This window comes from Amblyraja radiata, chromosome 5 (genome assembly GCF_010909765.2).
Source record: "Amblyraja radiata isolate CabotCenter1 chromosome 5, sAmbRad1.1.pri, whole genome shotgun sequence".
NCBI classification, from domain to species: domain Eukaryota; kingdom Metazoa; phylum Chordata; class Chondrichthyes; order Rajiformes; family Rajidae; genus Amblyraja; species Amblyraja radiata.
This window is the reverse complement of record NC_045960.1, coordinates 13,600,482-13,672,570: the sequence shown is the minus strand read 5'-3', so window position 1 is coordinate 13,672,570 and position 72,089 is coordinate 13,600,482.

The window sequence follows — 72,089 nt, the reverse complement described above, 5'->3', positions numbered from 1 at the left end:
GGGTCGTGTTTCCACGTCGTACTTCCAAGGTTACGGTGCTCCCAATCTCCCATATCCCAACTTACCCCATGCTGCTTCATGGCTGTGGTTCTTTAGTGGTCTTGTGCACATTGTTGGTGAGGCTGCACTTGGAGTATGGCGTTCGGTTATGGTCGACCTGCTAAAACTGGAAAGTGGGCCGAGACGATTCACGAAGATGTTGCTGCTACTCGAAGTCCTGAGCTATTGGGAGAAGTTGGGCAGGCTCGGAATTGATTCCTTGGAGCGCAGGATGACGAGGGGTGATCTTATAGTGTATAAGAATGGATGGGGACTTGACTTTGTGCCTTCCCCCACAGTGTGGGGGGATGTTTTTATGTTTTAATGTTAAACTTCTTCTTTAATGCTATGTTGTATTTTTATTAGTGTGCTGCAAGGACATAGAAATATAGAAACATAGACAATAGGTGCAGGAGTAGGCCATTCGGCCCTTCGAGTGGCAGAGAATTCCAGAGATTCACCACTCTATGTGTGAAAAATGTTTTTCTCATCTCGGACCTAAAAGATTCCCCCCTTATCCTTAAACTGTGACCCCTTGTTCTGGACTTCCCCAACATCGGGAACAATCTTCCTGCATCTAGCCTGTCCAACCCCTTAAGAATTTTGTACGTTTCTATAAGATCCCCCCTCAATCTTCTAAATTCTAGCAAGTACAAGCCGAGTCTATCCAGTCTTTCTTCATATGAAAGTCCTGACATCCCAGGAATCAGTCTGGTGAACCTTCTCTGTACTCCGTAGAAGGAGTGGATGACGTCAGACTGAAGAATGGATCCGTCCCAGAATGAAGAAGGGTCCCGACCCGAAACGTCACCCATTCCTTCTCGCCAGAGATGCCGCCTGTCCCGCTGAGTTACTCCAGCTTTTTTGTGTCTAGTTTTGGGTTACAGTTGCATTTAGATGCCAGACACAATGACGTGGAGTATGGCTGGGGGTTGGATGTTGTACATGCTTCCTGCCTCCGTTGTGTTAATGATGAACACAGGGGCAACACGTTTGACGGCGTATGTTATCACTCTTTCCCTTACACATGCCCCAGGTTGGTGACCTCGCTTCAGCCGAAGCTGAGCCAACGAATGCAATTTGTGAATGAGAAGGAGAGAGGAGCCAAACCATGACTCAAGTGTTCTCGGCTCATGGAAGGAAGCCATTTTGCCTGACAAGTGGTCATGGAATCATAGAGTCAAACAGCACAGAAACAGACCTATCGGCCCTAGTCCCCCGTGCAGGCCAAGATGCCCCTTCCAAACGAGAGCCATTCGCCTGCATTTGCCCCATGTCCCTCCAAAACTCAGTGGGTCAAATTGTAGAAACAAAGAACTGCAGATGCTGGTTCATACCAAAGGCAGACACAAAGTGCCGGAGTAACACAGTGGGTCAGGCAGCATCGCTGGAGAAACCATGGAGAAAGCATCTCTATGGAAAAAAATGAAGAAATCATGAGAGGAATAGATCGGGTTGGTGCTCAGGGACTAGTGCCCAGAGCAGGGGAAGTGAGGACATACGTTTAAGGTGAAGGGGAAAATATATATATATATTTATTTTAATTTTAATTTTGTTAGAAGCAATTGTACAAAAAGAAAATGATCGACATAACAATTATACAATTTTCGTACTGCTTCAGTCTTAACATTTTATGAACTAATAACTAGATCGGAAAAAAAGAAAAAGGAAAAAAGGGAAAGAAAGAAGAAATGAAAAAGAAAAGAAAAAATTACAAGAAAAACAAACGAAAAACCCCAGAACTAACGAAGGTGTGAAAGAAGCGGAGATATATCCCACTACCCTTCCATACGACCATAGCATCGGTTTGAGTTTGTGTTCAACCATTATGTTGTTGAAGAAATTCAATAAAAGGAGACCATATTTTTGAAAATTGGTCTGGTTTGTCAGTCAAGACAAGCCATATTTTTTTCTAGATGTAGTTTCTCGGTCATTTCTTTGATCCACATCTTCACTGTGGGGACTGTTGTCTTTTTCCAGAATTTAAGTGTAAGTTTTTTCACAGTTATTAAACCATAGTCAAGGAAGCGTCTTTGAAATATCGTTAGATTAGGGCAGCCCTCTGATATTCCTAATATTATTAATTTTGGATCTGGCTCCAATTGAATTTTAAGTGTTTTAGAAATAATATTGAATAATCCCGTCCAGAAGGTTTGTATTTTTATACAGGATACAAAAGTATGAGTTAGGGTAGCTTCTTGAAAGTGACATTTATCACAAAGAGGAGAGACAGTTGGGAAGATCTTGTTCAATTTGGTCTTTGAATAGTATAGCCTATGCAATACTTCAAATTGTATCAGACAATGCCTGGCATTTAAAGAACAGTAGTGTATGTATTGTAGGCTTTCATCCCAGATATCTTTCGAAATGGGTAAACCCAACTCATCCTCCCATGCTCCCTATAAATCTCAGAAGGTGGAGTGTCAATATTTAGAAGAGTGTTATTAATGTAAGATATGTGGTCATGGAATCATAGTTATTCATCATAGTTATTAATCATAAGATAAGATATGTGGTCATAAGATATAGTTATTAATCATAAGATTAATATTAGACCACATAGTTATTAATCATAAGATATGTGGTCATAACACCACATAGTTATTAATCATAAGATATGTGGTCATGGAATCATGGCAGCGTCTCAGCCCCGGTGCGGGGCTGAGACGCTGCCGTGTGGGCGGACCGGCTCCCGGCTGGAAGGTGCTCTCGTGGGGGCAGCCCGGTGCGGGGCTGAGACGCTGCCTTGTGGGCGGCCCGGTGCGGGGCGGAGACGGTGCTACGGCGGCTGAGGCGGCGTTCTGGCGGCGGCGACCTGGATCCGGGGCTCGGCCGCGGGCCAGTGGAGGACAATGTCAGGAGCTCGCAGGTCACAGGCTGGTGCCTGTTTTCCGGAGCACCCGTTGCAACAGCTGCGGGCAGCTTCGACCACCCCCGGGCCGCGGAGCTTGAACCGCGGGACTGATGCCATCGCCCGGTGGGGTATCGCCTCGGCGCAGAGGGAGAAGAGGAGGGAAGAGACAGTAACTCTAAGACTTTTGCCTCCATCACAGTGAGGAGGTGTTTGGTGAACTCACTGTGGTGGATGTTAATTTGTGTTTATTGTGTTTTGTTATTATTACATGTATGGCTGCAGGCAACAGCATTTCGTTCAGACCGAAAGGTCTGAATGACAAATAAAGGATTCAATTCAATTCATATCAACTTACTTACATCGGGATGTCTATTCAAAAAATCGTCTAATGCATCAAATATATGGAGGGAAAAAATGGAGAAATCATGAGGGGAATAGATCGGATAAATGCACACAGTCTCTTGCCCAGAGTAGGGGAATCGAGGACCAGAGGACATAGGTTTAAGTTGAAGAGGAAAAGATTTAATAGGAATTTAAGGGATAACATTTTCACACAAAGGGTGGTGGGTGTATGGAACAAGCTGCCAGAGGAGGTAGTTGAGGCTGGGACTATCGTAACGTTTAAGAAACAGTTAGACAGATACATGGATAGGACAAGTTTAGAGGGATAGGGGGCAAACATAGGAATGTGGGACTAGTGTAGCTGGGCAAGTATGTCGGTGTGGGCAAGTTGGTTCCAAAGGGCTTGTTTCCACGTTGCATCACTCTATGACTATGACAGGGAGAAAAATTGGAGAAAACTGAGAAGAATTGAGAAATCTCTGGATGTTGCCTGACCCGCCGTGTTACTCCGGCACTTTGTGTCTGCCTTTGACCCGCTGTGTTACTCCAGTGTCTGCCTACCTCGTTGTGTTAGGCAGCATCACAAAAAAAAGACCCAGAGTGCTGGATTAACTCAGCGTACAAACAAAAAGACACAAAATGCTGGAGTAACCATGACCTTGAATCTTTTTTTTCATAAACCTGCATCTGCAGTTCCATGTACCTCCAACCTAGTGCTGCCTGAATATCCTTCACCATTCAGGGTACACTCTGACAAAGGACAAATAGGTTAGTATTTCCAGCTGGAGTTGGAAAAGTCACTTCCAAGTAAATGCAATCCCAGATTGCTCATTAATTCATGGAAGTAAGCAATTGATGCAGATCTATGCCCAGGCTTGTTGCTTCTGATAGGGAAGGTTTTAGCCTGTTTTTACCTTCTCCCCAAAATCCACAAACACAACTGCCCCGGCAGACCCATTGTTTCTGCCCGCTCCTTTTCCACAGAAATGATTTCCACCTACCTCGACTCCATCCCATCCCCCTTGGTCCAATCTCTCCTGGCCTATGTCCAAACTACCTCACATGCCCTCCATCTCTTTAATGACTTCCGCTTTCCGAGCCCCCACTCCCCTCATCTTTACTATTGATGTTCAGTCACTCTACACCTCCATCCCCCACCAGGAAGGCCTTAAAGCCCTCCGTTTCTTCCTCGACCGCCGACCCATCCAATATCTGTCTACTAACGTTACTCTGCCTAGCGGAGCTGTTCCTCACCCTCAACAACTTCTCCTTTGAGTCCTCCCACTTCCTCCAAGGTGTAGCTATGGGCACCCGCATGGGCCCCAGCTATGCCTGCCTCTTTGTAGGGTATGTTGAACACTCCATGTTCAAGGAGAACACTGGCCCTATCCCCGAACTCTACCTCCGCTACATTGATGACTGCATTGGTGCTACCTCCTGCACCCATGCAGAACCCATCAACTTCACCACCAATTTTCATCCTGCAGTCAAATTTACTTGGACCATCTCCAACACCTCCTTCCCCTTTCTTGATCTCACAGTCTCCATCACAAGAAACAAACTCTTGACTGATGTCTGTTACAAACCCACTGACTCCCACAACTATCGCGACTACCCTTCTTCCCACCCTGCTTCCTGCAAAGACTCTATCCCCTACTGTATGCCGCATCTGAGCTCAAGATGAGATGTTCCATACTAGAACATCCGAGATGTCCTCATTCTTTAGGGAACGGGGGTTCCCCTCTCCCATCATAGATGAGGCCCTCACTCGTGTCTCCTTGGTTCCCCGCAACTCCGCCCTTGCTCCCCCTCCCCCTAGTCGCAACAGAGACAGAGTCCCCCTAGTCCTTACCTTCCACCCCATCAGCCTTCGCATACAACACATAATCCTCCAAAATGTCCGCCACCTCCAACGGGATCCCACCACTAGCCACATTTTCCCATCTCCACCCCTTTCGACCTTCCACAGAGACCGTTCCCTCCGCAACTCCCTGGTTAACTCATCCCTTCCCACCTAAACCACCCCCTCCCCAGGTACCTTCCCATCCAACTGCAGGAGGCTCACCACCTGTCGCTATACCTCCTCCCTCGACTCTGTCCAGGGACCCCGAAAGTCCTTTCCGTTTAGGCACAGGTTCACTTGCACCTCCTCCAACCTCATCTACCTTCATAGCAAAAGTATTTGAGTATAGGAGCAGGGAGGTTCTACTGCAGTTGTACAGGGTCTTGGTGAGACCACACCTGGAGTATTGCGTACAGTTTTGGTCTCCTAATCTGAGGAAAGACATTCTTGCCATAGAGGGAGTACAGAGAAGGTTCACCAGACTGATTCCTGGGATGTCAGGACTTTCATATGAAGAAAGACTGGATAGACTCGGCTTGTACTCGCTAGAATTTAGAAGATTGAGGGGGGATCTTATAGAAACTTACAAAATTCTTAAGGGGTTGGACAGGCTAGATGCAGGAAGATTGTTCCCGATGTTGGGGAAGTCCAGAACAAGGGGTCACAGTTTAAGGATAAGGGGGAAATCTTTTAGGACCAAGATGAGAAAAACATTTTTCACACAGAGAGTGGTGAATCTGTGGAATTCTCTGCCACAGAAGGTAGTTGAGGCCAGTTCATTGGCTATATTTAAGAGGGAGTTAGATGTGGCCCTTGTGGCTAAAGGGATCAGGGGGTATGGAGAGAAGGCAGGTACAGGATACTGAGTTGGATGATCAGCCATGATCATATTGAATGGCGGTGCAGGCTTGAAGGGCCGAATGGCCTACTCCTGCACCTATTTTCTATGTTTCTATGTTTCTATGTTTTACTGTATCCGTTGTTCAAGATGTGGATTCTTACACATCGGCGAGACCAAACGCAGACTGGGCGATCGTTTCGGGGAACATCTTCGCTCAGCCCGCGTGGACCAACCTGATCTCCCGGTTTTTCATATCTTTCATTCATTTATTCTTTATCTCTCCGCATCACCGTCTATATCTCTCGTTTCCCTTATCCCTAACCAGTCTGAAGAAGGGTCTTGGCCCGAAACGTCACCCATTCCTTCTCTCCAGTGATGCTGCCTGTCCCGCTGAGTTACTCCAGCTTTTTTGTGTCTAGTTTTGGGTTACAGTTGCATTTAGATGCCAGACACAATGACGTGGAGTATGGCTGGGGGTTGGATGTTGTACATGCTTCCTGCCTCCGTTGTGTTAATGATGAACACAGGGGCAACACGTTTGACGGCGTATGTTATCACTCTTTCCCTTACACATGCCCCAGGTTGGTGACCTCGCTTCAGCCGAAGCTGAGCCAACGAATGCAATTTGTGAATGAGAAGGAGAGAGGAGCCAAACCATGACTCAAGTGTTCTCGGCTCATGGAAGGAAGCCATTTTGCCTGACAAGTGGTCATGGAATCATAGAGTCAAACAGCACAGAAACAGACCTATCGGCCCTAGTCCCCCGTGCAGGCCAAGATGCCCCTTCCAATCGAGAGCCATTCGCCTGCATTTGCCCCATGTCCCTCCAAAACTCAGTGGGTCAAATTGTAGAAACAAAGAACTGCAGATGCTGGTTCATACCAAAGGCAGACACAAAGTGCCGGAGTAACACAGTGGGTCAGGCAGCATCGCTGGAGAAACCATGGAGAAAGCATGGAGGAAAAAAATGGAGACATCATGAGGGGAATAGATCGGGTCGGTGCTCAGAGTATCGTGCCCAGAGTAGGGGAATCGAGGAGCAGAGAGGACATAGGTTTAAGGTGAAGGGGAAAAGATTTAATAGGAATCTGAGGGCTAACCTTTCCACACAAAGGGTGGTGGGTGTATGGAACAAGCTGCCAGATGAGGTAGTTGAGGCTGGGACTATCCCAACGTTTAAGAAACAGTTAGACAGATACACGGATAGGACAAGTTTAGAGGGATAGGGGGCAAACATTGGCAGGTGGGAGTAGTGTAGCTGGGCATGTTGGCCGGCATGGGCAAGTTGGGCCGAAGGGGTTGTTTCCACACTATATCACTCTATCACTATGATAGGGAGAAAAATTGGAGAAAACTGAGAAGAATTGAGAAATCTCTGGTTTCTCTGAGATGCTGCCTGACCCGTTGTGTTACTCCAGTATCTGTCTACCTCGTTGTGTTAGGCAGGATCACAAAAAAAAGACCCAGACTGCTGGATTAACTCAGCGTGCAAACAAAAAGACTGGAGTAACTCTGACTTTGAATCTTTTTTTTCATAAACCGGCATCTGCAGTTCCATGTATCTGCAGCCTAGTGCAGCCTGAATATCCTTCGCCATTCAGGGTGCACCCCGACAAAGTATAAATAGGTTCGTCGTTCCAGCTGGAGATGGAAAAGTCACTTCCAAGTAAATGCAATCCCAGATTGCTCATCAATTCATGGAAGTAAGCAATTGATGCAGATCCATGCCCAGGCTTGTTGCCTCAACAGGCACCGAAATCGCTGTCCGAACTCCAGCAACAGCAGCTTCATCTGCCTCGAATCGTGGGGCTTGAATCGGCCCGTTCGCGGGGCCTTTCATCGCCCGCTGGCGGCTTCAACATCGGGAGCCTCAATCGCCTCGATGCAGCAGTTTGATTTTATGCCGCGCCGGGCGCTGAAAGGCCCCACGAACGGGCCGATTCAGCCCTTAGAAAGCGGCTGGTATAGGTCAGATTACAAAACATGGGGGGGGGGGGGGGTTCCCCACCTCTCAAAGCCCCCTGTCCCCCCCCCCCCCCCAGGATTTCCGCCCCTGTGCCTCTGATAGGGAAGGTTTTAGCCTGTTTTAACTTCTCCCCAAAATCCACAAACACAACTGCCCTGGCAGACCCATTGTTTCTGCCTGCTCCTGTCCCACGGAAATGATTTCCACCTACCTCGACTCCATCCCATCTCCCTTGATCCAATCTCTCCCGACCTATGTCGAAGATACCTCACGTGCCCTTCGTCTCTTTAATGACTTCCGATTTCTGAGCCCCCTCTCCCTCATCTTTACTATGGACCTTCAGTCATTCTACACCTCCATCCCCCACCAGGAAGGCCTTAAAGCCCGCCGTTTCTTCCTCGACCGCAGAACCATCCAATATCCCTCTATTAATGTTACGGGCATACCCTGAACTCTTGCCAGGACACTTTTAAAAACATCCCACTTTCCTGGCGTTCCATTTCCTTCAAACAAACTGCTCCAATCAACTTGAGCCATTCTAATACCTTCAAAGTTGGCCTTGCCCCAATATAGTATTTTAACTCCTGGGCCTAACCTGTCTTTGTCCATATCTATCTTAAACATAATTGAATAGTGGTCGCTGGTTCCAAAAGACTCCTCCATGAACATTTCATTCACTTGCCCTTCCCAAATTCCCAAGACTAGATCAAGTGTTGCCCACTTACGTGAAGGGCCCTCTGCATCTAGCCTTTGACACCCTTACTAATGAAGACTCCACTTTACGATTCAGTTTATTTTTAGTTTAGTTTAGTTTAATTTAGTTTAGTTTAGTTTGGTTTGGTTTAGTTTAGAGATACAGTGTGGTAACAGGCCCTTCGGCCCACCGAGGCTGCACCAACCAGCGATCCCCGCACATTAACACTATCCCACACACACTAGGGACAATTTACACTTACACCAAGCCAATTAACCTGCAAACCTGTACGTTTTTGGACTGTGGAAGGTAACCGAAGCTCCCAGGAAACCCCAAGCAGGTCACGGGGAGAACGTGCAAACTCCGTACAGACAGCACCCGTGGTCAGGATGGTACCTGGAGCCTGTAAGGGAGCAACTCTACCCGCTGCGCCACCGTGCCACCTCTGAGACATTTGGACATCAGCCAGGCCTCTAGATGGCAGTCAAGTTCACCTCTCTTTAGGCCCAAGACGGATGGAGACAACCTTGAGATAGTCAGAAGGACTGGGCCAAATCACACAGGGGTCACTGTTAAACAACGACCATGAAATATATGTTCCAGCTGTTAGCTGGTGAGAAGCAATATTCAATCTGGAACATTCTGCACATCCCTGACACTTTCAGCGTTTAACTTATTTTTCTTGAATCTTAGCCAAGTTCCAGATGACAGGAGCAATCACTGTGACCTGCTGAGTTTAGTGTTAACTCCTTACAGGGCAACATGGTGGCACAGCGGTAGAGTTGCTGCCTCACAGCTCCAGAGACCCGGGGTCCATCACATCCACGGGTGCTGTCTGTACAGAGTTTGCACGTTCTCCCTGTCACCGCGCTCTCCCGGGTGCTCCAGTTTCCTCCCACACTCCAAAGACGTGCAGGTTTGTAGGTTAGTTGGCCTTCCGCAAATTGTCCCCAGTGTGTAGGATAGAGCTAGTGTGCGGGGATCGCTGACCGGCTAGAAGGATCTGTTTCCACGCTGTATCTCTAAACTAAACTAAGTTCGCAATAACCAACCTGATCTCTCGGTGGCTCAGCACTTCTACTCCCCCTCCCATTCCCAATCCGACCTTTCTGTCCTGGGCCTCCTCCATGGCCAGAGTGAGTCCCACCGTAAATTGGAGGAGCAGCACCTCATATTTCACTTGGGTAGTTGACACTCTAGCGGTATAAACATTGACTTCTCCAATTTCAGGTAGTCCTTGCTTTCTCCCTCCTTCCCTTCCCCTCCCCTCCCCAGCTCTCCCACAGCCCACTGTCTCCGCCTCTTCCTTTCTACTTCCCATCCCCACCACCCCCACATCGGTCTTAAGAAGCGTCTCGACCCGAAACGTCACCTATTCCTTCGCTCCATAGATGCTGCCTCACCCGCTGAGTTACTCCAGCATTTGTATCATTACATTAATAGCTCATTATCTGTTTATTTGCACTTTATCTGTTTTATTTATTAATGTGTGTATATATTTATATAATGGTATATGGACACACTGATCTATTCTGTATTCATGCCTTCTATATTCTGTTGTGCTGAAGCAAAGCAAGAATTTCATTGTCCTATCTGGGACATATGACAATAAACTCACTTGAATCTTGAATCTTGAATCTACCTTTAAACTAAAAACAACTATTTCATGTATCCTCTCCATTTACTGCTTGGTATACAACTTCTTTATTCGTTTATTAATTTATTGGGAACGTTCAAACATGAAGTGTCCCGACCCAAACGTCACCTGCCCATGTTCTCCAGGGATTCTGCATGACCTGTAGTGCGTGTGTGTGTATATGTGTGAGTGTATGTGTGTGTTTGTGAGTGTGTGTGTGTGTATATGTGTGTGTGTGTGTGTGTGTCTTTGTGAGTGTGTGTGTGTGTATATGTGTGAGTGTATATGTGTGTTTGTGAGTGTGTGTGTGTGTATATGTGTGAGTGTATGTGTGTGTTTGTGAGTGTGTGTGTGTATATGTGTGAGTGTATGTGTGTGTTTGTGAGTGTGTGTGTGTGTATATGTGTGAGTGTATGTGTGTGTAAATATGTTGTGTGTGTGTGTGTATGTGTGAGTGCATGTGTGTGTGTGTGAGTGTATATGTGTGTGTGTGAGTGTGTGTATGTGTGTGTGTGTGTGAGTGTGTGTGTATGCATGTGTGTGTGTGTGTGTATGTGTGTGTGTGTATGTGTGTGTATGCGTGTGTGTGTGTGTGTGAGTGTATATGTGTGTGTGTGTGTGTGTGTATGTGTGTGTGTGTGTGTGTGTATGTGTGTGTGTGTGTGTGTGTGTGTGTATGTGTGTGTGTGTGTGTGTATGCGTGTGTGTGTGAGTGTATATATGTGTGTGTGTGTGTGTGTGTGTGTGTGTGTATGCGTGTGTGTGTGAGTGTATATGTGTGTGTGTGTGAGTGTGTGTATGTGTTGTCCAGGTGGGAGGGTTCCCCTACATCAGTCAGCTGGTGCTGGCAGAGTGAGTGAGTGAGTGTGTGCGTGCGTTGATGGGTGCGCGTGGGTGGGTGTGGCGTGAGAAAGTGTCTGTTGGAGGAGAGGAGCTTGCACAGAGTTTCATCAGCAAGTTGGTGATTGCATCAGGCAATCTGGACCAGCAGGTAGGGCCAGTTCCCAGGCATCGTGACCTTCAGGACTCATTCCAAGTCAGCAGAGCAGCAGAGACAGGAGATCCAAGTCTGTCCTTCACCACCCACCTGTCCCCAGTAAGCAACCTCTCTGGACCCTCCGCCCTTAAAGAAGAGGTAGAGTCGCTGCCTCACCGCGCCAGAGACCCGGGTTTGCCACGGTCTGTGTGGAGTTTGCACGTTCTCCCTGTGGGTTCTCCGGTTACCTCCGACGTCCCAAAGTCGTGCGGGTTTGTAGGATAATTGGACCTCCATTTATCACCCCTAGTGCAGGATCGAGAGTGGATGAGAAAATGGGATAACTTAGAACTTCCAATCGATGGTCAGAGCGGACTCGATGGGCTGAAGGGCCTGTGTCCATGCTGTATCTCCAAAACTAAATGTATAAGAGTTGATACAAGGAACTGCAGATGGTGATTTACAAACAAAAAAGTGACAAAATGCTGGAGGAACTCAATGGGTCAGGCAGCATCTCTGGAGGTGGCATTTTGGGTCAGGACCCTTCTTCATAAGACTTTGACTGGGGAGCATTTGGACTATTGCGTGCAGTTCTGGTCATCCCCATTACAGGATGGATGTGGGGGCTTCGGAGACGGTGCAGAGGAGGTACACCCGGACGCTGCCTGGATTAGAGGGGATGAGCTACAGGGAGAGATTGGACAGACTTGGATCGTTTTCTCTGGAACGCCGGAGTCTAAGGGAAGTAAGTAAGTAAGTAAGTAAACTTTATTTATATAGCACATTTTTAGTCAACTTGCATTGACCCCAAAGTGCTTCACATAATTTAAATAATAAGTTCCATTGCAAACCATAGAAAAAGGTTTAAAAAAAAGAGAATAAAAATGGACACAACATATTATAGAGTTCAACACAAACGTCCCCCCACAGCAGAATCAAAACATTTCCACTGTGGGGAAAGGCACCAGAAAGTTAAGTCCTCTTCCTCTGTGAAACACCCGAGGTCAGGGCCCATCTGTGGCCGTGCAGCCAGTCCGATGATTTTCAGGGCCCTCTTGCCGTGAAGATGGAACATCAGCGTCGGGTGGAACATTCCTCAGCGGCTTGGAAAAGTCTGGAGCGGTTGCCTCCTCCCCGGAGACCGGAGACCGCGGCACTCGTAGCCCTCAGGCCGCGCCGGCTGGAGCTCTGACCCCGGCGAACTCGATCCCTGGCTCTGCGGCGCTCCAAATCCAGCGCTGCCCGCGGCCGGACGCCCGCAGCCCCAGCTCCGCGATGTTGGAAGTCGGCGGCCAAAGCGCTCCGGAGCTTACCGCACGGCGACCCGGTAGGCATCGCCCGCTCTGTGTTGGTATCCCAGCGCTGCGCCACCGCCGCCGAAGCTGTAGTCCCAGCCGGTCCCGACAGGAAACGCCGCTCCATTTTCGATGGTAGGCCGCGAGGACGGGGCGAAGAAACAGCACGGAGGGATGCTGCCTCTCCGACCAGGTAGGGGACTAAGAATAAAGTTTCCCCCTTCCCCACCCCCACCCCCCACATAGAAGACCTCCACTAACATTTTTTAACATGACTTAAAATAAAATAAAATAAAGAAAGGTGTAGAGACGGACTGCGGGCAGGCTGCCATACACAGACGGCGCCCACTCCCGCACATCCGCCATCTTAGATGACCTGATAGAAGTGTATAAAATTCTGAGAGGCAAAGATATGGTGCGGACAGGCAGAACCTAACTCCCACTGTGGCAATGTCAAAGATTAGTGGGCATAGCTGTGATGTGAGAGGAGATGTGTGGGGCAAGCTTTTTTCTGCACAGAGAGTGGTGGGTGCCTGGAACGCGCTGCCAGGGGTGGTGGTGGAGGCAGATGCAATAGCGGTGTTTAAGAGGCTTTTGGATAGGACGTGGATATGCAGGATGGAGGGATATGACAATAGACAATAGACAATAGACAATAGACAATAGGTGCAGGAGTAGGCCATTCGGCCTTTCGAGCCACCTGTGGTCGTGGCATTCACTGTGATCATGGCTGATCATCCACAATCAGTACCCCATTCCTGCCTTCTCCCCCTATCCCTTGATCCACTATCTTTAAGAGCCCTATCTAACTCTCTCTTGACAGCATCCAGAGAATTGGCATCCACTGCCTTCTGAGGCAGAGAATTCCACAGATTCACAACTCTCTGGGTGAAGGTTTTTCCTCATCTCCAAATCACGTGCAGGCTTTAACTTGGCATCATGTTCAACACAGACATAGTGGGTGGGCCGAGGGGCTCGTTCTACGTTCTATATTGTCCCTGGTGGGAGAGGCAGAACCAGGGGGAGATTTGACCTGGAATGTGGGGAGAATTAAGTGGGTGTTAAGAGGGTGCCGTTGGGGTAACAATAAAGGGTTGCTGTTCATCGCAGTGCCTGAAGAGCGTCTCGCCATGCTGTATCTCCGCAACGGACAAACGGTCTCATGTTACAAGCATCAGCCACAGGAACCAGAGTCACAAGAGAGAACAGATGCTCGAGTCTGGAGCTAGAGGAGAAGCACGGAGGAACTCACTGGGTGGGGCCACATCTGGGAAGCCCGAGGGAAGGTCAACATTGTGGAGACCGTGTCAGGATTGAAGAAATATAGCTTAGAAAGAGGCCATTTGGCTCATGGGGGTCCACGCCGACCATTGATCACCCCGCTCGCACCGGTTCTAGATCAGCCCACTTGTCCATCCACTCCTGACACACTAGGGGGGCAATTTTTAGATGGCCAATTAACCTCACATGGGGCAGAGGGGTAGGGTCGCCAACATTCTCGCTCCCAAATAGGGGGCAGAAGGTCAAAATACGAGACAAATTCCCGACGGCAATTCGTTGACCGACTCGGCCGTGTCTGGGTGAATGATGAGTTGTCCTGGGTGCTGGACTGCACACAAAGCCCAGCCGGCGGGCCAGCTGAGGAGTTTTGGCCCGGGCCGCGCGACGTCCCGCGCAAAGTCCAGGCACCCCATCCAACTCATGAACCGATGATCGGCCCATGAGAAGGAGGGGTGGTGGTGGTGTTGGCGGTAAGCGAAGGTCCGGTCGGACAGTTGGTCGGGCTGCCGACCGACGGGACCACGGGCGAGGTGCTGCTGCTGCACTCCATGGGCTGCACTACGTCGGGACGGGTGAGGCGGGGCCGGACGCGGTGCTCTGACCCGACAGTCCCCTCGACCCGAGTAGTAGCAGTCAAATACGGGACAAGGGCAGTCCTGTACGGGACAAACCTATTTAGCCCAATATACGGGATGTCCCGGCCAATACGGGACAGTTGGCGACCCTACTGAGGGGCGATCTTATCGAGGTGTTTAAAACCATGAGGGGGAAAAAATAAGGCAGGGTTGGGCCGGGGATGCCACATCTACTCTTGTCCCACCTGCCCGAGTTTGGCCCATGGCCCTCTAAACCTTTCCTATCCATGTACCTTTTAAACCTTTTATTGTACCTGCCTCAACTACCTCCTCTGGCAGCTCATTCCATATACCCCCCTCAGGCTCCTATTCCTATTTGGCCCATCCCCCGCTTACATTAAACCTATAGTTCTTGTTCTCCCACCCTGTCTATTCCCCTCATGATTTTATACACCTCTATAAGATAACCCCTCATCCTCCTGCGCTCCATGGAATAAAGCCCTCGCCTGCCCAACCTCTCCCTGTAGCTCAAGCCCTCAAGCCTATGGAGGGGAGTGGACAATCGAAGTTCCGTATCGGGACCCTTCATCCAACCAGTTCATCATACACCCATTTAGTGACTGTGACCTTGTTCTGTCTGTTTGGCCTCTCCCCCCCTCTATCTCTCTCTCTCTGTCCCTCTCACTCTCTTCCCCTCTCAGTCTGAAATGAGTTGAAGGTAGACAAAAATGCTGGAGAAACTCAGCGGGTGCAGCAGCATCTATGGCAAAGCCTATTTCCTTCGCTCCATAGATGCTGCTGCACCCGCTGAGTTTCTCCAGCAATTTTGTCTACCTTCGATTTTCCAGCATCTGCAGTTCCTTCTTGAACATCATTCACCCACCATTCTGGTGAGTGGATAAGTTGCCCCTCAGGTTTCTATTAAGCCTTTCCCCTCTCACCTTCAACCCATGTCCTCTGCTTCTAGATTACCCCCACCCTGGGTAAAAGACTGTGTGCGTTCACCCTGCCTGCTCCCCGCCATGGTTTTGCCCAGCTCTTTGTAGGGTTGGAGGAGGGATGGGACTGAGACACAGCCGCAGTATTAGAGGGCTGGTGCTTGCTGTACTCACTGGGGCCACAAGCCAAGCTCCACTTTCCCACTGACATCCAGCCTGACAAGATGGAAGACAGCACACGTGGGTTCGATCCACTCGCAGCCGAGCAGGGTGGTGCAGCGGTAGAGTTCCTGCCCTACCACGCCGGAGACCCGGGTTCGATCCTGACCACGTGTGCCGTCTGTACGGGGTTTATACCTTCTCCCCGTGACCTGGTGGGATTTCCCTGGGAGCTCTGGTTTCCTCCCATATTCCAAAGGCGTACAGTTTTGTAAGTTCGTTAGCTTCTGTAAATTGTCCCCAATGTGTGTAGGATAGTGTGTGCGGGGATCGCTGGTCGGAGCGGACTCGGTGGGCCGAAGGACACGTTTCCACGCTGTATCTCCTGATGCTCCGGTTTCCTCCCACATCCCAAAGAGGTGCGGGTTTGCAGGTTAACTGGCCCTAGTGTGTAAACTGCCCCCAGTGTGTAGGGAGTGGATGAGAAAGTGGGATAGCATAGAACCAGTGCGAACGGGTGATCGACGGTCGGCGCGGAATCAATGGGCCGAACGGCCTGTTTCTATGCTGTATCTCGAAAGCAAACTGTGTCATCCCATTTTCAGATCCACTCCCTACACTCCAGGCCCAGTTTTACTTAGGTCTATTAAACCTACAGACCCGCGTGGCTTTGGATTGTGGGAGGAAACCGGAGCACCCGGAGAAAACCCACGTGGGTCACGGGGGAGAACGTGCAAAAACTCCGTACAAACAAACACCCGTGGTCGGTATCGAACCCAGTCCAGTCCCGACGTCGGAGTTCCAGCATCCAGGCGAGCGGGCCTGAGCGGCGGGCTGCCCGTAGCGGTGACTGCGGAGGGCCCCGGAGGCCCCAACCACGGGTGAACATCGAGGAAGAGACTGACTTTGGTGCCTTCCCTCACAGTGGGAAACTTGATTCTGCTGTGTGGGGATGTTTTATGTTGAACTCTATCGTGTGTTGTGTTCTTTATTTTATAGTATGTCTGTACGGTGATCACATTTCACTGTGCCAACTGGCACATGTGACAAATAAATATACCTTGAATCTTGTCTTGTGCTCTCTAACCTGCATATCATCAGCCTCGCAGTCTTCCAGCCTGGAGCTTTCTGAGGTCGTGGAGGAAGGGCGGGGTTGGGAGGGTGTGTTGGGAACATCCTCCACTCTGGGTGCTGCTGTTAGAAGACTGGTTAAGAGCCGCTGGTTTATAAACATACCGTAGGCCTTTAGAAACAAGTTGGGCGAATCCGGTGAAACCAGATCTCGCTCCGAGCCAGTGTCAAGCCCCAGGCAACTGGCATATTGTTCTCTGGATAGTTAATATAAAGGCCGTACTTGAGCTTTTCGAAAGCTTCCGATTTGAGGTGACTGTGACACAGAGATTAGCATTTTCCTCAATGCATTGCGTCCATTCAGAAACCTGCTTCTCACAACTGCAGGAGCTGCCAATTTCACACGATTCATTAACTGCCTGAGCCGGTCACATGCAACTCAGATCCAGCTCCAGGATGCCCGTAAAATTGTTACCTTACTTCGAAGATTGACACAAAGATTCAGGAGTAACTCAGCGGGGTCAGCCAGCATCTTGCGGAGAAAAAAAGAAATAGGCTTTCGGGTCGAGACCCTTCTCCAGAGTGAAATGAGAGGCACAGGAGGCACATAAGACAAATGAATGAAAGCCATGCCAAACGCAAGGATGATCGTGGAAAGGTGGAGCCCACAATGGTCCATTGTTGGCTGTGGAGCAGGTGATCACAAGTTGAGTTTAGTTTTGAGATACGGCAGAGAAACAGGCCCTTCGGCTCACCGAGTCAGAGCCGACCGGCGATCCCCGCACTGTAACACTACCTACACGCAACTAGGGACAATTTACAATTGTATCAAAATCAGAATTAACCGAGAAATCTGCACGTCTTTGGAGTGTGTGATGAAACCGGAGCTCCCGGAGAAAGCCCGCGCGGTCACGGGGAGAACATACAAACTCCGTTCAGACTGCACCTGTAGTCGGGATCGAACCTGGGTCTCTGGCGCTGTGAGGCAGCAACTCTACTGCTGGGTTCAGCAGGGGCAACAATGAAACTAACATGACATAGAAACATAGAAAATAGGTGCAGGAGTAGGCTATTCGGCCCTTCGAGCCAGCACCGTCATTCAATATGATCATGGCTGATCATCTAAAATCAGTACCCCGTTCCTGCTTTTTCCCATATCCCTTGATTCCCTTAAACCCCTGTCCCACGGTACGAGTTCTTTCCAAGAGCTCTCCCCCCGAGTTTGCCCTGATTCGAACTCGGAGATTTACGGTAATGGCCACTCGTCGGTACTCGGGGCTCTCGTGGACATTTTTCAACATGTTGAAAAATCTTCACGAGTCTTCCCGTGCTTACCTGCCGTTAGCGAGTCTTCCCGAGTACCTGCCGTTAGCGTTACGAGCCGCTAAGAGACGTCCCCGAGCTCCGACGTACCCGCTACGTTCATTCTCCGTGCTTACCACGAGTTTGATTTTTTTTAAACTCGGGAGAGCACTTGGAATGAACTCGCACCGTGGGACAGGGCTATTAGCCCTAAGAGCTAAATCTAACTCCCTCTTGAAAACATCCAGTGAATTGGCCTCCACTGCCTTCTGTGGCAGAGAATTCCACAGATTCACAACTCTCTCTCCATCCCTCTCCTCTCCTTCCCCTCTCTCTCTCTCTCTCTCTCTCTCCTTCCCTCTCCTCTCCTTCCCCTCTCTTTCTCTCCCTATTCCCCCTTCTCTCTCTCTCTCTCTCTCTCTCTCTCTATCCCCCTCTCCCCACCCTCTCTCTCCCCGTTCTCCCTTCCCCCCTCTTTCTCCATTTCCCTCTATTTTTCCCTCTCCCTATCTCTCTCCCTTCCCCCCCCCCATCTCTCTCCCTCTCCTCTCTCCCTCCCCCTCTCTCCCTCTCTCTCTCTCTTCTCTCTTCCCTCTCCCCTCTCCCACCCTCTCCCACTCTCTCTCTCTCTCTCCCACTCTCTCCCTCTCCCCTCTCCCACCTTCTCCCACCCCCTCTCTACTTTCCCTTCCCCTCCCTGCATTCCCATCCACAGTAAGCTAGATTGTGTGGAAAAGGCCAGGGTATGGGAGTGACAAGCAGAGTGAAGAGAGGGAAACAGGAAAGGTCCAAGAGTCTGCTGAAATTGATTTTCCCTTCACGTCCCTTGCAGCTGTCTGAGGCAGCAGTTTGACAGGGACGATGAACACGACTTGATTTACAACCCATTATCATCCAGCAGCCTGAAGCCTTCAACGTCGCAGTGTGGGTCTCCTACTCCTCAGAGAGAGAGGGAGAGGGAGAGAGAGAGGGAAACGCAAGCATCCCCTCTGCCCTTTCACCGGGTCTTGGCTTTGACATTACCATTCCAGTAGCACGTATCCACTTTAACCCTTCCCTGCCCAATGCAGTCCCCAGTGTTGCAAACCCCACACATGTGGAATCTCAACACAATCCTAGAGTCATAGAACCATAGACAATAGATGCAGGAGTAGGCCATTTGGCCCATCGAGCCAGCACCGCCATTCAATATGATCATGGCTGATCATCCAGAATCAGTACCCCGTTCCTGCCTTCTCTCCCATATCCCTTGATTCTGTTAGCCCTAAGAAACATAACATAAAAAATAGGTGCAGGAGTAGGCCATTCGGCCCTTCGAGCCTGCACCGCCATTCAATATGATCATGGCTGATCATCCAACTCAGTATCCTGTACCTGCCTTCTCTCCATACCCCCTGATCCCTTTAGCCACATGGACCACATCTAACTCCCTCTTAAATATAGCCAATGAACTGGCCTCAACTACCTTCTGTGGCAGAGAATTCCACAGATTCACCACTCTCTGTGTAAAAAATGATTTCCTCATCTCGGTCCTAAAAGACCTCCCTCTTATCCTTAAACTGTGACCCCTTGTTCTGGACTTCCCCAACATCGGGAGCAATCTTCCTGCATCTAGCCTGTCCAACCCCTTAAGAATTTTGTAAGCTTCTATAAGATCCCCCCTCAATCTTCTAAATTCTAGCGAGTACAAGCCGAGTCTATCCAGTCTTTCTTCATATGAAAGTCCTGCCATCCCAGGAATCAGTCTGGCGAACCTTCTCTGTACTCCCTCTATGGCAAGAATGTCTTTCCTCAGATTTGGAGACCAAAACTGTAGGCAATACTCCAGGTGTGGTCTCACCAAGACCCTGTACAACTGCAGTAGAACCTCCCTGCTCTTATACTCAAATCCTTTTGCTATGAATGCTAACATACCATTCGCTTTCTTCACTGCCTGCTGCACCTGCATGCCTACTTTCAATGACAGGTGTACCATGACACCCAGATCTCGTTGCATCTCCCCTTTTCCTAATCGGCCACCAGATATATAAGAGCTATATTTAACTCTCTCTTGAATACATCGAGTCAGTGTGGAAACAGGCCCATCGGCCCAACTTGCCCACATAGGCCAACGATATGCTATACCAGTCCCACCCGCCCGCCCGCGTTTGGCCCATATCCCTCCAAACCTGTCCTCTCCATGTAAATCCTCTTCTGCAGTCAGAGCCGTGAAGTGGGATTACATGGAAGCAGCTAGTTCGTTCCATCTCGCCCATGCCTACCTGAGCTGGTCTCATCTGCCCATGTCCCTCCACCGTTTCCTCTCTCTCTCTCTCTCTCTGTCTCCTCACATCGCAAGCCCCCCAGTCCCTGTGACATCCTTGTCAATCTCTTCCGCACCCTTTCCAGTTGAGTGACGTCCTTCCGATAGCAGCTCCCTTCAGTTGCAGGTAGATGGGGGTGGTCATAAAGGCTTATGTTGGCTCTCGTCAGCCTTGAGTATTGAGCACAGAGGTTGGGAGGTCTATGATGTTGCAGGTGTATACTGTAAGACGTTGGTGAGGCTGCATTTAAAGTATTGTGTTCAGTTCTGGCCGCCATGTTATGGGAAAGATATTGTCAAGCTGGATTTACAAGGATGTTGCCAAGACTCAAGGGCCTGAGCTCAGGGAGAGGCTTTGAGCCGGCTGAGACTTTATTCCTTAGAGCGCTGGAGGATGAGTGATCTTATAGAGATGTATAAAATCAAGATAGGAATAGATCGGATAGATGCATAGTCTTTTACCCAGAGTAGGGGAATCGAAAACCAGAGGAGATAGGATTAGGGAGAGGGGGGACAAGATTTAATAGGATAACCTTTTTACGCAAAGGGTGGTGGGTGTATGGAACATGGTGCCGGAGGAGGTAGTTGAGGCAGCTTAAGAAGCATTTAGACAGGTACATGGATAGGATAGGTGTGGAGGAATAAGGGATGAACACTGGCAGGTGGGACTAGTGCAGTGGGCGGCATGGGCAAGATGGGCAGAAGGGCCTGTTTCCAAGCTGTATGACTCCATGACTCAAGCAGAGCAACCTAAACTACACACAATACGCCAAGTGTGGTCTCACCCAGGTCTTGTACAGTTACATAGAAACATAGAAACATAGACAATAGGTGCAGGAGGAGGCCATTCGGCCCTTCGAGCCAGCACCGCCATTCATTGTGATCATGGCTGATCGTCCCCAATCAATAACCCGTGCCTGCCTTCTCCCCATACCCCTTGACTCCACTAGCCCCTGGAGCTCTATCAAACTCTCTCTTAAATCCATCCAGTGACTTGGCCTCCACTGCCCTCTGTGGCAGGGAATTCCACAAATTCACAACTCTCTGGGTGAAAAAGTTTTTTCTCACCTCAGTCTTAAATGACCTCCCCTTTATTCTAAGACTGTGGCCCCTGGTTCTGGACTCGCCCAACAGCAGTTGCCACCGATCCCAACTCCTGTACTCAATGTCCTCACTGATGAAGGCGAGCGTGACAAACGCTTTCTTCATTGCGCAGTCTACCCGTGTTGCCGAGAACTAAGTCCTTGTTCCTCCAGATCTCTATGTTCGACAACGCTGACCTCGAACTTGCCGTTTACTCTGTGTCCACCACCCAGTTCCCCAAAAATGCAACATGTTGCACTTGTCCCAATTCAATTCCATTTCCCCAAAGATCTAGATCGTGTGGTGGAATCTCGCCACCGCCCACTGCGCCGCGGATTTTGATGCCATTCGCAACCTCACCAAGTACATTCTCGTCGTGTCCGAAGAAGGGTCTCGACCCAAAATGTCACCCATTTCTTCTCTCCAGAGATGTTGCCCGTCCTGCTGAATTACTCCAGCATTTTGTGTCTATCTTCATCCCACCTTTGCTCTTGACTTATGCCCCTGTCCCACTTAGGAAACCTGAATGGAAATCTCTGGAGACTTTTCGCCCCACCCAAGGTTTCCGTGCAGCTCCCGGAGGTTGCAGGTGGTTGTAGGGAGACTGACAAAAACCTCCGGGAACCTCCGGGAACCGCACGGAAACCTTGGGTTGGCCACAAAGTCTCCAGAGGTTTCCGTTCAGGTTTCCTAAGTGGGACAGGGGCATTACTGTGTGAAAGAAAGTGAACCTGGGTGGCACGGTGGCGCAGCGGTACAGTTGCTGCCTCACAGCACCAGAGACCCAGGTTCCATCCTGAAAACGGGTGCGGTCTGTGTGGAGTTTGCACGTTCACCCTGTGACCTGCGTGGGTTTTCTCCGGGTGCTCCAGTTTCCTCCCACACTCCAAAGACGTGCATGTTTGTAGGTTCATTAGCATTAGCTTGGAATAAATGTAAATTGTCCCGAGGACTGCGTAAGTGTGCGGGGATCGCTAGTCGGCGTGGACTCGGTGGGCCAAAGGACCCGTATCTCTAAAGTCTGAAGTCGAAAGTCGAAAGTACCCTAGCATATGGAATGTTTACACTGATGATAGATGCAAAATGCCGGAGTAACTCAGCGGGACAGGCGGCATCTTTGGAGAGAAGGAATGGGTGATGTTTCGGGTCAAGACCTGGTCGGGTAAATTGTATCCAAAAGAGGATCTTGACCCGAAAACGTCACCGATCACTTCTCCCCAGGGATGCTGCCTGTCCCGCTGAGTTACTCCAGCATCTGCAGTTACTGCATCTGCAGTTCCTTCCAACAACAAGTACATTCTCATCCGTATTGTCTGCATTTGTTAAATTTTGAAAGTTTCTATAAGATCCCCCCTCAATCTTCTAACCAGATAGAAGTGTATCAAGTTACTGAGAGGCATCGATGGGGTGGACAGTTTTCCAAAAAACGCAACAATTCCAAATGCAGCCCTGACCAAAGTCCAAATAACTCCCTAACTAAAAGTGAATGCTCGAATATTTTTGAGTTGTACATTGAGGGATGCTCTAATTCTTGACAGTATCTTGGCAAGGGAGATGGCGAGAGGTGACTTCCTCAGGCAGGAGCCTTCAGTACAAATGGTAGACTTCTGAGGTTAAGGGGATGGATTTAGGATCTTCCCAGTGGATTGTTGACATGGAACGAGCTGCCGGAGGAGGTAAGAAGAGTCAGGAAGTCATAGAGTCATACATAGTTCAGTTAAGTTTCGTTTAGTTTAGGGATAGAGCGCGGAAACAGGCCCTTCGGCCCACCGAGTCCGCACCAAAAATCAATAACCCCATGGATTAACACTATCCTATACTCACTTGGGACAATTTACATTTATACTAAGCCAATTAACCTACAAACCTGTACATTCTTGGACCGACACCAATGCCTCCCCCAAACCATCTCCAGCATTGAAGTGGGGGAATGATGGAGTCAGATTCATACGGCACAGAAACAGGCCCTTCGGCCCAACTTGCCCATGCTGTCCATGATCCAGGAGTCAAGTCAATAGTATTTTATTGTTATATGTATCAAAATCGAGCAATGAAATTCACTCCGACCAGCAGTCACAGGACACTGGCACTATCCCGCACACTAGGAACAATTTACAATTTTAACTGAAGCCAATTAACCTACAAACCTGCACGTCTTTGGAGTGTGGGAGGAAACCGGAGCACCCGGAGAAAACCCACGCGGTCACGGGGAGATCAAGCAAACACTGTACAGACAACACCCGTAGTCAGGATCGAACCCGGGTCCCTGTCGATGTCAGGCAGCAACTCTACCGCTGCGCCACTGCGCCCGTGTACGGTCGATAACCCTCTAAATCTTTCCTATCCCTGTACTTGTCCACATATCTTTTAAATATCTTGTTCAAGAAGGAACTGCAGATGCTGGAAAATTGAAGGTAGACAAAAATGCTGGAGAAACTCAGCGGGTGCGACAGCATCTATGGAGCGATGGAAATAGGCAACGTTTCGGGCCGAAAACCCACGCAGGTCACGGGGAGAACGTGCAAACTCTGTACAGACAGCACCCGTAGTCAGGATCGAACCATGGTCTCCGGCGCTGCATTCGCTGTAAGGCAGCAACTCTATCGCTGTGCCACCGTGGTGGTGGCGGCAGATACAAGTGACATTTAAGAGGCTTGTAGATTGGATATGCAGGGAATGGAGGGATGTGATCATGTGCAGTTTGGTAGGAATTGGTCTTGGCACGGTTGGGCACAGGCATTGTGGGCCGAAGGGCCTGTTGCTGTGCTGTTCTGTGTTCTGTGTTCTGTGTTCGATGTCGGATGGCTCTCTCTGGCCCCTCTTCCCATGGGCCTGCAGTTCCCCGCCACCAAATGAAATCCCGACATCCTTCGCCACCCCTTTCTCACGCATCGTGAGGACGGGTTCCTTCGTTCCCTGAAAGGAGCTCTGTGTGTCCCAGGCTGCCCCGTCCCATGTCATTGAGCGCTCGGCCAACTTTAGTCATTCAGGAACTGTTTGGGGCCACCGTGAAATTGGAAGCAAAGCTGTGCGGAGAGATTGACGGTGCCTGCTGCGTGCGGTCGGTGTGGATTAACTACTCAGTGCCGACAAGAGTTAAACACCATCAAAGATCTGTTGGCCACCATTCTCCACATTAGCCCAACCCCCACTCCCCTCTCAAGTCGAGTTTAGCGTTACATGCCAAACTATTACACATCTGTTCAACTCACTTTGAGCCAGGTCAAACGTTTCTCTTTCCAATCCCTCCAAGAACATAGAAGATAGAACAGCACAGCACAGCACAGGAACAGGCCCTTCGGCCCGCAATATCTGTGCCGACCATCTCTTATCTGCCCACACGTGATCCATATCCCCCCCGTTCCCTGCTTTTCTTTAAATTGCTGGGGTTTTTTCCCTTTTTCCGTCCGCCCACAATATTTAATATGTAAAAGAATATGTGATTCTGTTCCATTCTGTTTGTAGTTTGTCTGGTTCTTTGTTTGTTTGTCTTTTTGCACAAAGTCCGCGAGCATTGCCACTTTTCATTTCACTGCACATCTCGTATGTGTATGTGACGAATAAACTTGACTTGACTTTGATGTCCACGTGGCTATCCCGAAAGCCTCTTAAACACCACTATCGTATCAGTCTCCACCGCCAACCCTGGCAGCGCGTTCCAGACCCTCTGTGTAAAAAACACCCGGAGGAAACCCACGCGGTCACAAGCTACCTAAGATAAAATGGTGACTAAAACTGGATTTCGGGCGGCACGGTGGCGCAGCGGTAGAGTTGCTTCCTCACGGCGCCGGAGACCCAGGTTCGATCCTAACTACGGGTGCTGTCCGGTACAAAGTTTGTACATTCTCCCCGTGACCGCGCGGGTTTTCTTCGGATGCTCCAAGTTGCCCGCAACGTCCCAGAGACGTGCAGGTTTGTAGGTTGATTGGCTTGGATAAAAAAATTATAAAATTGTCCCCCTGGTGTGCCGGATAGTGCTAGCGTACGGCGTGATCACAGGACGGCGCGGACCCGGTGGGCCGAAGGGCCTGATTCCACGCTGCATCTCTAAAATATATAGTCTATTCCAGGTGTGGTCTCACCAACATCGTGGACATCTGGAACAAAACTTCATAATTCTTAACCTCCAAACCCTTCGTAGTAAAGTCCAGCATGAATGTCATCTTCTGTCTGCTAACCAGTGCTGTTTCATAAAATACAACGCCTTGATTTCTCAAAACGGCATTAATTTCCAAACCTGGCATATCACCTGAAGTTTCCTGGACCAACTTGTATGCGGGGAACATTATTTGCATGTCAAGGTTCAGGGTTAAATCTAGGTTCATATATCTCTCGTATACTGAGGTACAGATCATTCAGATTAGTTAATACCATACATTAATGGTACATGGATTGGACAGGTTTGGAGGGATATGGACCAAGCGCAGGCAGGTGGGACTAGTGTAGCTGGAACATGTTGGCCGGTGTGGGAAAGTTGGGCCGAAGGGCCTGTTTCCACACTGTATTACTCTGCAAACAGCAGTCAAGTCAAACTCAAGTACAATAAGCAGAGCAAAGGGGAAGATGTGGCGGCGCGGCTCTGGCTGCAGCGGCTCTCCGGCAGTCCTGTTTGTTTTGTGTTTTTTGTGTTGTTTATTTTCGTTTTGGTTAGTCTAGTTTTGGTTTTTAGTTTCTGTTTTTTGGTGGGGGGGGGGTTGAAACGGGGCTTGCTGTCTCTCCCTGCGGGGGAATGCGACTTTTTGTCGTATTCCCCTTCTCTGCCTCCGTCTGCGCTGAGGCCTAATGGCGGAGCTGGCGACCTCGAGGCTCAGGAGGCAGAGCCCGCCAGGACTCGCACTGGGATCGCTCCCGTGAGGACGGCCCGGCTCGGGGCTGGAACAGTGCTTTCGTGAGGGACTGTGACGCTCCCGTGAGGACGGCCGGCCCGAGGAAGGAACGGTGCTCCCGTCGGAGTGGCCGAGCTCGGGGAGGTACGGCGTTCCCAGCCCGAGGGAGAAGCGGTGCCCAGTCGGGGCGGCCCAGCCCGAGGGAGGAGCGGTGCCCAGTCGGGGCGGCCCAGCCCGAGGGAGGAGCGGCGCCCGGTCGGGGCGGCCCAGCGCGAGGGAGGAGCGGCGCCCAGTCGGGGCGGCCCAGCCCGAGGGAGGAGCGGCGCCCGGTCGGGGCGGCCCAGCCCGAGGGAGGAGCGGCGCCCAGTCGGGGTGGCCTGGCGCGAGGCTGAGACGGTGGCAGTACTCACGTGAGGGCGATCCGGCTCGGGGCTGGAACGGTGCTCCGGTGGCTTGGACGGTGTTCTGGCGGTGGTGGCCTGAGTCCGGGGTTCGGCCGCGGGCCAGCGGCTGCGTCAGCAGGACTGGTGGGCGGCAGCTTCGACCACCCCGGGCCGCGGTGTTTGAGCCGCGGGACAGTTTTTAACATCGCCCGGGGGGTATCGCCTCAGCGCAGAGGGAGAAGAGGAGGGAAGAGACTGGAGACCTAAGACTTTTGCCTCCATCACAGTGAGGAGATGTTGGGTGGACTCACTGTGGTGGATGTTAATATCTGTTTATTGTTGTTTTTTATTGTATTGTATTGTATGTATGACTGCTTCAATTTCGTTCAGACTTCGGTCTGAATGACATTAAAGGTTATCTTATCTTATCTTATCTTAAGATACAGAGTGTAGACTATAGTTCTCAGCATTGTAGCGCACCAGTTCCAGAGACCAGGGTTGATCAACATGAGTAAGTTGGGCCGAAGGGTCTGTCCCAACCAGTGGGTATGACTCTATGACTCTTCGACGCCACTATCGTATCTGCCTCCACCACCACCCCCGGCAGCGCACTCCAGGCACCCACCACCCTCTGTGGAAAGAACTTGCCCCGCTCATCTCCTTTAAACTTTGCTCCTCTCATCTTAAAACCATGCCTTCTAATTCTTAACATTTCCACCTTGGGAAAAAGGTTCCCATTGTCTACCCTATGGAAGCCTCCCATAATTTTATATGCTTCTATCAGGTCTCCTGCGTTCCAGGGAAACAATCCAAGTATGAATTATTAAAGCTAAGCCCAATCACCACCATGTCTGAAGAAGGGGTTATGCCCGAAACGTTGCCTATTGGTGGTGGTCGGAGGGGCCGTAGGCGCAGATTGGCAGCCATGCTTCCGTCAGTCTGCCCCAGGGCAGCTGTGGCTACAGAAGTAGCTTACCACCACCGAGTGTGACTGAGGAGTGAATGAATAATGCGATGTAAAGCGCCTTGAGTATTAGAAAGGCGCTATATAAATCCCATCCATTATTATTATTATTATTTCCTTCGCTCCTTAGATGCTGCTGCACCCACTGAGTTTCTCCAGCACTTTTGTCTACCACCATAACTATGCCTTCTGGTTAAGTTTAGTTAAGTTTAGTTTAGTTTAGTTTGGCGATACATTGCGGAAACAGGCCCTTCGGCCCACTGGGATCGCACCAACCAGCGATCCCTGTACATTAGCAATATCTTACATGCTAGGGACAATTTACAATTATTTGCCGACGCCAACTAACCTTCAAACTTGTACGTCGTTGAGACACGCGGTTACAGGGAGAACATGGAAACTGTGTACAGAAGGCACCTGTAATCACCGTGCCAACCTAGACAATAGACAATAGACAATAGCAGGAGTAGGCCATTCGGCCCTTCGAGCCAGCACCGCCATTCAATGTGATCATGGCTGATCATCCCCAATCCGTACCCCGTTCCTGCCTTCTCCCCATATCCCCTGACTCCGCTATTTTTAAGAGCCCTATCTAGCTCTCTCTTAAAAGCATCCAGAGAACCTGCCTCCACTGTCCTCTGGGGCAGAGAATTCCACAGACTCACAACTCTCTGTGAGAAAAAGTGTTTCCTCGTCTCCGTTCTAAATGGCTTACCCCTTATTCTTAAACTGAGGCCCCTGGTTCTGGACTCCCCCAACATCGGGAACATGTTTCCTGCCTCCAGCGTGTCCAAGCCCTTAACAATCTTATATGTTTAATAAGATGCCCTCTCATCCTTCTAAACTCCAGAGTGTACAAGCCCATTCTCTCAGCATATGACAGTCCCGCCATCCCGGGAATAACCTTGTTAATAAACCCACGCTGCACTCCCTCAATAGCAAGAATGTCCTTCCTCAAATTAGGGGACCAAAACTGCACACAATACTCCAGGTGTGGTCTCACTAGGGCTCTGTACAGCTGCAGAAGGACCTCTTTGCTCCTATACTCAACTCCTCTTTGTTATAAAGGCCAACATGCCATTAGCTTTCACTGCCTGCTGTACCTGCATGCTTACTTTCATAAACCGATGAACAAGGCCCCCTAGATCCCGCTGTACTTCCCCTTTTCCCAACTTGACGCCATTTAGATAGTAATCTGCTTTCCTGTTTTTGCTACCAAAGTGGATAACCTCACATTTATCCGCATTAAACTGCATCTGCCATGCATCCGCCCACTCCCCCAACCTGTCCAAGTCACCCTGCATTCTCACAGTTCACACTGCCACCCAGCTTTGTGTCATCTGCAAATTTGCTGATGTTACTTTGGATCCCGTCACCCAAATCATTGACGCATATTGTAAATAGCTGCGGTCCCAGCACCGAGCCTTGCGGTACCCCACTAGTCACTGCCTGCCATTCTGAAAGGGACCCGTTAATCCCCACTGTCTGTTTCCTGTCTGCCAATCAACCAGTCTACTGCATTCCCACCCCAGGGAAAGGGATTCAGACTGTCTGCTGGGCTGCGGTTCCTACCGCCACCATAACACAGAGGGAAGCACTGCAGTTAAAAACAAAGGCACTAATTGACAGTGTGGCCTGCAGGAGCAGTGAGAACCATAAACCTTGGGAATTGGATTAGAGGTTGTGCACAGGGCTTGTTTGCCCTGTGGCTGTGATCGGCTTCAGAAGATAATCAACAGGCCAGCGGTATAATGGGAGGCTGGTTGGTTAGCGGCCTGCAGACCTCATTTATCATAGACCCATTAAGGAGCGTTTGGAGGCCATTTGGCCCATTGAGCTCAGTGCTAGCCCTTCAAAGGCCACTCCCACCAATATATACGGCACTTACTCTTTAGACTTACTCTTTAGACAGGCCCTTCGCCCCACCAACTCCGCACCAACCGGCGATCTGTCCGTACACTATCCTACACACACCAGGGATAGTTTACAATTCGACCAAAGCCAATTAGCCAACAAACCTGTACGTCTTTGGAGTGTGGGAGAAAACCGGAGATCCCGGAGGAAACCCACGCGGTCATTGGGAGAATGTACAAACTGCGTACAGACAGCAGCCGTAGTCAGGATCGAACCCGGGTCTCTGGTGCTGTGAGGCAGCAACTTCACCACCGTGCCATATACTCACAGAGTCACAGTCAGTCAGCACAGTTACAGGCCAAAGAAAGGTCACTAGTGCTGGAGTAACTCAGCGGGTCAGGCAGCATCTCTGGAGAACATGAATAGGTGACCTTTCGGGTCGGGATCCTTCTTGAGTCACAGAAGCCACTCGGCCCATCTTGTCCATTAGGCACCCATTTAAACTACCAAAGTGCCTGTCTAATTATAAACATAGGAGATAGTTTCATTAAGCACGGAAACAGGCCCTTCGGCCCAACTCGTTCCATGCTGACCAAGATGCCCCATCTAAGCTAGTCCCATTTACCCATGTTTGGCCCATATCCCTCTAAACTTTTCCTATCCATGTAATCCATGTCCAAATGTCTTTTGGGGCGGCATAGTGGCGCAGCGGTAGAATTGCTGCCTTACAACGCTTTCAGTGCCGGAGACCCGGGTTCGATCCCGACTACAGGTGCTGTCTGTACGGAATTTGTACGTTCTCCCCGTGACCGCGTGGGTTTTCTCCGAGATCTTCGGTTTCTTCCCACACTCCAAAGACGTACAGGTTTTGAAGGTCATTAGGCTGGGTATAAATGTAAAGTGTCCCTAGTGTGTGTAGGATAGTGTTAATGTGCCGGGATTGCTGGTCGGCGCGGATCCAGTGGGCTGAAGGGCCTGTTTCCGCGCTGTACAACTCGAAACTAATCTAAGTGTTATCATGGTAACTGCCTTAACTATCTCCTCTGGCAGCTCGTTCCACATAACCAACATCCTCTAAGCAGAATCTACATAAATCTTCCCCGTCTCACCTTGGGGATGATGCCATGATCACATTGAATGGCGGTGCTGGCTCAAAGGGCTGAATGGCCTACTCCTGCATCTATTGTCTATTGTCTATTAAACTTTTGTCCTCTAGTTCCTGATTCCCCCTATCCTGGGTAAAAAATCTCTGTGCATTCACCCTATTTATTCCCCTCATGATTTTGTGCACAAGTTCACAAGTTATAGGAGTAGAATAAGGCCATTCGGCCCATCGAGACCACTATGCCATTCAATCATGACCGATCTCTGCCACCTAATCCCAACTTTCCTGCCCTACCCCCGTAACCCTCGACACCTGTTCTAATCAAGAATCTGTCTATCTCTGCCTTAAAAATATCCACTGACATGGCCTCCACAGCCCTCTGTGGCAATGTGTTCCACAGATTAACTACCCTCTGACTAAAGAAGTTCCTCCTCACCTCCTTTCTAAAAGAGCGCCCTTTAATTCTGAGGTTAAGACCTCTGGTCCTAGACTCTCCCAACAGTGGAAACCTCCTTTCCCCATCCACTCTATCTAGGCCTCTAACTATTCTGTATTTATAAGATGGCCTCTCAGCCTCCTGCGCTCCAAGGAATAAAGTCCTAGCCTGCCCAACCTCTCCCTATAGCCCAGACCCTCGATTCATTCAGTCTTCTAATTTATTCCACCACTAGCTTTGATCACGGTTGATCACCGTAATCCAGTCTCCTGTTCCAACTTTCTCCTCATGACCCCAGACCCCTCAAGCCCTTAAAACACAACCTAACTCCCAAGATGGGGCTTCTTTTTTTAAAATCAAAAATCATTTATTTAATTACTATCTCAATACAAAACACATCCACGACCATGGTAGAAAAATCACCAAATTATCTAAATTTACAAACCACTGTTACAATCCTTACAAATATACTAAATAACTCCTGTACAACAATGTCCCTCTCTAACACCACCCCGCGTGGACGCAACCCCCGGTAAAGGGGAAAGCATCTGCCTCGGGCAAAGCCCTCTTCCACCTGGCACCGTGACTCGCGGATGGCCAGCTTGGCCAGGCCTAGGAGCAACCCAACCAGGACATCATCGGCCCTGCCCACTCCCTAGATCCCATCACCAGTCCTTCGGTCACTGACAGCAGACCCGCTCCTCCCTCTACAGACCCTAGGTGGAGTGGCGGAGCTCCTTGTCCTCCAGTCCCTGGCTACAAGGGGCGCTCTACTGCTCCCTTGAGATGGGGCCTCTTGGTACGTTTAGAGATATATGAATGAATGAATGAATGAATGAATGAATGAATGAATGAATGAATGAATGAATGAATGAAAACGTTATTGTCATTCAGATATACACCTAGGCACAGTGCACCTTGAACAAAATTTTGTTGCATTTGACTCTCCAAATCAGGTAAATAGTAAAGGTAAAAGTGCTAGGTGCGTCCATAAAAATGCCTCATGTGCATAGTTCTGTAAAATAAATATATATAAAAAGTTTTTAAAAAGTGTCGATATTTAAAAAGTTCTAGCCTCGGTTTTGTTGATTGTTCAGTAATCTTATGGCCTGGGGGGTGAAGCTGTTGCAGAACCTGGTTGTCCCGCTCTTCATGCTGCGGTACCTCCTCCCAGAGTTAAGCAGTATAAACAGTCCAAATTGTGGGTGTGTGGGGGCTCTGGTAATGCCCTTAGCTCTAATCAGACAGCGCTTGTACCCTATGTCCATGATGGAAGGAAGAGAAGTCCCAATGATTTTTTCCGCTGTCCTCACCACTCTCTGAAGGCACTTCCAGTCCGCAGCTGTACAGCTGCCGCACCACGTAGAGATGCAGCTGGTCATGACCGACTCAATTGTGCTTCTGTAGAAAGTGGCGAGGATGGGAGGGTGGAGGTGTAAACTTCTCAACCTGCGGAGGAAGTACAACCGCTGCTGTGCCCGTTTTGCCAGAGATGTAATGTTTGTGGACCAGTTTAAGGTGTCCATTATATGCACCCCCAGGAACTTGATCCTTTTCACCTGCTCCACTGCTGAGTTGTTGATGCAAAGTGGAGTGTGACTGGGCTGAATTTTCCTTCTGAAATCGACGACAATCTCCTTGGTTTTGTTCACATTTAGGAGAAGGTTGTTCCTGCTGCACCAGCTCACCAACTGCTCCACCTCCTCTCTATATGCCTGGTCGTCGTTATTGCGGATGAGGCCCACTACTGTTGTGTCATCCGCGTATTTGATGATATGGTTAGTAGTGGACCTGGCGACACAGTCATGTGTCATCAATGTAAAGAGCAGCGGACTCAGGACACAGCCCTGAGGGGAGCCGGTGCTCAGTGTGATGACCGAGGAGGTGTTCTTCCCCACCCGCACAGGCTGGGGTCTTTCAGAAAGGAAATCCAGGATCCAGTTGCATAGTATGGTATTGAAACCTAGGGGTGCCAGTTTGCTCACCAGATGCTGGGGGATTATCGTGTTAAATGCTGAGCTGAAATCAACAAACAGCATCCGCACGTGGGTGTTCCTCTCCTCCAGGTGTTGTAGGCTCAGGTGGACTGCAGAGGAGATAGCATCCTCTGTGGAGCGGTTCGGGCGATAAGCAAACTGGAACGGGTCAAAACTGGAGGGGAGTTTAGAGACCATGTGCTGTTTAATAAGCCTCTCAAAGCACTTCATTATTATTGGTGTGAGTGCTACGGGGCGGTAATCATTCAGGCAGGTTATTGTGGACTTTTTGGGAACTGGTATGATGGTGGCTGTCTTGAAACATGATGGAACAATGGCCTGGTTCAGGGAGATGTTAAAAATGTCTGTCAGAACCAGAGCCAGCTGGTCGGCACATCCCCTAAGCAGACGCCCCGGTATGTTATCCGGTCCGGCTGCCTTTCGCTGGTCAATGCCCTCCAGGATTTTGCGGACTTCAGCAGTTTCAAAGGACAGTGTCTGTTCTCCTGGTTGAGGCTCTAATTTCCTCACTGTAGTGGTGTTTAGTGCCTCAAACCTGCCGAAATGATTATTTAGTTCATTTAGAAAGTCTGTGTCATCCTTACAAGACATCTGAGGGGCCTTGTAGTTTGTTATGGCCCGGATGCCTTCCCACATGTTCCTGGTGTTGGTATCATCCTGGAAGAAACCCTGGATTTTCTGTCCGTGGGCGCGCTTTGCTTTCCTAATTTCGCGGTTGAGGTTGGCTCTCGCTGTTCTCAGGGGCCGAATGTGGGAGAATGGGGCCAGCTTAGATGGGACATTTCGGTCAGCAAGGATAAGTTGGGCCGAAGGGCCTGTTTCCATGCTGTATAACTTCTATGAATCTTAAATTTTTCAATACATTTCGGTACAAGAACAAATCAATACCGATACCATTACCAAGATATTATCTCCCCATTGGGATTTATTTCCAGGTCCCATGTCTGGAACAAGGCCTGGATAGAGTGGATGTGGAGAGGATGTTTCCACTGGTGAGGAGAGTCTAGGACTTAGAAACATAGAAACATAGAAAATAGGTGCAGGAGTAGGCCATTCTGCCCTTCGAGCCTGCACCGCCATTCAATATGATCTTGGCTGATCATCCAACTCAGTATCCTGTACCTGCCTTCTCTCCATACCCCCTGATCCCTTTAGCCACAAGGGCCACATCTAACTCCCTCTTAAATATAGCCAATGAACTGGCCTCAACTACCTTCTGTGGCAGAGAATTCCAGAGATTCATCACTCTCTGTGTGAAAAATGTTTTTCTCATCTCGTGCTAAAAGATTTCCCCTTTATCCTTAAACTGTGACCCCTTGTTCTGGACTTCCCCAACATCGGGAACAATCTTCCTGCATCTAGCCTGTCCAACCCCTTAAGAATTTTGTACGTTTCTATAAGATCCCCCCTCAATCTTCTAAATTCTAGCGAGTACAAGCCGAGTCTATCCAGTCTTTCTTCATATGAAAGTCCTGACATCCCAGACTTGAGGTCACTGCCTCAGAATAAAAGGGCGTTCCTTTGGGAAGGAGATGAGGAGGAATTTCTTTAGTCAGATGGTGGTGAATCTGCGGAATTCATTGCCACAGAAGGCTGTGGAGGCCAAGTCAATGGATCTATTTAAGACAGAGATAGATAGATTCTTGATTAGTAAGGGTGTCAGGGGTTACGGGGGAATGGGGTTAGGAGGTTGAGATAGATTGAATGGCGGAGCAGACCTGATGGGCCGAATGGCCTAAATCTACTCCTATCAATCATGACCTTATAACCTTATGATTGGATGGTGGAATGGACTTGCTGGGCCGAGTGGCCTAATTCTGCTCCGATCACTTACTCCGCCTGTTCCCTTCGCCTCACAAACTTCACTTCTCCTCATCCTTCGAGCCTCCCACCATCCCTCGTGAATCCAGGACCTCTGCCGAAGATTTCCTTTGTGTCTACTCTCGGAAGAGACAGCTGCAGCTCAGTTGGAAGCACATTGTGTCTCGGAGTTGGAACGTTTGGAGCTTCAAATCCCAGCACCGGAACTTGGACAGATCCTTCAGCAGAATACAAAGGGAGAAGTGTAGTGTGATTTGGGTCAGACATGAGTTTGGGCCCCTCTCGTGATCTAGCCGATTCCCCTGGGATGCTTTCAAAAGAAGCAGCGAGTTCCAGGATCTGGAGACAATATTTTTCCTCTTAACTAAAATCTCAAAAACAGACGCCAAAAGGAACAGCAGACACTAAAATCCAGAGATAATAATCCAGAGGTGATAGAAACATAGACAATAGGTGCGGGAGAAGGCCATTCGGCCCTTCGAGCCTGCACCGCCATTCATTGTGATCATGGCTGATCGTCCCCTATCAATAACCCGTGCCTGCCTTCTCCCCATATCCCTTGGCCCCACTAGCCCCTAGAGTTCTATCTTATGCCCCTGTCCCACTTAGGAAACCTGAACGGAAACCTCTGGAGACTTTGCGCCCCACCCAAGGTTTCCGTGCGGTTCCCGGAGGTTGCAGGTGGTTACCGGAGGTTGCAGGTAGTGGAAGCAGGTAGGGAGACTGACAAAAACCTCCGGGAATCGCACGGAAACCTTGGGTGGGGCGCAAAGTCTCCAGAGGTTTCCGTTCAGGTTTCCTAAGTGGGACAGGGGCATAACTCTCTTAAATCCATCCAGTGACTTGGTCTCCACTGCCCTCAGTGGCAGGGAATGCCATAAATTCACAACTCTCTGGGTGAAAAAGTATTTTCTCACCTCAGTCATAAATGACCTCCCCTTTATTCTAAGACTGTGGCCCCTGGTTCTGGACTCGCCCAACATTGGGAAAAATGTTCCTGCATCTAGCTTATCCAGTCCTTTTATAATTTTATATGTATCCCCCCTCATCCTTCTAAACTCCAGTGAAGACAAGCCTAGTCTTTTCAATCTCTCCTCATATGACAGTCCCGCCATCCCAGGGATCAATCTCGTGAACCTACGCTGCACTGCCTCAATCACAAGGATGTCCTTCCTCAAATTGTTGGAGATCTTCAGCTGGTCAGGCAGCATCTGTGGAGGGAAAGTGTCAATGTTTCAGGCTGAGAGGGGAGACCAGACGTTATGTGAGGCATAGATAGGGTAGACAGTCAAAACCTTTTTTAAACTTTGTCCCTCTCACCTCAAAGCTTAGTGTGCTAGCCTTTGACATTTCCACAGGGGAAAAAAGTTCTGACTGTCCACCCTATCTGTGCCACTCATGGCAATGGTGTCCAGAGATGTGGAAACAAAGGTGGCTCGGTGGCACAGCGGTAGAGTTGCTGCCTCACAGCGCCCGAGACCCATGTTTGATCCCGACTATGGGTGCTGTCTGTACGGAGTTTGTACGTTCTCTTTGTGACCGCGTGGGTTTTCTCCGGGTGCTCCGGTCTCCCCCCACACTCCCAATGATGTGCTGGTGTGTAGGTTAATTGGCTTTGATTAAAAAAATGTAAATTGCCCCCTGTGTGTAGGATAGTGCTAGTGTACGGGGGTGATCGCTGGCCAGCGCGGACCCGGTGGGCCGAAGGGCCTGCTTCCGTGCTGATATCCGTAAAGTCAAAAGTAAAGTGAAAATGCTGCCGGACCCGCTGAGTTGCTCCTGTACCGTGTCTTTTTTTGTAAACCAATATCTGTAGTTCTCTTGTTTCTCCAAAGTCTAATGGAGATGTGCAGAAGTTTTTTTACACAGAGGGTGGTGGGTGTGTGGAACCCTCTGCCAGAGGTGGTGGTGGAGGCAGGGAGGATTGTGATGTTTCAGAGGCTTTTAGATAGGCAGGGAATGGAGGGATATGGATCATGTGCAGACAGAGGAGATTAGTTGAACTCGGCATCGTGTTCAGCATGGACATTTGTGGGCTGAATGGCCTGTTCCTGTGCTATACTGTTCTATGTTCTGTGTTTGTCAATGAGGATTCAGCTCGGAGAAACCATCAGGACGCTAATGCCTGATAACCAAAGAGGCCCTTTGATTATGGGCCGCTAACTAGATCACACACAAACCCGTTGCCGAGATAAACGGCTCACAACACAAAGGGTCAACTTGGAGGTCAATCTCTGTTTTGAAAATATTATATAGTCTTCAAGAATTGAAAATGTTGACACTGAGTGTAAATAAACTCCAGACCCCTTGTGAAGCACGTCATAAAGAGATTTATAAGTTATATGTCGGGGCCAGTGAAATGTTTTAAAGAGATACTGAGTGTACAGACCTGATGTGTAGCACAGAGGTTATGGAATTTAATTTATTGAAAGTTCAAAACCAAGGACATGAGGCCCTTGAATTCTAAACAAGATTTGTTTCATTATCCACACCCGATATGTTCTGGTGAAAACATTCAAGAATGGAATAATACCCAAAGTACCGGAGTATAACTCAGCGGGTCAGGCAGCATTTCACTGTGCCAACTATCACATGTGACAAGTAAATGTATCTTGATCTTGATCTGTGGAGGGGAATGGACAGGCGACCCTTTCAGGTCGGGACCCTTCTTCAGTCTTAGTTTAGTTTACTTTAGTTTAGGATATTGTCAGAGTGAAAAGCTTTTTTTGAGGCGTGCTATCCAGTCAGCGGGAAGACATTACAATCAAGCAGTCCACAGTGCATAGACACAGGGTAAAGGGAATAACGTTTAGTGCAAGATAAAGTCCTGTAAGGTCTGATTAAAGATAGTACAAGGGTCTCCAATGAAGTACTAGATAGCCCATCTTATAGTCATACATAGAAACATAGAAAATAGGTGCAGGAGTAGGCCATTCGGCCCTTCGAGCCTGCACCGCCATTCAATATGATCATGGCTGATCATCCAACTCAGTATCCTGTACCTGCCTTCTCTCCATACCCCCTGATCCCTTTAGCCACAAGGGCCACATCTAACTCCCTCTCAAATATAGCCAATGAACTGGCCTCAACTACCTTCTGTGGCAGAGAATTCCACAGATTAACCACTCTGATACAGCACGGTGGCAGGGCCTATGGTCCAACGACAGTGCTGACCAAGATGCCCCACCTACACTAGTCCCACCTCCCACGTTTGACCCATTTCCCGCTAAACCTTGTCCCTGGCCAACAATCCAAACGTGGCCCATTCTTGGTCACGTGTGTGACCAACAAAAGATGAACAATTGTGCAACACAATCTTTGTCTCTGAAAGCATTGTTTTGTAACTGCACGTATGATTCCTGGTTTTTTTTGGGGTTTTTTTTTTTTTATAAAGTGAAGATTTTTACATTTTACGCTGTCAATGTTTTGTTCAGGGTCAGAGGACAAATATGACCGGTCACGTGTGTGGCATTTCCACAAACTGTGAATTTTAAACAGCTAGAATGTTCATGGCTTTAGCAGACACGCATTGTGGTTCTGCAGGTGGGAAAATAGCAATGAATAAGATTCATCTCTTACAAGAATGTTTTTAATCCGTCACGTTGCGATGGCAGCTTTGTCACGTGTGTGACGTTTCTGGGTTCCCTTTCCAAAGAATGGGCCAAACGCTGTTATAGTACCTGCCTCTACAGCCTCCTCTGGCTGCTCATTCCATGCACCCACCACACTCGGTTTGAAAACGTTGTCCCTCAGGTTCCCATTAAAATTGTTCCCCCTCACCTTAAACATAGAAACATAGACACATAGACAATAGGTGCAGGAGGAGGCCATTCGGCCCAGCACCGCCATTCATTGTGATCATGGCTGATCGTCCCCTATCAATAACCCGTGCCTGCCTTCTCCCCATATCCCTTGACTCCACTAGCCCCTAGAGCTCGTTCTTGATTCCCCTACTCTGAGTTCTCCTCATGATTTTACTTCGGAGTCACGTGAGTGACTACGTGAAGAAGGGCCGTCCGTCTGCATGCGCGTCATTACGTCTGAACGCAACGCGCATGACGGACTGGCAGGCACTGAGTCCTCCCAGGCCGTCGGGATGAGCAGGTAAGGGAAGTTGAACTACTTACCTGCGTTCTTTCGGGCTTGAAGTTTTTTTCAGAGCCCAGATGTCGAGGAGACGGCCCGCGGGGATGTCGGCTGCCGAAGACCGCAGCATTCCAAGTAGCGGGCGATGGTCTTGTTCCCGACATTAGCAGACTTTGCGCGGGAGCAGGAGCTCCGTGGTTGACCTGCGGGACGTAATTGCCACCCGCAAGTCTAAAAACCCGTTGACTATGAGTCCGGGGAAGAGGGATACCCTCCCTCAACGGAGAGCGTCTGAGGACGACTTCTCCCACATGGGGCAACTTATGGAGAAGTTGCTCCAACAATGATCTGCTGCAAAGGAAGGAGCAGCATCAGCCCGGCCTACAGCAGTGCCGGTGCCGGGAGCCTCGCACATGGGGCAGCCCAATGTCTTCCCCATTGGACGGGGGAACTACATGTGGAAGAAACCACTCTGAATCAGAGTACAAAGAAGGGGGGGGGGGGGGAACCTTCCCAGGGACAAGCAGAAGAAAGGAAGTAAGTAAGTAAGTTTTACTTATATTGCACTGCTTAAGTCAACCCAAAATGCAAAAAAGAATAAAAAGCTTCCATACAAACAAACAGAAAATAAGTGCTTCTGCAATCATCCAGGTTCCACTGGGTGCTCCCCTGGATGGAATCTAGCTCTTGACAGCCCGGGTATTATGGAGAACCCGCAGGCAGCAGCACCTGTTTTCAGGGCTGCACTAATGTCGCCTGCCCTAAGGAGAGGAGCATTCATGGTCCTTTTCAGTCTGACCAAAGCTAGAATTTAATTTAAGTCCACTGGAAGGGCCATGTCAGCACAGGTATCCTCAGGGGCCTGCGGCAGCACCTGTTTTCAGGGCTGCCTACGAACCTCACTCTCAGTGGGTGACAACACACCCCACACCAAGCGGTTCACTGAATCCGGTGGCAGCTTGAGAGCTGGGCACGGAAATATGATCAGAGTCGTCTTTCAAGGCAGACTCAAAATAATGGCCAGAATTGTCCTACAAGGCAGGCTCAGTATGATGAGGTTTCAGACCAGACCCAAGCAGAGGTCGGGAGAAACATGGAATCCACACACCTTACCAGTCCTACTCCCAATCAAGGAGAGAAAAGGAATCCGCATCAGGGGCCTTTGGGCTTACCACAAGACCACCGGTAGCCATGGAGGTAGGTGGGTCTGGGTTTACTGAAACAAGGGATTGTGGACCAGTTACATGTTGGTAATTTACTCTTGTGTTCTTGTTCAAAATGACAATAACAAGAAATTTCAGAACTGGGGTTTAAAAACAGATAAAAACGTGATAATTTTACTGCACAACATACACAGTTTCCAAGCAGACTTGGAACTCGGACTGGAATTGTCTTCGATACAGGCCCAGTATTTTTGGGCAGGATTGCCATTCAGGACATGTGACAGATGGAGGATGTCACTTCATCCAGGTGTAACTCATTTGTGCAGTACAGACTTTTAGAAACAGTAATTTTGTTACGGTTTAACTACTGTTGTATAGGAGCTTCCTATAAAATGGTCACATGGCATGCATCGACCTCAAAGATGCATACTATTCGGCGTCTATTCACTAAGAACAGGAGATATTTGAAGTTTAACTGGATGGTATGTATCTGCCAAATGGATTGACAAAACTACGGAAACCAATTCTGGGCCTACAAAGGTCTCAAAACCACATAGTAATGGCATATTTGGGGGACATTTTCATTTTGGAGTCACCAGAATTGGCAGAAGCATCAGTCAAGCAAACCAAAACCCTGTTTGAAAGAATTGGTTACCTCATCCATCCAGTTAAATCAAAATTGACACCTACTAGGGTAATTGATTACCTAGAATTTATTATCAAAAACAGTAAATATGTTGGTGACTTTGCCTAGGGGCAAACGACTATATTAATTAAACCTGCAATGACCTGATAGTCAAATTCCAGCCATCTATCAGGCAAACAGCGAGTGTAATTGGCAAATAGTAGCTGCTTTCCCAGCAGTACGGGCCTTTGCATTACCAGAACTTACAGCAAGCAAAGGAATGAACACTCAGATTACATACAGGCCAAATTGGCAAACTATGAAGTGCCAGCAGAGGCCATTGTTGAATAACTATGGTGGATAACGAATGGGAGACAGCTCAGGGAAATTTTGCTCGAAAGCCATCGAGGGTTCTTCAGACCTATGCAAGCGGCTAAGGATGGGGAGACACCAACACAGTCTAAAGCTGTGGGGGCAGATGGAATGAGCAGGAGTCTGTAATTCCCCAACACATGGAATCAATTACCCAGAATTGTTGGGGGCACATATGGACTCAAGGTTCTCTGTAGCGATATGCAACCGGTGCTTGTTCAAATTCAGATTGATAACACCACTGCGGTGGCATATATCCATTAACAAGGGTGGTGTAAAATCTGTATCTTACGACAGATTGTCGAACCTCATTTGGCACTGGTGTATCGAGAGGAATATTTGGGAAATCTACGAGGTAGATATAACACGGTGACAGATGCTGGATCATGAATGTTTAATAACAACACAGAATGGATGTTGAATCAGACAGTATTTAACAAAATAACTACACGATTTGGCATACCAGATGTTGATCCGTTTGCATCTAGACTAACCATTAGTTACCCAGATATGTGTCCTGCGAGCTGGATCCAGGAGCAAGGCAGTGGATGCTTTCTCCCTCAATTGGGGAGGAATGTTTATGTATGCTTTACGCCAATTTGTCTCACAAACCGATGCTTGACAAAATCAAGCAAGACTAAGCCACAGGCATATTGGTAGTGCCAGATTGGCCTACTCAAGCCTGGTTCCCAAAAATGTTGGGTATTATAGTCCAGCCAGTAATGGCTGTACCCAAGAGCAGGGACCTCCTAGTGAACCCAGTTACAGGGAGCAATCATCCACTATATGAACGTATAACTTGTTGGTCTGCGGATTCTGAGGAGGCCATTTCAAGGCATAGGACTGTCCGAACAAATACAACACAGTTCGGATAACAGATGTCTTGGAGTTCCTATCAACTGTACTATAACTATAAACTAAGTTATAGTGCATCTATAGTGCCAGAGGCGCACTCTCCTCCAATCTGATGCCGGAAGCAGGGCACAGTTCGATAGGAACGCACCCCTTTACAACAAAATTCATGAAGGGAATTTACAATTTAAGACCTCCAAGGCCAAGGTACACTGACACATGGGATGTGAGCGTGGTACAAGCCCTACTTTGACAGTGGGGACCGCCTATAACTAACCCTGAAGGTGGTATGCTGACAAAGAGTCCAGACACTGCAAAAGCTACGGTTGGACTACATGACCACCAATATGAACAACATAACATTCCTAATCAGGAACCTGATAAACAGAGCAGGCCAGGAATGCCAGGGATGGAGACCAGTTCTTGGCATATCCAGAGGACCAACGGTTGTGTGTGTGGTAACATACTAACACCACTATCTGAGAGTTACGGAGAACCTCAGAGGCACAGAACAATCGGTCCTCATCAGCCATAAAAAACCACACCAAAAGGTGTCAACTCAAACCATCTCCAGATGGTCAAAGAGGTAATGGCGGTAGCAGGAGTAAACATTTATATGGTTAAATCTCACTCCACCAGGGCTGCATCTACGTCGGCAGCAAGAGCTATGGACGTGCCCCTTGACGACATCCTAGTGGCTGCAGGATGGACGAATGAAATAACGGTCCACCGGTTTTATAACAAACCTATAACCGGACTGGGGGTGTTTGCACGTACCATTTTAAGTTCTGTCCCTTAGTTTCCCCCCAAGGTTGGGAGGGGTAACTTTTTTTTAAACTTTTCTTTCATTTAAAGCATCAGTTTCTTTACTTAACTACGTAATGTCTGAATGCTTTAATGATTACACGCATCCATGGTCAATCCATTCAGTGTGTGACGCCTGGATTCGTAACCGGCGTAAAATCACAGAGCTTTGAAATCTTCACGTAGTCACTCACGTGACTCCGAAGTAAAATAGTAAGATTAAACGAGAACTTACCAGTTTGAAGTTTGATCTTGATTTTATGAGGAGTTACGATGAGCGATTACGTGCCCACCGCTCCCACCCTCATATTATCAAGGTCATATGGAAGTTCAAGTTTTCACAATCTTACTATTCTCAGGTCTTCTTTTTTATCTGTGATTTAACACCGTTGCTTTGAAGATTGACGCGCACGCAGACGGACGGCCCTTCTTCACGTAATCGCTCATCGTAACTCCTCATAAAATCAAGATCAAACTTCAAACTGGTAAGTTCTCGTTTAATCTTACTATTTTATACACCTCTATAAGATCACCACTCATCCTCCTGTGCTCCAAGGCATAAACTCCTAGCCTGTCCAACCTCTCCCTATCTGTGGAATTCTCTGCCTCAGAGAGCAGTGGAGGCCGGTTCTCTGGATACTTTCAAGAGAGAGCTAGATAGGGCTCTTAAAGATAACGGATTCAAGGGGTATGGTGAGAAGGCAGGAACGGGGTACTTATCCGCATCACCCCTCTGGACCCCTGGATGAGACCCCAGTCTGTAATCATTCCCAAGGATGCTTTCAAGAGAGAGCTAGATAGGGCTCTTAAAGATAACGGATTCAAGGGATATGGGGAGAAGGCAGGAACGGGGTACTGATTGTGGATGATCAGCCATGATCACATTGAATGACAGTGCTGACTTGAAGGGCCGAATGACCTACTCCTGCACCTATTGTCTATTGTCTATATCTCAGGCCCTCAGATCTGTGAAGGGAAATGGACAGTCCACGTTTTTGATCAAGACCCTGCTTCAAAGGTTTCAAAGGTCTTTTATTGTCACATGTACCAATTAAGGTACAGTGATATGCGAATTACCATACAGCGACCGCGGGGGAGCTCTCTAAATCAGTCTCCAGCAGAGACCGCAAGCTCCTCGATGTTAGGCCGCAGTGCGTACGTAGATACCATACGGGAAAAAAAATCACATCTCCGTCGAGGTTAAAAAAAATCCCCACCCCCCCCCCCCCCCCCCCAACACCCCCCCACATAAAACATTCTAAAGAAAACACTAAAACATATATTTAACATATATTAAACAACAAGGAAGGAAAGGGCAGACAGACTGTTGGCGAGGCAGCCATTGCTGGCGCCACCCGGTATTGATCAAACCAGTTCTTCAGGATGCTTTGATTTCAGCACCTTCACCACTAATTCACTTGAACTTTCTCCTTTCTCGATCTGCCTGTCTTCACCGCAGGGGACAGATGATCGGCTGACGTACCAGTCTGAAGAAGGGTTCCGACCCGAAATGTCATCTGTCCATTCCCTCCATAGATGCTGATGAGCTGCTGAGTTCCTCTAGCACTATGCTAAAGATTCCAGCATCTGCTATTCCTTGCATCTTCATTGTCAGAATAAAAGGTACTTCCGATGCATTGATGTTGGCTCAGGTTTGTTTGGTTTAGTTTACTTTAGTTTAGATTAGTTTTGAGATCCAGCATGGAGACAGGTCCTTCGGCCCACCATGTCCACACCAGCCATCCAGTGATCACCCGTTCACACCAGTTCTATGGTATTCAATTTTTCTCATCCACTCCCTACACATTTGGGGCTATTTACAGAGGGCCAATTAACCTACAAACCCGCACTTATTTGGGATTCGTGAGGAAACCGGAGCACCCGGAGGAAACCCACGCAGTCACGGGGAGAATGTCCACATGCGGGCAACAGCCAAGGTCAGGATGGAACGCCGGTCTCTGGGGCCGTGAGGCAGCAGCTCTACCCGCTGCACCGCTGTGTGCCACCCTGGAGCACCTCCAGTCGAACAAGCACATCTTACTTCAAGGATTGCTCAAGTCAAAGATCTGGGTTCCAGGCCAATTCTGAGGAGGAACAGGGCTTAAAGTGGGGCCTGGTCTTCCGATAGAGTCATAGAGTGATACAGTGTGAAAACAGGCCCTGCAGCCCACATCGACCAACATGCCCCATCTATACTAGTCCCACCTGACTGTGTTTGGCCCATATCCCCCTAGAAACGTAGAAACATAGAAAATAGGTGCAGGAGTAGGCCATTCGGCCCTTTGAGCCAGCACCGCCATTCAATATGATCATGGCTGATCATCCAAAATCAGTACCCCGTTCCTGCCTTCTCCCCATATCCCTTGATTCCATTAGTCATATGAGCAATATCTAACTCTCTTGAAAACGTCCAGTGAATTGGCCTCCTCTGCCTTCCGTGGCAGAGAATTCCACAGATTCACAACTCTCTGGGTGAAAATGTTTTTCCTTATCTGTCCTAAATGGCCTACCCCCTTATTCTTAAACTGTGACCCCTGGTTCTGGACTCCCCCAACATGGGGAACATTTTTCCTGCATCTAGCCTGTCCAATTCATTAGGAATTGTATATGTTTCTATAAGGTACCCCCTCATCATTCTATACTCCAGTGAATACAAGCCCAGTTGACTTGTTTCATTATTTCATCATACGTCAGTCTTGGCATCCCGGGAATTAACCTGGTGAACCTATGCTGCACTCCCTCAATAAACCTGGCCTATCCATGTGCTGGTCTAAGTGTATTTTAAACGTTTTAATACTGTGCAAGAATGTTAAATAGTTGCTGAAATTCTCCTTGTTCTCCCAACCAATATTTGTCTTGTGTCCGATGCTGTCATAAAAGATTATTAACTTGTGGGAGCTTGCTTTGTACAAATTAGCAATTAGAATTCCAGTAACACTTCTATTACTTCAGAAGATCGCATTGTGTGGGAGACAATGTGGGGAGTTCAGAGATGGTTGAATCTTTATTGCTGACCAATTGTTTTGGGCCTAGTGTCAGGATATATCACAGCTTGGTTTGGGAACAGCTCTGCCCAAGTCAGCAAGAAATTGCAGAGAGTTGTGGATGTAGCCCAGTCCGTCACACACAGGCCAGACTCCTCACCATCGACTCCATCTACACTTCACGCTGCCTCGGGAAAGAAAGCAGCCGACACAATCAAAGACTTGTCCCACCCCGGTCATTCCTTCTTCTCCCCGCTCCCGTCCAGCAGAAGGTACAGAAGCTTGAAAGCGCGCACCACCAGACTCAGGAACAGCTTCTTCCCCTCTGTTATCAGGCTTCTGAACAGTCCTTCCATAAGCTAGGGTACTGTCCGATTCACCTCTACCCCATTGCGGACATTGGACTTTGTCTGTGGAACTGGTGCGCTACAATGCTGAGAACTATATTCTGCACTCTGTATCTTCCCCTTTGCTCTACATATTGTACTTGAGTTTGACTTGATTGTATTGATGTACAGTATTAACTAAACTGCTTGGATGGCATGCAAACCAAAGCTTTCGAGGTAGCTTGCTATATGTAGCAATAAGAAACCGAAACCTATTGTGAATGCTGCTTCTGAAACACCCCACACCTCACCCCCCGTCACCTCCACCTACGACCCCTCCCCCACCCTGGACCCCTCCACCACCCCCCACCCTCATCCCCTAACCCCACCCCGCACCCTCAACCCCCCCCCCCATTTCCCCCCATCCCCACCCCCACCCACACCACCCCACTGCCCCCTCATGCCCCTACCCTCGCCCCCCCCCCCCCCCACACACCCTCCCTTACCATTACCCACAGATGCTGTCTGACCCATTGAGTAACGCCCCTGTCCCACTTAGGAAACCTGGATGGAAACCTCTGGAGACTTTGCGCCCCGCCCAAGGTTTCCGTGCGGTTCCCGGAGGTTGCAGGCGGTTGCCGGAGGTTGCAGGTAGTGGACGCAGGTAGGGAGACTGACAAAAACCTCCGGGGAACCGCACGGAAACCTTGAGTGGGGCGCAAAGTCTCCAGAGGTTTCCGTTCAGGGTTCCTGGGCATTACACCAGCATCTTGTGTCTCTCTTCCATCTCGGCATCATGTTTGGCACGGCCATTGTGGGCCGAAGGGCCTTGTTCCTATGCTGTACTGTGCCATGTTCTATGTAAAAGCAAGGACCAAAGCCTGACCTCTGTTTCCCAGGGCATAGAGCCAAAATAATTCTTCCAGTCCTTCTATCCGTCTCAGAGGGGACATTAGCGAGAGTGTTAAAAAAAAAACAATATTAAAAATCCTCTCCAAACAAATGAATTTCCTTGAACAGTTTGTTAGGAAATCACTCCCAGGAACTGGTCCCCCAAGCCCCATCATTTATCCGCTCACTACAGCCCTGACTGGGTTGTTAGAGTTCAATTATTCCCACAAGGAGCTTTCTTTAACTGTGTCCGAGCTTTAAGCCAGTAACGAGCTCCCAAACACCCATCCATCCCCTTGTCTCGAAGACAGACACAAAATGCTGGAGTAACTCAGCGGGACCGGCAGCATCTCTGGACAGAAGCAATGGGTGATGTTTCGGGTCGAGACCCTTCTTCAGTTGCTGACCAATTGTTTTGGGCCTAGTATCAGGATGTATCACAGCCTGGTTTGGGAACAGTTCTGCCCAAGACAGCAAGAAACTGCAGAGAGTTATGGATGTAGCCCAGTCCGTCACACACAGACCAGACTCCCCACCATCGACTCCATCTACACTTCACGCTGCCTCAGGAAAGAAAACAGCCGACACAATCAAAGACTTGTCCCACCCCCGGTCGTTCCTTCTTCTCCCTGCTCCTGCCCGGCTTGAATGCGCGCACCGCCAGACTCAGGAACAGCTTCTTCCCCTCTGTTATCAGGCTTCTGAACGGTCCTTCCATAAGCTAGGATACTGTCAGATTCACCTCTACCCCATTGCGGACATTGGACTTTGTCTGTGGAACTGGTGCGCTACAATGCTGAGAACTATATTCTGCACTCTGTATCTTCCCCTTTGCTCTACATATTGTACTTGAGTTTGACTTGATTGTCTGCTGCCTGTCCCGCTGAGTTACTCCAGCATTTTGAGTCTATCTTTGGGTTTAAAGCATCATCTTTGGTGTAAACCAGCATCTGTAGTTTCTTCCAGCACACATCCTCCCTCGTCTGCCCTGCTGCAACCTTGGGCCTACAAGCCATCTGCATCAATGAAGCCTCATCAGTTCAGTAGTTGGGGTTCACCATCGATTTTCCAGCACCCTTTGGTTCCAGAGACTTGCCCTGTTATCCGTTTTGCCGGACCAAACGGAGCTAACAGCCTTGGGGGGGAAGCCGAGGTATGAAGTCGGCCTCGGAAGTCCGGGTATGGGAAGTTCCGAAGTATGGGAACGGATCTGCCGACTCCGGCCGGGACGGAGTTCCAGACACCGGGCCACAGAGGGCAAATTCAACCTGCTGATCGAAGTCCCAACGGACTTCCAGGGGGGATTTCAAGTGCGCTCTCGGAATTTTTTCCGGATTAAAGGACTCACCAGTTGCCGGAATGTCGGCGGCAGGCCTGCACAAGCAAACAGGACGAATAATCACACCAATCTCTTGGAATCCTTTCTGTTGACTTTGCTCTGACTGTTTCATGAGGTCAGGGCGTTAGAGTGGTGCAGCGGGTATAGCTGCTGCCTCCAGCTTCGATCCTGACTGCGAGAAGTTTAGATCATTGAACATGGAACAGTACAAGAACAGACCCTTCGGCCCACAATGTCCATGCTGAATGCAATCCCAAGTTAAACTAACCTCTGCCTGCATGCGATCCATATCCCTTCCATTCCCTGCATATCCATGCGCCTATTTCGAAGTATCCTAAACGTCATTATCGGATCTGCCTCCACCACCAACCCAGGCAGCGCATTCCCTCTCTGTAACCCGGGTTCGATCCTGACCTTGGACGATGTCCGTGCGGAGTTTGCACGTTCTCCCTGTGACCACATAGGTTTCCTCCCGCTTTACTCCCACATCCCAAAAGACGCGCGGGTTTATCGGGTGAATCGGCCCTCTGTAAAATTGCCCCTTAATGTGTAGGGAGTGGATGAGAAAGTGGGATAGCATAGAACTAGTGTGAATGGGTAACACTCTTTCTACACGCCAGGGACAATTTAAAGAGGACTGCAATCTTCAAGAACTGCTATCTCCAACTTCCTGATGCCCTGATCTTTGAAGGAGTGGAATGTTACCCTGTGGCGCTGGGCGGTGGTTAGACTTACCGCCTGCCATGGCCTATACCATTGACGTTTCACCACCTGCTGTCATGTGTTTTAACGTGCTCAATAAAAGCTACAATGCTTGGACTTTCAAAGTGAAGGAAAACAGCCTTGGCAGTAATCCTCTCAGAGCACAGTCCACTCAGACTCATTGAGTCTAGTTTGGTTTACAGGTTCCGTTTAGTTTAGAGACACAGCATGGAAACAGGCCCTTCGGCCCACCGAATCCGCGCCGACCAGTGTTCATCCGTTCATGCCAGTTCCATCGTTATCCCACATTCTTGTCCATTCCCTACAAACTACAGGCCAATTTGCTCGGTTCTGGGATGTGGGATGAAACCGGAGCACCCGGAGGAAACCCAGGCGGCCGCAGGGAGAACGTGCAAACTCCACAGACAGAGACAGCGCCCGAAGTGAGGATGGAACACGGGGGTCTCTGGTGTTGTAAGGCAGCGGCTCTAACAGCCACACATGGATCACAGCATCCAGGAATCACTCACGGAACAGCACAGGATAGAATCAGGCCCTTCGGCCCACATTGTCTGTGCCCAGCATGATGCCAAGTTCAACTTAAAGGGCCTGTCCCACTTAAGAAACCTGAACGGAAACCTCTGGAGACTTTGCGCCCCACCCAAGGTTTCCGTGCGGTTTCCGGAGGTTGCAGGTGGTGGAAGCAGGTAGGGAGACTGACAAAAACCTCCGGGAACCGCACGGAAACCGCACGGAAACCTTGGGCGGGGCACAAAGTCTCCAGAGGTTTCCGTTCAGGTTTCCTAAGTGGGACAGGGGCATAACTCCTTGTGGCTGAGGGGAGACCTGATAAACCTGAGTTTCTAAAATGATCAGAGGCATAGATAGGGTAGACAGTCAGAACCTTTATCCCCAGATAGGAGATGTCAAAGATTGTTGGGCATAGCTTTAATGTGAGAGTCCAAAATTTAAAAGGAAATATGCAGGGTAAGTATTTTACACAGAGGGTGGTTGGTGGATGCCAGGGGTGGTGGTGGAGGCTGATACGATGGGGGCATTTAAGAGGCCATGCTGATGAGTTTATTTTGGCATCACGCTGGGCATAGACATTGCGGGCCTGTTGCTGTGCCTGTTCCATGAACCTGTGACTCAATTACGCTATCTGCAAATATATAATTATGCACTGCATGCCCATCTCTAAATTATCTATGAACATCAATCAAAGGAGACCAAGTACTGACACTGTTTACAGTACTTTGTCCTTTGTGACTCATGAATTCCATAAATATTGCCTGAAAACCGGTTGTATCAGATGCTGTGCGGTGCAGCGGGTAGAGCTGCTGCCACGTTCGATCCTGACCTCGGGCGTCTGCACGTTCTCCCCGTGACCGCGTGGGTTTTCTCCGGGTGCTCCAGTTTCCTCCCACGTCCCCCAAAGTCGTGCGGGTTCGTACGTTAATTGGCCCTGTGTAAAATGGCCGTCAGGTGTTTAGACTCGACTAGGCCGGAGGGCCTGTTTCCACACTTTTCTTTCTCCGCAAACTAGGTAAACTTCCTCCTTCCGAGTTCCCTGTTCTTTCCCCACTGCCGCATGATGTTACGGCAAACCCCACGTTTCTACAATCTATGAATTTCCCTTTCTCTATGCAATGTTGATATTAGATTACTGTAACAGAAATTCCTGTAACCTGCACTTCCTCCAGAGAGTTTACGACCTGTTCCTAACCCTAATCCTGGACAATTGCCTCTCTTGTCCTATTTGGTGACTCGTCATGGTGTTAAGCAAGATTTCACACCCATCAGCTGGGAACCACAGACTCATGTTCAGATAGGCACAAAAAGCTGGAGGAACTCAGCGGGACAGGCAGCATCTCTGGAGAGAAGAAATAGGTGACGTTTCGGGTCGAGACCTTTCTTCAGCTCTATGTGTCTATCTGCGGTTCAAACAGTTCCTTCCTGCACGTCATGGTCGAGTAGACACATGCACCATCATCAATGCGGAAACAAAGAACTGCAGATGCTGGTTAATGCACAAAAGGACACAAAGTGCTGGAGGAACTCAGCGGATCAGGCAGCTTCTGTGGAGAACATGGACAGGTGAAGTTTCGGGTTGGGACCCTTCTCCTTCTCCAGATGGACTATGATCATTTATATTCTGCGTTGGTAGCTTGCAACCCTTGTGAGGTGGCACGGTGGCGCAGCGGTAGAGTTGCTGCCTCACAGCGCAGGGTTCAATCCTGACCACGGGTGCTTGTCTGGACGGAATTTGTTCGTTCTTCCCGTGTCCTGCGTGGGTTTTCTCCGGGTGCTCCTGTTACCTCCCACACTCCGAAGATGTACAGATTTGTAGGTTAATTGGCTTGGTATAATTGTAAATTGTCCCTAGTGTGTTTCGGATAGTGTTAATGTGCAGGGCAAGGACTCGGTGGGCCAAAGGGCCTGTTTCCACGCTGTATCTCTAAACTAAACTAATCAATGTGGAAACAAATAACTGTAGATGCTGGCTAATACGCAAAAGACCACAAATTGCTGGAGAAACTTTCTTCAGACTGGCATCATGGATATTCCCTGATAGCTTCCATGGGAAGCTTACAGCCCAACCGTATGAACAGTTAATTCTCCCAACTGCAAGTCATACCCTCCACCCCACCCCACTCCCACCCCCACCCCACCCCACCACATCCCCACCCCCATCCTCACCCCCACCCCCACCCCCATCCCCACCCCATCCCCATCCCCATCCCCACCCCATCCCCATCCCCACCCCATCCTCACCCCCACCCTCACCCCACTCCCACCCCCATCCCACCCCCACCCCACCCCCACCACATCCCCACCCCCATCCTCACCCCCACCTCCCCCCCATCCCCACCCCACCCCCACCAATCCCCACCCCCCAACCACATCCCCACCCCCACCCCCATCCCTTCCCCACCCCCATCCTCACCCCCACCCTCACCCCACTCCCACCCCCATCCCACCCCCACCCCACCCCCACCACATCCCCACCCCCATCCTCACCCCCACCTCCCCCCCATCCCCACCCCACCCCCACCAAATCCCCACCCCCCAACCCCATCCCCACCCCCACCCCCATCCCATCCCCACCCCCATCCTCACCCCCACCCTCACCCCACTCCCACCCCCATCCCCACCCCAACCCCACCCCACCCCCACATCCCCACCCCCACCCCCACCCCACCATTGTCATTGGACTTCCTGTCATAGTCTGGAGTCACAGAGTCACAGAACACAGTGACAGGGTCTACCGTGCATGTAGCGGCCATAGGTTCCCCATCCACACGAGGGTTGCCAACTGGGCTAAATAGGTTTGTTCCATATGGGACCGCCCCTGTCCCGTATTTGACCGCTACTACTCGGGTCGAGGGCACTGTCGGGTCAGAGTGCCACGTCCGGCCCCGCCTCACCCGTCCCGACATAGTGCAGCCCATGGAGTGCAGCAGCAGCACCTCGCCCCTGGCCCCGTCGGTCGGCAGCCCGACCAGCTGTCCGACCTTCAGACCTTCGCTTACCGCCGACACCACCACCCCTCCTTCTCATGGCCGATCATTGATTCATGGGCCCCGGCCAAAACTCCTCAGCTGGCCCGCCGGCTGGGCTTTGTGTGCAGTCCAGCACCCGGGCCAACTCATCATTCACCCAGCCACGGCCGAGTCGGTCAACGAAATGCTGTCGGGAATTTGTCCCGTATTTTGACGTTTTGTCCCTTATTTGGGAGTGAGAAAGTTGGCAACCCTAGTCCACACTAATCCCATCTATCCCTGGTGGATAGCTTTTGATACAGCTTTAAAATACTTTAGTTCGCATCTGGAGTACTGCGTGCAGTTCTGGTCACCCCATTACAGGATGGATGTGCAGGCTTTGGAGAGGGTGCAGAGGAGGTTCACCAGAATAATGCCTGGATTACAAGGTTATCAACTACAGGGAGATGTTGAACAGGTTTGGATTGTTTTCTCAGGAGCGTCGGAGATTGAGGGGATGCCTGATAGAAGTATATATAAACATGAATCTACACAAGTATATAGAAACCTGACAGTCTTTCCAGGTGAGGCAGAGGTTCACTTGCACCTCCTCTAACCTCATCTACTGTATCCGCTGTTCCAGGTGTGGACTCCCAAGCGCAGGCTCGGCGATCGTTTCGCTGAACACCTCCGCTCAGTCCACCTGAACCTACCTGATCTCCCTGTTGCTAAACACTTTAACTCCCCTTCCCATTCCCACACTGACCTTTCTGTCCTGGGCCTCCTCCACTGTCAGAGTGAGGCCCAGGGCAAATTGGAGGAACAGCACCTCATATTTCGCTTGGGCAGCTTACACCCCAGTGGTATGAACATTGACTTCCCTAACTTCAAATAACCCTTGCCTTCCCTCTCTCTCCATCCCTCCCCCATCCTGGTTCTCCGCCCAGTCTGATTAGATTTTTATCTTTGTTTGCTATGTTGTCACCTTCCCCGAGCTACATCTTCCTTGTACTTCGTCCCCTTTGATGTCTTGTTTTCACACCTTAACCTTCCTTATCTCTGTGTCTCCCTCTCCCCTGACAGTCTGAAGAAGGGTCTCGACCCGAAACGTCGCCCGTTCCTTCGCTCCAGAGATGCTGCCTGTCCCGCTGAGTTACTCCAGCATTTTGTGTCTACCGACAGGGACTGGCCCTTTAGCCCACAATGCCAAAGCCTCCACATCCCTTCAACGGGGTGACCAGGAGTCCAAATGTGGCCCCAACAAAGTCCTATATATATAGAGTTTCATCTTGCCATTGACGTCTTTCCTCAAGTGTGGATTAGTAATCCATAGACAGAAGATCGAACGGCACCATGGTAGCTGGAGGAAATTAAATTCAAGTATTGATAGACAAATTGGTACATGTATTGGAACTATTGAATTGTAGTTAAAAACTCATCCAGCTAACTAACGTCATCCTGGGGTGGGAAGAGCCTTACATGGCCTCATTGGTACGTGCAAGAACGGAACTCACTATCAAAACATGGAGGGGACGGGGGACACAGTTCTTTGGCGGCCACGCGCGCATGCGCTCACTCACACACACGTGCGCGAGGCTTCGGAGGCTCAATCCAGCGCTAAAAACGGCGATTTTAAAATCGGGATCACAAAAACTGGGGGGGGGGACATGTCCCCTCTGGCCCTCCGGGTTTTCCGCCCCTGGGTACGTGGCTCCAGGCTCACTAGTGGCTGCCCCATAGTAAATGTGAACAAGGGCCCTAAATCACGCCAGTGCCCTCTGGATCCTGCCTTGCCCACTTTTTAACCATCAGTTTCTGTCAATTAACCTTTGCTCCTGTACATCGACGAGAGACCAAGCGCAGACTCAGCGATCTCTCGCTCCGCTCAGTCCGCATTAACCCACCTGATCTCCCGGTGGCTCAGCACTTTAACTCCCCCTCCCATTCCCACACTGACCTTTCTGTCCAGGGCCTCCTCCATTGTCAGAGTGGGGTCCAGCACAAATTGAAGGAACAGCACCTCATATTTCGCTGGGGCAGCTTACACCCCAGCGGTATGAACATTGACTTCTCTAACTTCAAATAGCCCTTGCTTTTCCTCTCCATCCCCTCCCCCTTCCCAGTTCCCCCACCAGTCTCACTGTCCTCAATGACATTTTATCTCTGTTTGCTTTGTTGTTACCTTCTCCCAGCTAACAATGATCTATTCTACATGTTCCTTGAGCTCCATTCCCTTTATCCTGTTTTCACACCTTCACCTTCCTTATCTACGTATATCTCCCTCTCCCCTGACATCAGTCTGAAGAAGAGTCTCGACCCAAAACGTTGCCCATTCCTTCTCTCCAGAGATGCTGCCTGTCCCGCTGAGTTACTCCAGCATTTTGTGTCTACCTTCATCTCACCTTTGCTATTGACTTACTGTGTGAAAGAAAGTGAACCAGGGTGGCACGGTGGCGCAGCGGTACAGTTGCTGCCTCACAGCACCAGAGTCCCAGGTTCCATCCTGACTACGGGTGCGGTCTGTGAGGAGTTTGCACGTTCTCCCTGTGACCCACCTGGGTTTTCTCCGGGTGCTCCAGTTTCCGTCCACACTCCAAAGTCGTGCATGTTTGTGGGTTCATTGGCCTGGTATAAATGTATATGGTCCATAGGATAGTGTAAGTGTGCGGGGATCGCTAGTCGGCGTGGACTCGGTGGGCCGAAGGGCCTGTTTCTGCGTTGTATCACTAAAGTCTGAAGTCGAAAGTCGAAAGTACCCCTAGCATATGGAATGTTTACACTGATGATAAACACAAAATGCTGGAGTAACTCAGCGGGACAGGCAGCATCTCTGGAGAGAAGGAATGGGTGACGTTTTCGGGTCGAGACCTGGTCGGGTAAATCGGGTCTGAAAAAGGGTCTCGACCCGAAACATCGCCCAGAGATGCTGCCTGTCCCGCTGAGTTACTCCAGCATTTTGTGTCTTATCTTCTAGCCTATGGAAGGACCGTTCAGAAGCCTGATAGCAGAGGGGAAGAAGCTGTTCCTGAGACTGGCGTTACGTGCCTTGAAGCCCCTGTATCTTCTGCTGGACGGGAGCGGGGAGAAGAAGGAATGATCGGGGCGAGCCAAGTCTTTAATTGTGTTGGCTGCTCTCCCAAGACAGCGTGAAGTGCAGTAAAGTCAATGGAGGGGAGTACGTGCCTAGAATCTGTGTGCACAACATGCACTTTCAATATCGTTCAGTAATTACAAAAGATGTGGCATAATTGCGTGCAATATTGCGAAGTTAGATGATATAACCTTTGCTCCATGTTGGAAGACAGAAGCATTTAATGCTGATTCCTTGTCCTCGTTTGACTTATGTAAGGGAGTTTCCTTGAGTAATTTCACATGCTTGTTTCCTGGAGTGATGTTTAATTTCCTACACGTCTATGCCCCAAGACAGAATAGTGTTAATACAGTGTAATTAATTTGAGATCAATCATCTGGAGAGACCACTTATGGCCACTCTGGCCCGACAATTTCATGCAACTCACAATTTAGTTTTACAGTTTACTTTGGTCGAGTTGAGTTTAAATCAAGGCCCTTCGGCCCACGCTGACCATCGCTCAGCCGTCCGCGCCACTTTTATGCTATCCCACTTTCTCGTCGGGCCATGGGTCTTACAGGGGACCGATCAACCTACAAACCTGCACGTCTTTTTGGGACGTGGGTTGCCGGGAGGAAACCGGAGCGCCCGGCGAAAACCCACGCGGTCACAGGGAGAACGTGCAAACTCCACATGCAGACAGCACCCGAGGTCAGGATCGAACCCTGGTCCCTGGCGCTGTGAGGGGGCGACTCTACCCGCTGAACCACTGTCCCATCCAGGGAAGGACTCAGCTGTCAATCAGCAACTGGTTCCGACAACACTCCTGACTGTCCAAGCATCTGTTTAGAATCCTCTTTGCCCTTCTTCAGACTGATTATGGTGGGGGTTTGGGAGTGGGGATTGGGGAGTGGGGGGGAGAAAGTTGGAAGAGAGAGGGGGAGAGGGGGGGCAGGACAAAGCCTGGCAAGTGATAGCTGGGATGGAGGAAGAGCATTCGATGAGCACAGACAGAAAAAATATCGAATAAGGAGCAATGAAAATGTGGCACGGTGGCACAGGGTTAGAGTTGCTGTCTCACAGCGCCAGAGACCCTGGTTCGATCCTGACCATGGGTGCTGTCTGTGTGGAGTTTGTGCGTTCTCCCTGTGGCAGCGCGGGTTTTCTCCGGGTGCTCCGGTTTTTCCTCCCACGCTCCAAGGACGTGCGGGTTTGTGGGTTAATTGGCTTTGGTAAAATTGTAAATTGTCCCCTAGTGTGTGTAGGATAGTGCTCGTGGTCGGAGGTAGTAATCGCTGGTCGGCGCGGAATTACTTGGGCCGAAGGGCCTGTTTCCACGCTGTGTCTCTAAATGTCTAATCCAAGTCACTGGATGGATTTAAGAGAGAGTTAGATAGAGCTCTCGGGGCTAGTGGAGTCAAGGGATATGGGGAGAAGGCAGGCACGGGTTATTGATAGGGGATGATCAGCCATGATCGAAGCTGGCTTCGAAGGGCCAAATGAAGTCAAAAAAATGAAGTAAACGGGCTACTGAGGTATTGCAGGGTGCAAGGTTCCCTGCAACTCCCTCCCCACACCTGTCAGCTTGGGTATCCATCCACTCTGGACCAACCTCGCCCTCCATCTCTGATATTCCTGAGCGCATCTTCTGAGCCACGGGAAACCTAGACACTTATAATGCCACATGTGATAGTATGTTTGCAAAACTGCACGGCAGCATGACATGGCAAATTCTGGAGCCAGGAAAGATGACACATCAAACTAGCAAAATCAACATAACATTGGTCCAAATCGACCCGACTCGACCTCCTCCTTCAGATATCAGGTCAGAGCGGATCCTCTTACCAATTACTGATTATTACGCAGTAGCTTTTATTTTAAATAGCGCTTATTAAGTTACATTATTTTGCGAGCCATTTACCGATGTTGTCTGGAAGGTTGGTAGCATGTGGGAAACAAGGATGGGGAGAATGGGGTTAGGAGGGAGAGATAGATCAGCCATGATTGAATGGCGGAGTAGACTTACTGGGCCGAATGGCCTAATTCTGCTCCTATCACTTATGACCTCATGACCTTATTGAGGATAGGTATTGCAAAGCTATTTGTGGTTTGGGGATTTGGGCTGTGAGGACGTGGTTAGGATGGGATAGCAAATAGCTTCCTGGTTACGCAGTTCTGCTCCTGTAGAAACATAGAAATATAGAAAATAGGTGCAGGATGGAGGCCATTCGGCATTTTGAGCCAGCACCGCCATTCATTGTGATCATGGCTGATCGTCCCATATCAATAACCCGTGCCTGTCTTCTCCCCATATCCCTTGGCCCCACTAGCCCCTGGAGCTCTATCTAACTCTCTCTTAAATCCATCCAGTGACTTGGCCTCCACTGCCCTCTGTGGCAGGGAATTCCATAAATTCACAACTCTCTGGGTGGAAACGTTTTTTCTCACCTCAGTCTTAAATGACCTCCCCTTTATTCTAAGACCGTGGCCCCCTGGTTCTGGACTCGCCCAACATTGGGAACATTTTTCCTGCACCTAGCTTGTCCAGTCCTTTTATAATTTTATATGTTTCTATAAGATGCCCTCTCATCCTTCTAAACTCCAGCGAATACAAGCCTAGTCTTTTCAATCTAGTTATTATGACTTATGACCTTGTGATAAAATTGAGGGCCTTCTTTAGCACAGGTTTTCGATCATTAAGACCGCTCTTTCCGCACACATTTTTGTTCCTTTGCAACTGCATGTCAGATTACGAGGGTGTTGCCAGGACATGAGCAGGGGCTGAGCTATAGGAAGAGTTTGGGCAGGCTTGGGCTTTATTCCTTGGAGCTCAGGGAGGATAGTGCTTAAAAATCGTGAGAGGAATAGATAGGGTGAATGCACAGTCCTTTACCCAGGGTAAGGTATTCAAGAACCAGAGGACATGGGTTTTGAGATGAGATCAGGGGCAAGATTTAACACAAACCTGAGGGGCAACTTTTGCGCTCAGAGGGTGGTGGGCGTAATGAACGAGCTGCCGGAGGAGGTAGTTGATGCAGTTACTATAGCAACATGTAAAGATACTTGGATAGGAAAGGTTTTGAGGTATATGGGCCAACCAGCTTAGATGGGGCATCTCGGTGCTGTTTAACTCAGCCTCTAACTCTAATTAGAACAGGCCCACAATATCTATGTTGAACGTGATGCCAAGTTAAACTAATCCCCTCTGCCTTCATATGATCCATATCCCCCCATTCCCTCTATATCTATGTGCCTATCTAAAAGCGCCTTAAACACCATTATTGTATCTGCCTCCAGACAGCGATTTCCAGACCCCTACCTGTACTCCTCCACGTTTTAAACTTGTACAAGGATTCACTTTATCTAAGGTACACAAAAATGCTGGAGAAACTCAGCGGGTGCAGCAGCATCTATGGAGCGAAGGAAATAGGCAACGTTTCGGGCCGAAACGTTGCCTATTTCCTTCGCTCCATAGATGCTGCTGCACCCGCTGAGTTTCTCCAGCATTTTTGTGTACCTTCACTTCATCTAAATCTGACTTATACAAGGGCGGCACGGTGGCACAACGGTAGAGTTGCTGCCTCACAGCGCCAGAGACCCGGGTTCGATCCTGACTACGGGTGCTGTCTGTACAGAGTTTGTACATTCTTCCCTTGACCGCGTGGCTTTTCTCCGGGTGCTCCGGTTTCCTCCCACACGCCAAAGACGTGCCGGTTTGCAGGTTAATTTGGTTTCTGCAAATTGTAAATTGTCCCTAGCGTGCGGGGAGCGCTGGTCGGCACGGACTCGGTGGGCCGAAGGGCCTGTTTCCGCGCTGTATCTCTAAACTAAACCTCCTGCTTCCCGACAAGAGACTCAACATCTCACGTCAACCGGGGTTCCCTGAACTTGCCAGTCTTGCCCTTCACCTGAACAGACAGATGCTGGTCCACTTGCTAACCCACCAGCAAGGGTGGAAATCCCAAGATTAGACAAGATAGCATTAAGGTGAGAGGTGGAAAGTTTAAAGGTGATGTGCGGGGCAAGTTTTTTTATACAGACGTCGATGGGTGTCTGGAACGTTGTGGTGGAGGCAGATATGATAGTGGTGTTTAGATAGGGACATGGATAATAATAATAATAATAATGGATGGGATTTATATAGCGCCTTTCTAATACTCAAGGCGCTTTACATCGCATTATTCATTCACTCCTCAGTCACACTCGGTGGTGGTAAGCTACTTCTGTAGCCACAGCTGCCCTGGGGCAGACTGACGGAAGCGTGGCTGCCAATCTGCGCCTACGGCCCCTCCGACCACCACCAATCACTCACACACATTCACACACACATTCACACGCAGGCAAAGGTGGGTGAAGTGTCTTGCCCAAGGACACAACGACAGTATGCACTCCAAGCGGGATTCGAACCGGCTACCTTCCGGTTGCCAGCCGAACACTTAGCCCATTGTGCCTTCTGTCGTCCCAATATATGCAGGGAATGGAGAGATATGGATCATGTGAAGGCACAGGAGGTTTCTTCACCTTGGCAGCATGTCCGTGCTCCTTTGCTCCTCTCACCTTTAAGCTATGCCCTCTAGTCTTTGACATTCCCATCCTGGGAAAAAGGTTCTGACTGTCTACCCTATCTAGTCGCCTCATAATTTTATACATTATCAGGTCTCCCTTCAACCGACAATCGAGGGAAAACAATCCAACTTTGTCCAACCCCTCCTTAAAGCTAATGCCTTCTAATCCAGACAGCATTCTGGTAAAACTCTTCCGCACTTAGTGAGCTGAAGGGCCAGTTCCTGTATTGCAGTGTTCTATGTTCTATGTGACAAGGGCAAATGCTGGCCCCAGAACCACCAGACTCAGGAACAGCTTCTTCCCCTCTGTTATCAGGCTTCTGAACGGCCCTTCCATAAGCTAGGGTACTGTCCGATTCACTTCTACCCCATTGCGGACATTGGACTTTGTCTGTGGAACTGGTGCGCTACAATGCTGAGAACTATATTCTGCACTCTGTATCTTCCCCTTTGCTCTACCTGTTGTACCTAAGTTTAAACTGATTGTATCAACGTGTGGTATATCTGATGTATTTGGATAGTGGGAGAACAAAGTTTTTCACTGTACCTCGGTACACGTGACAATAATAAACCTGAGCCTAAACAAATTAAATTTATAAAAAGACCATACACCCTGCAAAAACACTGGTCCGTGTTTCAATGTCTGATTTGACTTCCAGTCTCGCTAAAGTGCAATTATGTGAAACGATAACACATCCGTTGGGTTCTTTAGTAACTTGTCAGTTTCTTTGTTGAACTAAATTAAGGCGCATGTTGCAATCAAAAGCGCTTGAACAATTGGTTGCGCCATTTTGCAACCGGAGAACTGGTTTTGGTTGCCAGCCACTGATTTACGGACAGATCCTGGAGACCACTGCATGATCTGAGAAGGAACAAATTGTTCATCCGGCACCCTGCCTGAGGTTCGGTGATCAAACTTGAGGAAGCTAGAATAGAATAGAATAGTTTCTTTATTGTCATTGTAACATGAACCATGTACAACGAAATTGTAAAATGTCAGCCAGTCAGTGCACCATTCAAACATTTCTAAAAGCTAACGATACATACAAGGTAAAATATTTAAAAAGATAAACAACTAAAATAAATATCATAAAAATAGCACGCATAAACACCCAGCCCTACATCCTTCTGTCGATTTCATGTATGTATGTATCGCCCCTGCGTTCCTTGGCGGCTACATTTAGTGCCTTTATAGCAGTGGGGTAAAAACTGTTTTTAAGTCTGTTTGTCCTTGTCCTTGTAGATCTGTACCGTCTGCCTGACGGTAACAGTTCAAACAGGGAGTGTCCGGGTGGGAAATGTCCTTTATAATACTCTGGGATTTTTTGATGCAGCGGGAACTGTGTAAGTCCTCCAAGGTAAGGAGAGGGCATCCGACAATCCTCTGGGCGTTGTCAATGGCCCTCTGGAGCGCTTTCCTCTGAGCCGCTGTGCAGCTGGTGTACCATACGCATACACAGTATGTTAGGAGGCTCTCAATGGAGCACCGATAAAAGGACAGCAGCAGTCTCTGAGTGATGTTATTCTTCCTGAGCACCCTCAGGAAGTGCAGTCTCTGCTGGACCTTTTTCAGCAGCGCAGAGGTGTTCACGCTCCACGTCAGGTCCTCCTCAATATGGATTCCCAGGAAGCGGAAATCCGCCACCCTCTAAGAATAATACAGTGGATCAACCGGCCACTGATGGTGCCCTGGGAAGCCGGGGCGTGTGGGTATGGCTACATGACTGTGGTGATTGTGTTTGATATGGTCCCAACACCCAGTACAGGCATCTGTAGCCACTGGGAAAACACAACAGTCTATTGAGTAGACACAAGAAACTGCAGACCATAGAACATACAACATACAATATAGAAGGTAGAGCATGGGCCATACAACATACAACATAGATAGAACATGCAGCATACAGCATAGACCATGCAACATAGAACATACTACCTACAGCATAAAACATGCAACATAGAGCATAGAACATGCAACAGAACACAACATAGAACATGCAACAGAACATACAACATAGAACATAGAACATGCAACATAGAGCATAGAACATGCAACATAGAGCATAGAACATAGAGCATACAGCATAGAGCATAGAACATACAACATAGAACATACAACATGCAACATTGAGCAGAGAACATACAACATAGACCATATAACATGCAACATAGAACATACAACAGAGCATATAACATGCAACAGAACATGCAACATAGAGCATAGAACATGCAACATAGAACATGCAACATTGAACATGCAACATAGAACATGCAACATAGAACATGCAACATAGAGCATAGAACATGCAACATAGAGCATAAAACATGCAACATAGAACATGCAACATAGAGCATAGAACATTCAGCATAGAACATACAACATAGAGCATGCAACATAGAACATAGAACATGCAACATAGAATATGCACCATAGAACATGCAACATAGAACGTAGAACATGCAACATAGAACATGCATCATAGAGCATGCAACATAGAACGTAGAACACGCAACATAGAATATGCAACATAGAACGTAGAACATGCAACATAGAACATGCAACATAAAGCATAGAACATGCAACATAGAGCATAGAACATGCAACATAGGACAAGCAACAGAGCATAGAACATGCAACATAGAATATGCAACAGAGCATAGAACATGCAACATAGCATAGAACATGCAACATAGAACATGCAACATAGAACATACAACCTACAACATAGAGCATAAAACATACAATATACAACATAGAACATAGAGCACAGAACATACAACATTGAACGTAGCACACATACAATATAGAGGGTAGAATATACAACATACACATACAGCATAGAACAGTGCAGCATAAGAACAGGCCCTTCGGCCCTCGGTGTATGTGCCCAACATTAAACTAATCTCCTCTGCCTGCACCTGATGGAGAGATGTTCTACATGGAGCGGTGTGTGGCGGGGACACTATCCTCTGTGTGTGCACCCCTTCAGAAGTTGGCCCTGTATCATGGGTGTGGGAGTCGGGTTAGAGGGGGTACATTGACGGGGAGGGGAGGGAGGGCTGGGTGCAGCAGGAGGAATTTGCGTTTAAAGTTTGCAGAGTTGCGCCGAATGCTGCCTGGTGTCTGAGCCGAAACACTCAGAACTATCGACAGCCGGCATTGGTGTATAATCAGAGCGTTCTCCACTGTCCTGCAGCGCAGTCTATGCCAAGTTTTACACTGCATTTATAGACAAGAGACAATAGACAATAGGTGCCGGAGTTGGCCATTCGGCCCTTCGAACCATTCACTGTGATCATCCCCAATCAGTACCCCGTTCCTGCCTTCTCCCCATATCCCTTGACTCCGCTATCTTTAAGAGCCCTATCTAGCTCTCTCTTGAAAGTATCCAGAGAACCTGCCTCCACCGCCCTCTGAGGCAGACTCACAACTCTCTGGGTGAAAAAAGTGTTTCCTCATCTCTGTTCTAAATGGCTTACTCCTTATTCTTAAACTGTGGAATTCTATGTCTATCGGGAACGTTTTTGAACCATTTTGCACTGCCCTGCTTTGTACTCTACCTTCCAATGCCTCCATACTCCCTCTCCCCTGACTCTCACTCTCAGAAGGAGAGTCTCCAGTTTTTCTCCAGAGATGTGGCTTGTCCCGCTGAGTTACTCCATCATTTTGTGTCCATCTCTTGCACAATGCAAAGTTTAGCACACACACATACACACACGCATATATATATATGTATACACTCACATTCAAGTTATCGAACCAGGCAGTGATTAGTGTAACCTGTCGTCGTGTTTAGCAGGGACATTGTGCCGAGGTACAGCTTTGTTCTGCATGCTATCCAAGCAGATCAGATATACTGTAAATAGATATAATCAGTTCAAACTCACGTACAGCAGATTTCTAGGGGGTGGAATGGTTTGGGTTAAGTGCAGTGTGCCCTATGTTTCACCTCAGGCTCTGCTGCACTTTGGTCTATCTGCAAGATCACACTATGCTCTAGGTATCTGTTTTAATATAGATGTCGAAAGCAGTTCGATTAAAATGTAGATTGGGTGTGGGGGGAGGGTAAACGTCAAATGATCAGTGAAGATACTTTATCTGCTTTTAAAACCATGACAGATTAAAATTCACTCAGACTGCTGAATCACCTTTGCGATAGTGGCGACTGGTCTGGTTAAGAAGATATCAATTTGTGTGTGTGTGTGTGTGTGTGTATATATGTGCGTGTGTGTGTGTGTGTGTGTGTGTGTGTGTGTGTGTGTGTGTGTGTGTGTGTGTGTGTGTGTGTGTGTGTGTGTGTGTGTGTGTGTGTGTGTGTGTGTGTGTGTGTGTGTGTGTGTGTATATGTGTGTGTGTGTGTGTGGCCAGAGCTTCAACAACTAAGTTACAGAGAAAGGTTGAACAAGTTAGGGCTTTATTCTTTGGAGCGCAGAAGGTTAAGGGGGGACTTGATAGAGGTTTTTAAAATGATGAGAGGGATAGACAGAGTTGACGTGGAGAAACTTTTCCCACTGAGAGTAGGGAAGATTCAAACAAGGGGACATGACTTGAGAATTAAGGGACTGAAGTTTAGGGGTAACATGAGGGGGAACTTCGTTACTCAGAGAGTGGTAGCTGTGTGGAATGAGCTTCCAGTGAAGGTGGTGGAGACAGGTTCGTTTTATCATTTAAAAATAAATTGGATAGTTGTGTGGACGGGAAAGGAATGGAGGATTATGGTCTGAGCGCAGGTATATGGGACTAGGGGAGATTATGTGTTCGGCACGGACTAGAGGGGTCGAGATGGCCTGTTTCCGTGCTGTAATTGTTATATGGTTATATGGTTATATGGTGTGTGTGTGTGTGTATGTGTGTGTGTGTGTGTGTGTGTGTGTGTATATATATATATTACCCTCCCTCCTTCTCTCCCCCATCCCTCCCTCTCGCCCCCCTCCCTCCCTCTCCCCCCCCCCCCCCCCCCCCCCTCTACCGCACATTCGGGGAACAGACCCAACGGGTCTGCACCTGGTCTAGTATATATATATGTGTGCGTGTGTGTGTATATACATATACACACTGTACTTTTTTTCTCGTTTATTATATTGTGTACAGTGTACTATGTTTACATATTCTGTTGTGCTGCCGCCAGTAAGAATTCCTGTTCTACCTGGGACATACGGCAATAAAACACTCTTGACCCTTGACTTCATCTCTATCCCTCCATTCCCTACGTATCTGTGTGCCTATCTAAACGCCTCTGAACCACCACTCTCATATCTGCCTCCCACACTCCCAAGACATACCTATGTTTAGCTTTTTGTCAGCAAGTCACGTCACCAAAAACCTTGTGGTCGCAGCCACGACTGTGAGCCAGTCGGAAGAGGAATGATTGATGTTTATAAATATTTCCAGGTGAGAGGGGGCACGGTGGCACAGCGGTAGAGTTGCTGCCTCACAGCGCCAGAGACCCGGGTTCGAACCCGACTACGGGTGCTGTCTGTGCGGAGTCTGTACGTTCTCCCCGTGACCCACGTGGGTTTTCTCCGGGTGCTCCTGGTTTCCTCCCACACTCCAAAGCCGCACAGGTTTGTAGGTTAATTGGCTTCTGTAAATTGTCCCTAATGGGTGGGATAGAACCAGTGTACAGGGTGATTACTGTGTGGCGCGGAGGCCCTGTTTCCACGCGGTGTATCTCTCTCAATGTGAGGTTTCAGAACATAGAGCATTACAGCAGGGGATCAGACCCTTCAGCCCACATTGTCTGTGCTATACATGATGCTAATTTAAACCACTCTCCTCTGCCTATAAGAAGCCTGTTTAACCACAATGTGTTGCTATGACTCTGTGACGGATGGATCAACTGTGGCCGATCATTTATCAACACTGAGATTGATGGACCAACTGTAACTTGTTAGCCGCCAAATAAATCGCCGAGAGTCGTGGATGTGGCCCAGTCCGTCACACACAGACCAGACTCCCCACCATCGACTCCATCCACACTTCACGCTGCCTCGGGAAAGAAGGCAGCCGACCCAATCAAAGACTTGTCCCTTCTTCTCCCCGCTCCCGTCCGGCAGAAAGTACAGAAGCTTGAAAGCAGCCAACGTAAGTAAGGGTCTCCTATTCCTTTTCTCCAGACATGTTGCCTGACCTGCTGAGTCACTCCTGCTTTTTGTGTCACAACCAAAGACTTGTCCCACCCCAGTCATTCCTTCTTCTCCATCCGCTCCCGTCCGGCAGAAGGTACAGAAGCTTGAAAGCGCGCACCACCAGACTCAGGAACAGCTTCTTCCCCTCTGTTATCGGGCTTCTGAACGGCCCTTCCATAAGATAGGGTACTGTCCGATTCACCTCTACCCCATTGCGGACATTGGACTTTGTCTGTGGAACTGGTGCGCTACAATGCTGAGAACTATATTCTGCACTCTGTGTCTTCCCCTTTGCTCTACCTGTTGTACGAGTTTGATTGATTGTATCTAGGTATAGCATTATCTGATCTGCCTGGATAGCATGCAGAACAACGCTCTTCACTGTATTCAATGTACACTATCATTTCACTGTACCTCGGTACATGTGACAATAATAAACCTAAATTTAAACCCACTCCAACACTGGGATTGATGGAGCAGATGAAAGGTGTCGGAAGGAACTGCAGATGCTGGTTTACACCAAAGATAGACACAAAATGCAGGAATAACTCAGCGGGAACCCAGCAGTGTGAACATTGACTTCACTAACTCCAACTAACCCTTGCTTTCCCTCTCTCTCCATCCCCTCCCCCATCCTAATTCTCCAACCGGTCTGATTGTCCTCCTGATTAAAATTTATCTTTGTACACTTCGTTGTTAGCTTCCCCCAGCTAACAATAATCTATACTGCATTTTCCTTCGGCTTGGTCCCCTTTGACCTCTCGTTTTCAAACCTTATCCTTCCATATCTCTGTGTCTCCCTCTGCCTTGACTCTCAGCCTGAAGGAGGGTCTCGACCAGAAAGGTCGCCCATTGCTTCTCTCCAGAGATGCTGCCGGTCCCGCTGAGTTACTCCAGCATTTTACTGTCTGTGAGTGTCAGTGGGATTGATGGGGCGAGTCTCCCCAACACTGAGATTGATGGACCAGCCGTAACTGGGCGTTTTAACCAGCGTAGAATTAATTGCACTTTGTGGGAATAAAGAGGAGGCAGACGGAGAAATATTGTAACCATGGAGACCAATTGTTGTCTGAGCAACGACTCGGTCTTGAAGCACAGTGCCCTTCAGACTAAAGCACAAAAAGGACGTTTCATCGTTTTCCCCGGGGCCTTCACTGCTCCCCTCCCTGCCTTTACTTGCCAAGTGCGTTTCTTGGTGTGTCAACTTCCATCTTGGGCAGAGACTGGGGAGGGAGAGAGTCGTCACCTGCTCTCCTACTTCATCCATTTGTGTATGTGTGTGAGTGGGGTGGGAGAAACATGTTTTGGTCTCTTCCTTCGGGGGATGCAACTTTTTTTTCTGTCGTATTCCCCGTCTGCGCCGAGGCCTAATTGCGGAGCTCGGAGCTGTGGCGGCAGCAGCAGCAGCAGCAGCAGCAGCAGTGGCAGCGGAGACCCGACTCGGCCCCAGAACTGTGCCGCCGCCCACCCACGGAGTTTCAACCGGCCCGTTCGCGGAGCACGGTTGAGCCGCGGGATTTACCATCACCCGGTGGGGTCACAACATCTGGAGCCTGGATCGCCTCGGTGCAGAGGGAGAACAAAGAGGGAAGAGACAGAGACTTTAAGATTTTGCCTTCCATCACAGTGAGGAGGTGTTTGGTGAACTCACTGTGGTGGATGTTAAACTTGTGTTGATTGTGTGATTTTGTCATTTTTATTATATGTATGACTGCAGGGAAACGACATTTCGTTCAGGCCGAAAGGTCTGAATGACAAATAAATTCAATTCAATAACTCATCACCAGACTTAGCCAACACCAAGGCTCTGTGGGGAAGGGCAACAGTCTCAGGACCTTCCACTGATGGAGATTGGGTGAGGGGGGGGTGGGGGCAACGTTTCCTTCAAATAAGGGATTTCACCCCAAGGGGCAAGAAGAAGCAACAAGGGTGGGGGGAATAAAATTGTGAAAACACTACCTAACGACAAATTGCATGAATGTCTAGCCTCCGAGAATGTCGGAAGAATTTTTGCACAGTTTCTGCATTGTGTACTTGAACAAAATTTACTTTTAGTTTAGAGATACTGGGTGGAAACAGGCCCTTTGGCCCACCTTGCCCTCGCCCACCAGCGATCCCCACATATTAACACTACCCCGCACACATTAGGGACAATTTTACACCTACGCCAATCCAATTCACCTATCTGTCCGTCTTTGGAGTGCGGGAGGAAACCGAGGATCTCGGAGAAAACCCACGCAGGTCACGGGGAGAAGGTAGAAACTCCGTGCAGGCAGCACCGGCAGTCGGGATTGAACCCGGGTCTCCGGCGCTGCAAGCGCTGTAAGGCAGCAACTCTACCGCTGCGCCACCGTGACCGCCCTTATTTTGAATAGTTTTTTTTTAAATGACAAGTGTCCGGTTCAGCGCACAAGTCAGATGATGGTGTGGGCCCTTGCACCAGGAACAGGGGAAGCATTGTGCGGGACTTCATTAGAAATGCTTAAGAAGGGAGTCCTACTGTCTGACTTTAAAAAAATATCCTTTGAAGGGATTTGTGTAACAATAGTTCTGAGAACACTTGAATATTACACAGAAACACATATCAAGAAACATATACATGGAGAAATAAGCACATGCAAACATAAAAGTCTACATGTCAAGCATATAATACATGTTTTAGATTAGTTTAAGTTTAGTTTGGAGAAACAGCGCGGAAAGGCCCTGTGGCTGACTGAGTCCGCACCGACCAGCGACCACCCGGATATTAGTTCTATCTTGCACACAAAGGACAATTTACAGCAGCCAATTAACCTCCAAACCCCTTTTTAGCTTTAAAGTTGACGATATCTTATTTAGATTTTAGACTTTAGAGTTGACATGCAGCGCGGATACAGGCCCTTCGGCCCACTGGGTCCATGCTGACTAACCCGTTCACACTAGTTCTATCCTACACACTGGGGTCGATTCACAGAAACCAATTCACCCACAGACATAGAAACATAGAAACATAGAAAATAGGTGCAGAAGTAGGCCATTCGGCCCTTCGAGCCTGCACCGCCATTCGATATGATCATGGCTGATCATCCAACTCAGTATCCTGCACATCTTTGGAGTGTGGGAGGAAACCAGAGCACCTGGAGAAAACCCACACGGTCACAGGTAGAACGTACAAAACTGCACACAGATAGCAACTGTAGGTCAGGTCCCTGGCGCTGTAAGGCAGCAACTCTACCACTGCGCCCACTGCATTGTCCTGCGAATAACTAAATAACCATGCTATTTATTAAAACATGGAGAGAAAGGCAAAAACATGAACACATATGTACTGAACCTGGTTTAGGTTTAGTTTTAGAAACATAGAAACATAGAAAAAGTAGGCCATTCGGCCCTTCGAGCCTGCACCGCCATTCAATATGATCATGGCTGGTCATATTTAAGTTCATCATTGTCACGACTACTGTACAGTGAAAAAGCTTTGTCATACATGCTATCCAAATATATCAGATATACCATACATAGATACCATCAGTTCAATCTCAAGTAGGTAGAGCAAAGGGGAAGATACAGAATATAGTTCTCATTGTAGCGCATCCAGTGACAAAGTCCAATGTCCGCAAGTGTGCGTATTTTGGATTATTATTTCCTTTTGCAATGTTTATGATTCATCCTGAATTTCCCTAGAGATGATTTATGGATAGGAAAGATTTGGACGCAGGCCAAATAGCTGGCAGGTGAGATTAGATTAGATAGGACATCTTGGTTGACATGGGCGAGTTGGGCCGATGGGATTGTTTCCACACTGGATGATTCTATGACTCTGGGCTCAGTAGAGTCATAGAGTGATACAGTGTGGAAACAGGCCCTTCAGCCAACCTCGCCCACACCGGGCCAACATGTCCCAGCTACACCAGTCCCACCTGCCTGCGTTTGGTCCATATCCCTCCAAACCTGTCCTATCCATGTACCTGTCTAACTGTTTCTTAAACAAGAGGTTAGTCCCAGCCTCAACTACCTCCTCTGGCACACAAAAAATGCTGGAGAAACTCAGCGGGTGCAGCAGCATCTATGGAGCGAAGGAAATAGGCAACGTTTCGGGCCGAAATCCTTCTTCAGACCCTCCTCTGGCAGCTCGTTCCAAAGACCCTTACAAAGTTACCCCTCAGATTCCTAGTAAATCTTTTCCCCTTCACCTTAAACTTATGGACCTTGCTTCCCCGACTCTGGGCAAGAGACTGTGCATCTACCCGATCTATTCCTCTCATGATTTTATACACCTCTATAAGGGCACCCCCTCATCCTCCTGCGCTCCAAGGAATAGGGTCCCAGCCTGCTCAACCTCTCCGAATAGCTCCCTCCCTCGAGTGCTGGCAACATCCTCGTGGATGGTCCCTGTACCCTCTCCAGTTTGACGCCATATCTTGGTCGGCAGGGACGAGTTGGGGCGAAGGGCCTGTTTGCGTGCGGTGTGGGCTCCATGACAAAAAGTGGTGAGGAGTTGTCACCTTGAGCCGCTGTCGTCCATGTGGTGAAGGTGCTGTTGGGATTTTCCAGTCAGGATGATGTGGGGCGTGGAGAGTGACCAGGAACTGGGTTGTGCTCCCTTACACCCAGTGCCCTTGGCCTTCTTGGTGCTAGAGCCCATGGCATGAGAGATGCGGTGGGAGGCATCTGTCCCAGTAACTGATGTCTATAAAAACACATCAGCCATGCCCATCTCTAAATATAAACACACATATACACTTGCAGATAAACCTTCCCACGCAGAAACATACAGAGATAGCGCATTGAGGAACCAGGCCTTGTAGATAAAAGGCAGGCACAGTCCTGTGGTACACAGAGATATGTGCACAAAGGAACACATTTAGAACATCCTATCACACTTAGATACAACAGAGATAAAGATTTCTCATGAATACAGCTAAATGCTAACTGCACGTATCTGGATAAGGGCCAAATGCAGGCGTGGGACCAGCGTAGATGGGGCATCTTGATCAGAGTGGACAAGTTGTGCCGAAGGGCCCGTATCCATGCTGTGGCTCTGGGACTCTCAGCTCGGGTTCACAGTCCACGATCCCACAACAGGAAGATAATTGTACAAGAGTATTCACACATTCACACACAATCAAACCCCTGATGCAGTATGTGAGCCCTTACAACTCATGTCTCGACCTTCCAATATCTTAGTATTGATTTCACTAACTTCAAGTAACCCCGCCATTTCCCCTCTCTCCATCCCTCCCCCACCCAAGTCACACCAGCTTCCCATTTTCACCCTACAAACAGCTAACAATGGCCTGTTTCCTTTATCATTACTTTTTTGTATATCTTTAATTCATTGTTCTTTATCTCTCTAGATCACCGTCTATATCTCTCCTTTCCCTTTCCCATGGCTTTCAATCTTAAGAAGGGTCTCGACCTGAAACATCACCCATTCCTTCTCTCTCGAGATGCTGCCTGTCCCACTGAGTTACTCCAAGTTTTTGTGTCTATCTTCCAAAAGTGCTGCAATATTAACCTGCTGCATATATTGCATTAAATGCATCAACTGCATCTATTCAATACCATGGGGGACATGCTCTGGGATCAATGCAATTATAGACTGGGTCCTGGGCTCAGAGTGAGTTAATATTACGTGTTGAGATAGCAACCCGAGATTCCTGTGCCCGTTTTAATAAGAAGGTAGACACTAAAAGCTGAAGCAACTCAGCGGGTCGGACAGCATCTTTGGAGAAAAGGAATGGGAGACATTTCAGGTCGAGACCCTTCTTCAGACTAAAGGTGTAGAGATTCAGCACGGAAACAGGCCCTTCGGCCCACCGGGTCCATGTCGACCAGCGATCCCCACACATTAACACTATACAGTCTGAAGAAGGGTTTCAGCCCGAAATGTTGCCTATTTCCTTCGCTCCATAGATGCTGCTGCACCCGCTGAGTTTCTCCAGCACTTTTGTCTACCTTCGAGTTTCCAGCATCTGCAGTTCCTTCTTTAACACTATCCTACAGCCACTAGGGACAATTTTTACATTTACCAAGCCAATTAACCTATAAATCTGTACGTATTTGGAGTGTGGGAGGAAACCGAAGATCTCGGCGAAAACCCATGCAGAACCTGCAAACTCCGAACAGACGGCACC